Source organism: Sinohyriopsis cumingii, chromosome 10 (assembly GCF_028554795.1).
Source record: "Sinohyriopsis cumingii isolate HCF-2022 chromosome 10, ASM2855479v2, whole genome shotgun sequence".
Classification (NCBI taxonomy): Eukaryota; Metazoa; Mollusca; class Bivalvia; order Unionida; family Unionidae; genus Sinohyriopsis; species Sinohyriopsis cumingii.
In genome coordinates, this window is record NC_142970.1 from 52,314,444 (window position 1) to 52,386,532 (window position 72,089).

Below are 72,089 nucleotides of genomic sequence, written 5' to 3' on the forward strand. Positions count from 1 at the left end.
GAACTTCCCATCGCCGGTTCCAGTGAAGGAAATAGCGCTGGCAAAATTGCGAGTATATCACAGTTGGCCTAATATCCGAGCGGACGCATTTAACGGACAACAACCTAATAACTCGCTGGTTTTTGCATGGACAAATAAACCCGATGGGACCCCAGACTGGAAGGAGATTACAATACCAACTGGGTCATACCAAATAGAACAAATCGATAAAGAATTTCAACGCAGGATAAAATCGATCACAGGAAAAGAGTCAAAAATCGCTATTACGGTTCATGAACCGACGTTATCGTCGACGATTGAAATAAGCACACCGGGGTATATGGTTGATATTTATAACAGTTCAATAAGAACCATACTAGGATGGCCTAAGAATCCACCCGCGGACGCCCCCCCATCAACTATCCTCAGATACGATAACGGAGATGGTGGTAGGCATATTGCTCCATACAACGTAAATATTGCATCGGTGATAGCAATCAATCTGGTGTGTGATGTTATCGAAGGGAGTTACCAGGTGGATACCAAGCAATCAAATCAAGCTCAACAGGGGTATATCCTTTATTCGTTTTCACCAACAGCCCCTCCGGGATTTTTGATCATTGAGAGTCCGATTAATCCGGTCTATATGCGATGCCATAATCGGTATTTAACGAGAATTAATTTCAGACTTACCGATCAGTCAAATAACCTAATTGATCTACAAGAGGAGGAGTTAGTGATCACTCTGTTTGTAAGATCATAGCAGCAGGGGGGGGGGGGCCGATGACATCGACGCGGTCGTCGCTGTGTTTACCGGACGCTGACGACGATGGGATCGGCGCGCAGAAGGTATTAATTAAACCAAATGACGATTGGACGATCCCCCGACGACGACGTCGTCTTTTTTTTTACCGGGCGCTGACGACACTAGATCGTTGAGTTGCAGAAAGTATTAATTAAGCCAAATGACGATTGGACAAAATGTCGGATTCGCCCCCCCTGCTGCTTATCTTCCATCTTGGGCCAAATTTAGTGTGTATTTCTATACTTAACATTTATATTGCAAACATGTTCCATTAAACTGGGGGAATATATAAATTTGGTCAGCTTATTTTTTTATATATATTTCAGGGTTCTTAGTCACAGTGCAAACCCCCCCCCCCCCATCTGTATATGGCTGCACAAGCACGGCATTTTAATTATCAGATTTCTTATTATAATTAGTACATTTATCTTTTTATGTTGTAGATGCTACTGGATGCTTAATCCTCCAGCCATCAATGCTTTATGTAAATAATGTCTGGGGGAGATCATATAGTGCTTCTCCATATATCAAATTTAGTATTTGTTTATCAATGATGTCTCACAGTGCATAACTATAACGTACGGCATTTATATCATTACATTTCTATTTAAATTTGGCTATCATTCTTTTTATCCTGTTTTGAATTTTTATTTCCATTGCCTGTTGGGTTATTATGCAGGTGGAAATATCTGTATTGATTCGTTCACACAAATGAGTAACTCCGCAATATAGGTGTTTGATTTCTCTGCTATATAGATGAGCAGCCTCGTATCATTGATATTCAATAGTTAAGCTACAAATTCGTCGATATTTGTTTTGGTTCGAGAGTATTGTCTTCCAGATAAGTTTTAGGAAGACACTTCACTTTGCAGTTTACTTTCAAACAGGCTTTTGCTTGTTACACTATAACAAGGATTATCTGATGCCGGTAAAACCTATACGTACTATTGATAAATTTTGCTGTATAAAAGCCACTGCCCAGGAGGAATGAAAAACTAAAACATTTTCCAGTCAGTTCATGCAAAAATAGCAACACGTGCAATATAAGAGCTAACAATTATTTACTTTTGCGCACATTGTTGAATGCACGTTTATTAAACACTGTTTACATAATAATGAAATAATTAACCGGATCCGGCTGGTGTCCAGTCGTTAGGTGCATCACTGTTATGTTCTGGTCGCACTCCTGAACTATGATCTAAAATGCAGAGTTACAAATCCTGATGATGTATGTATGACTATGTTTTATAATGAAATGTTAGAATTTTGTACGTTTCGATGAAATAAAGAATGTTTCATCATTTTTCGTTTTGAATGGTTTTCACCCGAGTCATCATGAATACTAATGCTCATTCATTTTTCAAATTTAAGCTAGATATGTCAATATAAGCTATTGGACATGTATGATGCAGACGGGCAAACACTATATATGCTCAGAATAAACTATTAATCGCGGAGAATATGCAATGGAAACAGAAGAATCAGAGAATTTGATTGTTTCTGATTTCAACATAAATAATATACTGTGGAATTGAGCGCCAAAACGATTTCATGGTGGAAGATTGCCAGTGGAAAAAACTCTGCTCTCAAAAGCCAGCAAAATTATACTTGCAATTCCGAAGCGACGACAAAGATACCAATCTGCAAAAATCGATAACTTTATACAAGGACCAGACTTTTGAACAAAAGTTGGATCGAGTATAGACTTAATAAAATCTTTTCTTGTATAACTCTTTAAGCCTCAATAATTCAATGCTAACACACAATGGATTAGTATGTTCGATCACGTGTACCGTTAAATTACATTCCTGTAGACGTAGAAACATAGAAGTACAACTTTTGAAGGAAAAATAGTCTCATTCAGAAGCAAAATATTTGAACATCAGAAACTTAAACTAGAGCGGGTCACGGAATGAAACTGTTATAGCCATTGTATGAAACGCAATGTGTTGAACTGACCTCGGATGCGACATGGCAGCGTTTCGATATTGCATTGCATAATGAATGTTTTATTTGCCTTAAATTGCATGACGCTGTAACACTGACGCATTTAAAATCATACAGAAAACACTTGGTCACCTTGAAACCATCCAGTAGACAACCAGTGAATATTCCGGCATGTCCTCCTTCCCTGTGATATTTCCCATCAAAGAATGTGGCGACTGGAGTGTATAGAGGAATACTCGCACATACTGACATCACCTTGGGTAATGAAAATAAAAATGGTAATTTCATGTGACCTTGAAGATGAGCAGGTTTATACACATTATTTTACCTTCGCAGTGGTCAGATGACTCAATTGTGGGATTATGTGTCTTATTTTCATTCTTGTCAAGAAGGTTTGGTATGGGAATGAACAGCTTGGTTAATGAAAGTTTATTAATATGATTAAAGTACGTTATGTGTATTGGTTTTGTTTGGTGGTAGGATGATCCAGAATCACAGAGGAAAGGTCATAATTCCAACTACAAATACCAACATAACATCTTTTGGCATACTACGTAATAAAACATAGTCTGCCCTTGGGACAATCATTTTAAGTAAAAAATGTTCTGTGCCATATCTTAAGATTTATAGCGCTTTTTTAAATAGGTGAAGAATACTTAATTGTGCAGGTTGATTTTATATTAGATGTACAAATAACTTACATTTTGTCCCCTTGTCCAAGTCTCGGGGGCGTCTGAAACATTGCACATATTCATAACCAAAGCATCAGGTGCTTGGTGATCGTTAGTTTCCAGATGACAGTTTCCCGCGTTATGGTTTGACTGCTGAACACCATGTGCCAATATACCGATAGTAGTCACTTTCTTGCATGTATTTAGGACTGATGCTTATGAAAATAAATTAATATGGTGTAAGTACTAAAGTTACAAAATTGTTTCAGTTTTTTGTCTGACCAAATGTGTCCTCGTCTGTCTCTATAACACAAATCATCAATGGTGCAGGGCCTATATTGTATGAAGTCGCATTGGAAGAAAAAGATAGTCGCATTGGAAGAAAAAGGAAAATTAAGTGTTCCTGTTAGTATGTAAGATATTAAAAGTCTTTTTACATATAATGAAGCACGTGTTGACGGGAATTGTTGAATAGTCCTAACATTTGCCTATGGTTTTGCTTTGTTCTTTGGAGTCGCGCGGACTGTATCTTTTTGTGTTCGTTAAGGTCTCCATCTGTGGTACATACGCCTCAATTCATAGTCATACATGTTTGAGATAAACAGTGTGAATAAATCACGGGTACACTAAATGAATCAAAGATTAAATTTGTTGCTTGTAGCATTTTGACTCCAGCCGTGGAAAGGCAAATCTCTGTGTGGCCTAATATTTGCCTCCATGGAATCTTCTATTAATGTTTTAAGACTAAGATATTTCAGATTGCTATGTTATTTGCAATTGTACGCACCATTTATAGTTGGTACACTCTCTGGTATTGTTGGGATGATAGTTGTTATAAATGTCGATGAGGTCGATTCCTTCATGTCTGTTGGTGCAGTTGAGTGTGCTAAGGCGATGGTTTTCATGAAATCTGTATGCGATGGTGTAGCGTTAACATGCATGTTTTCTGTAATCGAATATAAAAATATTAAATAATACCTCTTCGTATAATTTAATACATATCTGTACCAAAATAATATTATGTGAGTTAGTGCTACATGCATATCACATGAAGGCCGTGCAATGATGTTGCTTGAATAGAGTACATTATCACAAAGACGACGTGCTGTTCTACACTATTCGAAAGTGTCCTGTCTCTGTAGTCACAACACTTACGGAGCATAATGTCTGACCTCACGTGCACGTGAAAGATTAAATAATCATTTATAACTTTTTATCCCAGTGAGATTAGAATCTTAAGTAAGACAACTACAACAGCAGTTACAATTAGCCTTGGTTGATAAAGCTACACAAGGAAAACCCCAATCAGTAATGTTAAATTTTAAGTGAGTTCTTAGGTAATGCATTAGAGACAAGCTCTAAACGATACAAGCGCCAGAATTCCAGAGGTATGTATTTCGAAACTCGAATAAATATTAAACTTATATTCTTTTTAAACTAGGACAAAATTAAACAGTAAATGTAACAACGATCACAATACCAATAATATGGTTACAACGAGAATAGATCCAATTACTGCAATGGTATAAAAACAAACGCGAAGTAAAGTTAATGATATTAATTCATAATCATTACGATAATTACAAAGATGACAGTGAAATGTTATTGTGCTAAATGATAACGATGATGGTGATTCTGGATCTAGAGATTCGCCAGAACAATACAATATGTTTATCCAAAACAACAAAGGAAACGCAGTGGGTAAGTAAAGCGTGCATCACACGATGTTCTTACGGGTATATATTGCCTAATATGTGTAAAGATGCTGTTTAATAACCTTACCGTGCATACAGGTGCATGTTGATCCATTTGCATCAAAAATTGCTGAAAGAGAATCATTATGTAATGTAAACCTAGCTTTATTAGTAGCAGTCTTTTCGCCTATTATATATTACGGATCTCTACTATGTATACATTTTATGAAAACGAGTTCTGCTATTTAATTTCAAGGATGGATACACCTCCCTCGTCTTCAGCAGATCTGCAGCTATAAAGAGCACTCTAATTAAATGACAATTACAGTGAATTATTTTAAAATAAAATGAAAAAGGACACTCATTCGTTCTAACTGATACACGTTTTAATGAAAATGCAATCATCCGACACTATGCAATTTCTAATGAAAGAAATAAATGGCTGTGCGAATGACGTTTTAATTGTCTCTTTTCATTTTAATACATTTTCAGACTGTTATAACATGTATGTTTAATAAAATTCTGTAACGCTCAGTTATAAATGGTATACATACTTCGTTTGTAAATTAAACTTGATGTCCATTACTTACTGCTGTAATGGTCGATGATCTCCCACTGACATACCCTTGTTTGATAGCTTTGCATGGAGCCCAAGCTAACCCAAACTATCAAGAAACATAATAATGTATGAATAATTATAATCAAAATGATGTAAGTTTATTCGTAACATATTTCTCACAAACGTATAGTTTATTTCACACATTAAATACATTATTATATAATTTGCTTCTCCCGAGGTAATTGCTTCGTTTTTGTTTTGTCTGGTGTTGAGTTTTTCCTGAGCTAAAGACAAATTCGTTATATACAGCCGAAGAAGACTATAGTAGAACAGCTCTGAAGAAAGAAAGCAAGCAAAAACTTAGTACACATGTCATCTAACGTCATAAACGTCGGAGCGTGCTGGAACATATTTAATTTCCGTAGTCAATTATAGCAACTTGTATTCAAAAGGAACTGAATATTGATTTGAAAGAGATCACTGTAATCAGCGAGTCAGGGCCAGACAGTGTGTCATGTTTTATACTAAATACTTTTATTCTTCAGATGCTGAAAATAAGTCCTACGCTCATTTATTTAGATAGTAGAGCAAATTGTATTGCATGAGTTGTATTGGCTTCAAGAAAACAAACTAACACCTTTATGAACCGAAGACAGGAAAAGGAGTTTATCCCACGTTATATGTATGGATAACTTACATATATATATATATATATATATATATATATATATATATATATATATATATATATATATATATATATATATATATATATATATATATATATATATATATAGTGATGAGAGAAAAAGGTTAGATGCCAATAATTTATATACAGATGTAAGATTCTAGTTATAATTTAAGGTGCTTGCCCTTGGCGAAATGAACTGAACGATATCGGGGTCATTTCGTGGTGTACCGCTTACTTCACATAAAGGTAGGAATTTATTGATTTTGTTAGCTTATTTCGTAATCAGCACAAGAACCTATGAAAGGTTTTTCATAAAAAATGTTATTTTCCCAAAATATTTGACATGATTTGCCTACATTATTATTTTGAAACTATGTCCGGAAATGCCCAGGACTCTGTGTATCAATCCGGAAGTGATAAATTTATATTGCAAATAAAATTCACCAAACTATTGCTTCAAATATGCATAAACATTTTATATAAGTGAGTTCTGTTTGTAAATCGGATGTTCGCTTTATTTTTTAAATACGAGGCCGTGAAAATGTCAAGATAAGGTTTTAAACTGGTTCTCTAAATTTTGTGAGTCTATCACAAAGAATAATATGCTTTATATTCATAACATCAAAGTCAAAAGCACCACTATGTTCCCAGATGACTGTATCTTCTTATTCCTTAATTTAAAAAACAAAAACTTTATGTTGTAATTAAGTTCATCGGAAATGGCCGGCGCGTTTAAGCATGATATGATATAAAATTTCGGATAAAGATAGAATACATTTATGAAGAAACGACATTTAGTACTTAACTATGTGTCTCGTTCTTCTTTGAAACGATATTAGTCTCTTCCGAATATTGTCATAAATTTAAAGACTACGAGACAATGCCAGATTGATTTTACACATATGTGACAGCTATTACTTTACGTTGATTTAAGAGTGGGTATCACTCATTCTTCACTCACTACAGACTATCAGATTTCTCGATATACCAAAATGGTGACAGAAACGAGTTTTGTTATATTATGGGGCTACAAAATGTACAACTGAATAAGAAAAAAAAGTAACCCACGTGAAGGGCGCATTAAATCCTAAAAAGACATTAACGTTTTCGCTCGCTGCTTTGTCTTTTCTTTTGATGCATCCCCCTGCGGGTCCGGGGTTGTAGAATTGGCCCGACGTGCCTCGCTACGTGTTGTAAAAGGCGACTAAGTAGAGGCAACCTGTTTGCCATGGGTTGTGTCCCGTGTCGGGGGAGGAAAGGATCCTGGTAGTTGAGCAGGGCTTTCCATGCAATACACTACTTTGGCCTCTACTTCTCTTAGACGGGTGGTCGGGATGGGCCTGGTCTCGATAAATCGGCTGATCACGCCGAGCCCTAGGAAGTCTTTATTAACTCTCTCACCTTCTTTATCTTTCTCCTTGTATCTCTCTTGATACCACCGTTGACCCTCTAGTCTATTCCTGTATCTTTCCGTTTCCAAAGTCTTAGAAGGCGGTGGCTTAACGGGTCAATCGGGAGGTAATTTTACCGACCCTAGAAACTGGCGACTTCAAGGGTCAATCAAAGGTAATTTTATCAACTGAGTATGGCATCTGTGTATCCCTGGCACTTGAAAAGTGTCCCCTTGTTGGGCTCCATGGTGGACTGGGAGCACGGGTGCTGAATTTTAATTAAGCCAACATGGAAAATTCCAAAAAAAAGTCAGAATAAAAGATCCAAACCCCTATCATTCTCTGACGACGAACCATATAGTGTGGAGTCATTTCCACGCTTCATGGGCATACAGTCTAAAGATGCCACAAAACCGCTTGCCGCACTATCTCCATTTGTCATCGAAAAGACTATCACAGGCTCGATTGGCACACCTAAAAGTGTTAAAAAGATTAAATTGGGTTGTCTTCTTGTTGAGTGTGAGCGACGAGGTCAAACAAACAATATCAAGAAAATGATAACTTTCTTTGATATCCCAGTGACCTCATTCGCTCACACTACACTCAATACGTCCAAAGGCGTGATTCGCTGTCGTGACTTGGCTGGAGTCACCGATTCAGATATCATTGAAGGAATGAAAAATGAAGGTGTCACTGCAGTCCGAAGAATACGTATTAATCGTAATAACAATCTGCAGGACACCAACATCATTGTACTCGCCTTCAACAGGCCAACTGTACCCAAAGTAATAAAAGTTGGCTTTTTGCAAGTAAAGGTCGACATTTACATCCCAAATCCCCTTCGATGCTATAAGTGTCAGAAATACGGCCATCACGAAGACCGCTGCTCAAAAAGCCAAATATGTGGCCGATGCGGAGACAATTCTCATTAGGAATCTGATTGTAGAGAAACTCCGCATTGTGTCAACTGTGGAAAAGAGCACCACACCAGTTCCAAGGATTGTGATACTTGGAAACAGGAGAAGGAGATACAGAGGGTAAAATATACATCTAACATACCCTATCCAGAAGCCAGAAAACTCGTTAAGGCCAAAATGGCCCATCCTTCTCCACTGTAGTGAAGAACAATCCGAAAACAACAAAGGACGCTCAAACACAAACAGAAAAACCCGATTCAACACCAAGCTCAAACACCCCCATTACCAAGCACAGAAAAACACGGCATCTACTCAGACTACATTTAATAATACCCAACGACAAAAATCGCCAAAAAGTAAAAAATCTCATGGAAACAGGCAACAAAAGGGGTTAGATGACCCCATCAAACTCTACAACAGGTTTGGCGACATTGAGAGCATGGATGCAGAAGAAACTGCTTCATGCGCTCAAGGTAGCTGCAGACCTACAAACAAAAAATTCACCCCCATACTTCCTTCAGAGAAATAACCACACAAATTGCATTCGCGAAAAGTCTAACTTAGGTGCACAATCTTCAATTTAAAAGGATAATGAAGAACACCATCATACAATGGAACTGTCGTGGACTTAAAGCAAATTACGATGATACTCTCCTACTTTTAAACGAACATGATCCTGCAGTACTATGACTTCAGGAAACATTTTTGAAAGATACGGATAACATCACACGTAAAAACTACTCCCTGTTTAACAACTACTCTCAAAATTTTGACAGGGCCTCAGGAGGAGTCTCTGTTATTGTGAACAACAGAGCCCCTCATAACGTCATCCCTTTAAACACAAATTTACAAGCCATTGCTGTGAGCGTCACTCTTCATCGAGTGATTACGTTTTCGTTCTATTTACATACCACCAAAGACCAACTTATTACCAAACGAATTAGACAACCTTGTTCAACAACTCCCCGCACACTTTGTTTTACTCGGGGATTTTAATGGCCATAACCTTTTATGGAGTTCAAATCACATAAGTGACAGAGGTCACAAAATAGAAGACTTAATTTCCAGACACGATTTGTGTCTATATAATACCAATTCACCGACATATTTACACCCAGAAACGGGTACATACACATGTATCGATTTAACAATATGTTCCCCATTGCTGCTTTTGGACTATGAATGGAAGGTCACTGATGACCTTCACAGCAGTGATCACTTTCCAAGCTCTTATCAACACCGACGTTACAATTGACGAAGCAATTCCACATCGGAATTTAAAGAAAGCCGACTGGGCCAAATTTGAAACACTTTGTACAACTAGACTTAACAGGGATACTGTTTTAAACGACAATAACCCTTTTCAGTATTTTACTTCTGTTTTGATCGACATTGCAGAAGAATCCATTCCCATGTCCTCACCAAACAGTAAAAAACTCTCAAAACCATGGTTCACAAAAGAATGTAAAGAGGCCATTAGACAACGCAGAGAAGTACTGATAACTTTTATTACTCGTCCAACGCCCGACAATTTAAATAAGTACCATATTGTTCGGGCCAAAGTCCGCCGCACGATTAAAGAAAGTAAAAGAGCATCATGGAAAAAATATGTTTCCACTCTAAATTCTCGTTCCCCTATAAAGAAAGTTTGGGACACGATCCGTAAAATAAAGGGAAAATACAATTCGTTTCCACATCTCAAACTAAACAACAAGAATATCAATTCCAAAAATGACATAGTTAATATACTTGCTGATAGCTTCTCCAAAACTTCATCATCCTCTAATTATTCAGAAGCCTTCAGAAGATTAAAAACTCGCAAAGAAAAGACACCGTTGAAATTCACATCGAATAACTCAGAAAGTTATAGTCAACCGTTTACACTGTTTGAGCTGATGGAATCTCTGAATTAGGCCCACGATACATCCGCTGGGCCTGACGAAATACCTTACCAGTTTTTGAAACACCTCCCAGAACCTTCATTAACAGTCCTTCTGGAAATTTTCAATAATTTATGGATTACTGGTAATGTATCAAACATTTGGAAAGAGGCAACAGTAATACCAGTTCCCAAACCCGGCAAAGATAGCGCAGATCCTAACAGCTATCGACCAATTACACGCACAAGCTGTGTGTGCAAAACAATGGAACGAATGATCAATTCTCTGCTTGTCTGGTATCTGGAAACTAACAACTTAATATCTCCTTCCCAAAGTGGCTTTCGATATGGCCGGAGCACCAATAATCATCTGGTTAGACTGGAAACATTTATTCGCGATGCATTTATTAAGAAAGAACATTTAGTAGCGGTTTTCTCTGATTTAGAAAAGGCCTATGGCACGACATGGAAGTACGGGATACTAAATGACCTGAACGATCTAGGTCTAAAAGGCCGTCTGCCCTCTTTCATATCCAACTTTCTCTCCGACAGAGAATTCAAAGTACGAGTGGGCTCTACCCACTCAGATCTGCACGAGCAAGAGATGGGTGTGCCACAGGGCAGCATTTTATCTGTGACGCTCTTTAACATCAAAATTAATAGCATCACCAAGTGTTTGACTCCTGGTGTGGATTGCTCGTTATACGTTGATGATTTTCTAATATGTTATCGGTCAAAGCACATGCATACAATTGAAAGACAACTGCAGCAAAATATAAACAAAATTCAAAATTGGGCCAATGCAAACGGTTTCAAATTCTCGAAATCAAAAACGGTATGCATGCATTTCTGTCAGTTACGAAAACATCACGATGAACCGAACCTCACGCTGGATGGAACACCTATTCCAGTTGTTGAGGAAACCAAATTTTTAGGTATAATCTTTGATAGAAAACTGACCTTTATTCCACACCTAAAGAACTTAAAAGCTAAATGCTTAAAAGCACTTAACCTACTTAAAGTAGAAGCGCACACTGACTGGGGTGCTGATAGAAAAGTCATCCTAAATTTATACAGAACGTTTATTCACTCCAAACTGGACTATGGTTGCGTTGTGTATGGTTCAGCCAGAAAATCGTATCTTAAAATGCTTGATCCAGTTCATCATCAGGGAATAAGACTGGCTCTGGGAGCATTTAAAACATCCCCTTGTGAAAGCCTCCTAGCTGAAGCGAACGAACCACCGTTATCGTATCGTAGAGAAATGCTTTCCGCACAGTATGCTCTGAAATTAAAATCAAACCCTCTGAATCCTGCTTTTTCGGCAGTTTTTCAACCCAAATACAAAACCTTGTACGAAAATAAACCAAACGCCATACCTTCCTTTGGCATTAGAATATCATCCAGCCTTGACAGTGCTAAAATAGATCTTTCAAAAATTCAAAAAACGTCCATCTCTGAAACACCACCCTGGCTACTTAAACAACCAAAAGTACTTTTGACGTTACACGATGGAAAAAAATTCGAGACAAGTGCTTCTGTCTTCCACAACTCTTACCATGAACTCCTCTCCGAATTTAAAAACTACATAAGAATTTACACTGATGGATCAAAGGATGAGGAAAAGGCTGCGCAGCCTTCATTTGTGAAAAAAACACAACTCAAGTTCGCTTACCAAATGGAACATCAATTTTTTTCAGCCGAAATCAGAGCAATAGACCTTACTCTGCAACATATAGAAAACAAACGTATTTTAACAGCATGATCTTTTCCGACTCGTCCCCCTGCGGGTCCGGAGTTGTAGGATTGGCCCGACGTGCCTCGCTACGTGTCGTAAAATGCGATTAAGTAGAGGCAACCTGTTTGCCGTGGGTTGCGTCCCGTGTCGGGGGAGGAAAGGATCCTGGTAGTTGAGCAGAGGCTTTCCATGCAATACACTACTTTGGCTTCTACTTCTCCTTGACAGGTGGTCGCGATGGGCCAGGTTCCGACAAATCGGCTGGTCTCGCCGAGCCTAGGAAGTCTTTATTTACTCTCTCACCTTCTTTATCTTTCTCCTTGTATCTCTCTTGATGCCACCGTTGCCCCTATATTCTATTCCTTTATCTTTCCCTTTTCCATGTCTTAGAAGATTTCCTAGAAGGCGGTGGCTTGACGGGTCAATCGGGGGGTAATTTTACCGACCTTAGAAATTGGCGACTTCAGGGTCAATCAAAGGTAATTTTATCAACTGAGTATGGCATCTGTGTATCCCTGGCACTTGAAAAGTGTCCCTTTGTTGGGCTCCTTGGTGGGTGGAGAGCACGGGTGCTGAATTTTTATTCAAGCCATCATGGATAATTCCATAAAAAACCAAAACAAATGTACCAAAACTGGATCAGAGTCGGAGGATGAGCCATGTAGTGTGGAATTCTTTCCTCGCTTCATGGTCATCCAATCGAAAGACGAGCCTAAACCACTTGCTGCACTATCGCCATTTATAGTCGAAAAGACTATACTTGGATTAGTCGGCAAGCCGAAAAGCGTCAAAAAACTTAAATCAGGTGGCCTACTTGTAGAGTGTGAGCGCAAAGCACATACTGAAAATATCCAAAAAATTAAGACCTTTCACGATATTCCAATAAGCTGTTTCGCCCACTCTACACTTATACACGATGGCATCAAGAGAGATACAAGGAGAAAGATAAAGAAGGTGAGAGAGTAAATAAAGACACTTATCACATCAAAAGGCGTTATTCTTTGCCGTGACCTAGCAGGAGTCAGCGACAAAGAAATCGTCGAGGGGATGAAAAATGAAGGTGTCACTGCAGTCCGCAGAATTCGTATCAAACGAAACAACAATCTGCAGGACACCAACACTATTATACTCACCTTCAATAAGCCAACAGTACCTAAAGTGGTCAAAGTTGGATTCCTACAAGTTAAGGTTGAGATATACATACCAAATCCCCTTCGATGCTACAAATGTCAAAAATACGGCCATCATGAAGACCGATGCTCTGGAAGCCAAATATGCGGCTGATGTGGCGACCCCTCTCATCGGGAACCAGAGTGCAAAGCCACTCCGCATTGCGTCAACTGCGGCAAAGGATACCATGCTAATTCAAAGGAATGCGACACATGGAAACAGGAGAAGGAAATCCAGATGATTGAATACACGTCCAACATCCCCTATCCAGAGGCCAGGAAGCTTGTTCATGCTAGATGACTCCCCGGCCCATCCTTCTCAACTGTAGTGAAGAGCAACCAAAAAAACAACGAAAGACGCCTAGACTCAAACAAAACTACCTTAATCCCATTCCGACTCGAACATCCCGCACTACAAACCCCAGAAAAACTCAACATCGACGCGAACAACACTCAACAATACTCCACCACCAAGATCACTAAATAGCAAGAAAATGTCAGAAACAAATAGGCAGCAAAAGGGGTCTGATGACCCCATAAAGTTGACAATAGGTTTGGAGACTTAGAGGACATGAATGCAGAAGAATGTGCTCCACGTCCTCAAGGTAGCTCCCCACCTAACAACAAAAAATACACCCCCGTACTTCCTCCAGATAAATAACCAAACAGATTGCCTCCGCGAAAGGTCTAACCTAGGTCCTGAATCTTTAATATAAAGTTTTAATGAAGAACACCATCTTACAATGGAATTGTAGAGGACTTAATGCCAACTACAATGATATTCTTCTGCTTTTAAACGAACATGATCCTTCTGTACTATGTTTTCAGGAAACATTTTTGAAAAATACGGATAACATCACACTTAAAATTACTCCCTGTTTAACAACTACTCTCAAAATGTTGATAGGGCCTCAGGAGGAGTCTCTGTTATTGTGAACAACAGAGCCCCTCATAGCATCATCCCTCTAAACACAAATTTACAAGCCATTGCTGTAAGCGTCACTCTTCATCGAGTGATTACATTTTGCTCTATTTACTTACCACCAAGCACTAACCTAGTACCAAACGAATTAGACCACCTTGTTCAACAGCTTCCCGCGCGATTTGTTTTACTCGGGAACTTTAATGCCCATAACATTTTATTGGGATCGAATCATATAAGTGACAGAGGTCACAAAGTTAAGACTTTATTTCTAGACACGATCTGTGTCTATATAGCACCAAAACAGCAACATATTTACACCCAGGGACGGGTACATACACGTGGATCGATTTGACAATTTGTTCTCCTTCGCTGCTTTCGGACTATGAATGGATGGTCGCTGATGACCTTCACAGCACTGATCACTTCCCAATCTCCCTTGTAAATCTTAACTCTACAATTGATGAAGTAATTCCACAATGGAATTTAAAGAAGGCCGACTGGGCCAAGTTTGAAACACTCTGTAAAACTAGGCTGAATGCAGGTACAGTTTTCAATGTTAACGATCGCATTCAGCATTTTACATCTATTTTAACCGACATTGGAGAAGAATCTATCCCCAAGTCCTCAACAAACTGTAAAAGAACCCTAAAACCTTGGCTCACTAAGGAATGTAAGGAAGCCATACGGCAACGCCGAGAAGCCTTGAAAAAATTTAACAATCATCCGACGCCCGAGAATTTAAGTAAATATCGTATTCTCCGGGCCAAAGGTCGCCGCACAATCAAAGAGAGTAAACGAGCATCATGGAAGAAATATGTTTCCACTTTAAACTCTCGTTCCTCAATTAGGAAAATTTGGGACACGCTCCGCAAAATAAACGGAAAGAGAAAACACAATTCTTTCCGACATCTGAAACAATTTTAGCTCAAAACGTGACATAGCAAATGTTCTTGCTGATACATTCTCTAAAAAATCCTCGTCATCTAATTATTCAGAAGCCTTCCGAAAGCTTAGAACTCGAAAAAGAAAAGTCACGTTTAAAATTTACATCCAACAACTCGGAAAGTTATAATCAGTTGTTGTCACTATCGGAGCTTAGGAAGGCTTTAGATAAGGCCCATGATACATCCGCTGGGCCTGACGAAATACCTTACCAGTTTTTGAAACACCTTCCAGAATCATCATTAACATCTCTTTTGAAACTCTTCAATGATTTATGGATTACTGGTAATGTACCACAAATCTGGAAAGAAACAACTGTAATGCCAGACCCCAAACCCGGTAAAGATAGCCAAGACCCCAACAGCTATCGACCAATTGCACTCACAAGCTGTGTGTGCAAAACAATGGAACGAATGATCAATTCTCGGCTTGTCTGGTATTTGGAAACTAACAATTTAATATCTCCTTTTCAAGTGGCTTTCGATATGGCCGTAGCACCAATGATCATCTGGTTAGACTGGAAACATTTATTCGCGATGCATTTATTAAGAAAGAACATTTAGTAGCGGTTTTCTTTGATTTAGAAAAGGCCTATGACACGACATGGAAGTACGGGATACTAAATGACCTGAACGATCTAGGTCTAAAAGGCCGTCTGCCCTCTTTCATATCCAACTTTCTCTCCGACAGAGAATTCAAAGTACGAGTGGGCTATATCCACTCAGATCTGCACGAGCAAGAGATGGGTGTGCCCCAGGGCAGTATTTTATCTGTGACGCTCTTTAACATCAAAATTAATAGCATCACCAAGTGTTTCGCTCCAAACTAGACTATGGTTGCGTTGTGTATGGTTCAGCCCGAAAGTCATATCTTAAGGTGCTTGATCCAATTCATCATCAGGGAATAAGACTGGCTCTGGGAGCATTTAAAACATCCCCGTGTGAAAGCCTTCTGGCTGAGGCGAATGAACCACCGTTATCGCATCGTAGAGAATGCTTTCCGCACAGTATGCTCTCAGATTAAAATCAAACCCTCTGAATCCTGCTTTTTCGGCTGTTTTTCAACCCAAATACAAAACTTTATACGAAAATAAACCAAACGCCATACCTCCCTTTGGCATTAGAGTATCATCCAGCCTTGACACTACAAATATAGATCTTTCTAAAATTCAGAAAACGTCTATGTCCGAAACACCACCCTGGCTAATTAAACAACCAAAAGTACGTTTTACGCTACACGATGGAAAAAAATCCGAAACAAACCCTTCTGTCTTCCACAACTCTTACCATGAACTCCTCACCGAATTTAAAAACTACACTAGAATTTACACTGATGGATCAAAGGATGAGGAAAAGGCTGCTGCAACCTTTGTTTGTGGAAATCACACAACGCAAGTTCGCTTACCAAAATGGAGCATCAATTTTTACAGCCGAAATCAAAGCAATAGACTTTGCTCTGCAACATGTAGAAAAGAAACATTTTAAACAGTATCATCTTCTTCGACTCGCTATCAGTACTCCAGTCTCTACACAATAGAAAACTGGAGAACCCATTATTGAAAAACATACTGATCAAAAATACCGAGCTGAGTGTCTCCCACAATATAATATTCTGTTGGTTACCTAGCCACATTGGTATTAAAGGTAACGAAAAAGCAGATCGCGCTGCTTAAATGGCCCTTACTCAAGAACCATCTGATCTTAAAATACCATATACTGATTTTAAACCTTGTATCAGAAAGTTCTTTCGTCAGAAGTGGCAGGCATCATGGAATGATGCCGTGAATAACAAACTTCATGCAATCAAGCCAACTCTAGGAGAATGGACTCCTTCCTACAGAACGATTCGTAGGGAGGAGGTAGTCATTGCAAGAATCCGAATTGGTCATACTTATATCACCCACACCCACATACTAAAAGTCGAAGACCCACCGGAGTGCGTTTCTTGCAATGAACCATTCACTGTCAAGCACTTTATGATAGAGTGCTTTGACCTGCAACCTACGCGCGATCGTTATTACATTGTGCATGACATGAAAAGACCTTTTTGATAATATAAACATCACTCGTATTATAGAGTTCTTGAAAGCCGTAAATATTTACTCTAAACTCTGACTTTTATGCTATCACCTTGTGCAGTTTTATGCAATATATATACCGTCCCATTTTAATACCTTTTCATCTTTTTTACATCTCCCGTTGATCGGGAAGCTTTAGTTTGCACCGTTACCATCTTACCGTTTTTAATTTCAACCATTTGTTCTTTTATATCGCTGGTCGATATAGGACCTTTTATAAGTTTTGAAAGATTATACAAATAACACTTTGTTTTGCGCTAAATAGCCTAAAAGTGCTGATGCGCCGTTAAAAAATAGACAATCAATCAATCAATCAAAAATCAATCAATCAATCAAGCAAAACAATGGAACGAATGATCAATTCTCGGCTTGTATGGTACCTGGAGACTAACAATTTAATATCTCCTTTCCAAAGTGGCTTTCGTTATGGACGGAACACCAACGATCATCTGGTTAGACTAGAAACATTCATTCGCGATGCATTTATCAAGAAAGAATATTTAGTAGCAGTTTTCTTTGATTTAGAAAAGGCCTATGACACAACATGGAAGTACGGGATACTAAAAGACCTACTCGATCTAGGTCTAAAAGGCCGTCTGCCCTCTTTCATATCCAACTTCCTCTCTGACAGAGAATTCAAGGTACGAGTGGGCTCTACTCTCTCAGATTTGCACGAGCAAGAGATGGGTTTGCCCCAGGGCAGTATTTTATCTGTGACACTTTTCTATATCAAAATTAATAGCATCACCAAGTATTTGACTCCTGGTGTGGATTGATCACTATATGTTGATGATTTTCTCATATGTTATCGATGAAAGCACATGCATACAATTGAAAGACCACTACAGCAAAATATAAACAAGACTCAAAATTGGGCTAGTACGAACGGCTTCAAAATCTCAAAATCAAAAACGGTATGCATGCATCTCTGTCAGTTACGACGACACCACGAAGAACCTCGCCTCACGCTGGACGGAACACCTATTCCAGTTGTTGAGGAAACAAAATTTTTACGTATAATCTTTGACAGAAAACTGACTTTTATTTCACACCTAAAAAACTTGAAAGCCAAATGCTTAAAAGCACTTTACCTACTTAAAGTAGTAGCGCACACCGACTGGGGTGCTGATAGAAAAGTCATCCTGAATTTATATAGAACGTTTATTCGCTCCAAACTGGACTATGGTTGCGTTGTGTATGGCTCAGCCCGAAAGTCATATCTTAAAATGCTCGATCCAATTCATCATCAGGGAATAAGACTGGCTGTGGGAGCATTGAAGACATCTCCGTGTGAAAGCCTTCTAGATGAGGCGAATGAACCACCGTTTTCGCATCGTAGAGAAATGCTTTCCGCACAGTATGCTCTCAAATTAAAATCAAATCCTCTGAATCCTGCTTTTTCGGCTGTTTTTCAACCCAGATACAAAACTTTATACGAAAATAAACCAAACGCCATACCTTCCTTTGGCATTAGAATATCATCCAACCTTGACACTACAAATATAGATCTTTGTAAAATTCAGAAAACGTCCATCTCCGAAACACCACCCTGGTTAATTAAATAACCAAAAGTACGTTTTACGCTACACGATGGAAAAAAATCCGAAACAAACCCTTCTGTCTTCCACAACTATTACCATGAACTCCTCACCGAATTTAAAAACTACACCAGAATTTATACTGATGGATCAAAGGAGGAGGAAAAGGCTGCTGCAGCCTTTGTTTTTAGAAATGACACAACGGAAGTTCGCTTAGCAAATGGAGCATCACTTTTTACAGCTGAAGTCAGAGCAATAGACCTTGCTCTGCAACATATAGAAAAGAAACATATTTTAAACAGTATCATCTTCTTTGACTCGCTATCAGTACTCCAGTCACTACACAATAGAAAACAGGAGAATCCATTATTGAAAAACATTCTCGTCCAAAATACCGAGCTTAGTTTCTCCCACAATATATTATACTGTTGGTTACCTAGCCACATTGGTATTAAAGGTAACGAAAAAGCAGATCGCGCTGCTAAAATGGCCCTTACTCAAGAACCATCTGATTTTAAAATACCGTATACTGATTTTAAACCTTGTATCTGAACGTTCTTTCGTCAGAAGTGACAGGCATCATGGAATGATGCCGTGAGTAACAAACTTCATGCAATCAAGCCAACTCTAGGAGAATGGACTCCTTCCTACGGAACCATGCGTAGTGAGGAGGTAGTCATTGCAAGAATCCGAATTGGTCATACTTATATCACGCACTCCCACATACTAAAAGGTGAAGACCCACCAGAGTGCGTTTCTTGCAATGAACCATTTACTGTCAAGCACTTTATGATAGAGTGCTTTGACCTACAACCTACGCGCGATCGTTATTACATTGTGCATGACATGAAAGAACTTTTTGATAATATAAACATCACTCGTATTATAGAGTTCTTGAAAGCCGTAAATATTTACTCTAAACTCTGACTTTTATGCTATCACCTTGTGCAGTTTTATGCAATATATGTACCGTCGCATTTTAATACCTATTCATCTTTTTTACATCCCCCGTTGATCGGGAAGCTTCATTTTGCACCGTTACCATCTTACCGTTTTTAATTTCAACCATTTGTTCTTTTATATCGCTGGTCGATATAGGACCTTTTATAAGTTTTAAAAGATTATACAAATAACACTTTGTTTGGCGCTAAATAGCCTAAAAGTACTGATGCGCCGTTAAAAAATAATCAATCAATCAATCAATCAATCAATCAGACTCGCTATCAGTACTTCAGTCACTACACAATAGAAAACTGGAGAATCCATATTTGTAAAAGATGCTCGTCAAAAATACCGAACTGAGTGTCTCCCACAATATAATATATTGTTGGTTACCTAGCCATGTTGGTATTAAAGGTAACGAAAAAGCGGATAGCGCTGCTGAAATGGCCCTTACTCAAGAACCATCTGATTTTAAAATACCGTATACTGATTTTAAACCTTGTATCAAAAAGTCCTTTCGTCAGAAGTGGCAGGCATCATGGAATGATGCATTGAATAACAAACTTCATTGAATCAAACCAACTGTAGGAGAATGGACTCCTTCCTACAGAACCATGCGTAGGGAGGAGGTAGTCATTGCAAGAATCCGAATTGGTCATACTTATATCACCCACTCCCACATATTAAAAGGCGAAGACCCACCAGAGTGCATTTCTTGCAATGAACCATTCACTGTCAAGCACTTTATGTTAGAGTGTTTTGACCTGCAACCTACGCGCGATCGTTATTACATTGTACATGACATGAAAGAACTTTCTGATGCTATAAACATCACTCGTATTATAGAGTTCCTGAAAACCGTAAATATTTACTCTAAACTCTAACTTTTATACTATCACCTTGTGCAGTTTTATGCAATGTATATAGCGTCCCATTTTAATACCTTTTCATCATTTTTCATTAACATACAACATTTACATCCCCCGTTGATCGGGTAGCTTTATTTTGCACCGTTACCATCTTACCGTTTTAATTTCAACCATTTGTTCTTTTATATCGCTGGTCGATATAGGACCTTTTATAATTTTTAAAGATTATGCAAATAACATTTTATTTGGCACTAAATAGTCTAACAGTGCTGATGCGCCGTTAAAAAAAATCAATCAATCAATCAGTCTGACAGAACTTTAATAAAAAAGTGAAAAAAATCAGATCCCCACTTTGCACTGGCTTAAACAAGTCCAGATTATAATAACTGAAAACGTATGAGAATGTTAATTTATGTTTAGAGTCCAGATTATAATAACTGAAAACGTATGTGAATGTTAATTTATGTTTAGAGTAAGTAATATTAATTCCTATGATGATGTAATACTTGTGATTCCGATAATATGGTTTGGTCTCTCATTGAAACATTTATAACGTTTGTGAGAATATTTTACCGAGATTCTATACATTTTGATAGAGAAGGGGCCAATACTTAAATTGTGATCGCTGTGTGGGTAATAGTCTTTAATAAATTGTATCTGATATTATGCTTAATTTAAATTAAAAATGCGTTTCCATTTTTATATCGTTAGTTTTGCATTATATATATATATATATATATATATATATATATATATATATATATATATATATATATATATATATATATATATATATATATATATATATATATATATATATGTGTGTGTGTGTGTGTGTGTGTGTGTGTGTTACCTTTATTATGTATTAAGCAGGGCCCGTATTTACTGTCACTGCCGAACAGCTCAGCATACAGCACTGAAGAAAGACACGTCTTTATTTTCTACATGAACAAATAATTTTGTGCACTGATTCTTCTCCCGAAAAATAGTATCTACTTATGCAGGGCTGGAAAGATCATGCAATGGTGTTCTTGACTCTAATCAGAATGTTAATGAAGCTGCATAAATATATGTTGGTTACGTTTGTATTTTATGTAAAAGTATGAGCAATAATGTAGAAGTTAACATGCTCAGTAAATGCTTGAACTTACACTGGGCTTCCAAGAAATCGAATCTTCATGGCTTAAGTATAGTTCGTGATTAAAAGAGGTTTTGTGTTCATGCTATGAAGGAATGGTTTAATTGTTGTCCTGTTGATCCAAGCGTGTATATAAAATTTAGTATTTTCTTCTCTGAAGCATAAGACAGCATGTACAGCTTATCCTGTTTTATAGATGCTCTTGAGGTAGCAATATATATATATTCTACGAATGAAAACTATAATACGTTAAGTAGTCGCGTCTGAGCGAATGGCCTAGCTGCGACTTTGATAGAGAAAGTTAAAGAAAATATACCTTAGAAGTGTTCTCCAGCAACATTAACATCTCTACATGTGTGCTATGCTTCCCTTGTGACTTTTTGTGTTTTGATGGGGCCCCGAGTGGTCTAAGGTACTCACCGTTACCGATCACTGCCATCTCACCTCTGTCTGCGAGAGTTTGAGTCTCGGGTACGGCCGAAGTGGTTCTGTGAGAAAGCGTGTCTGTAGCTTCTTGTGGGTCTGTGGTTCTTTCCGGGGATTTCCCGGATTCTTCTTCCACCATTTATACTGGCCGCCAAGTATAGCCTATCTAGTGCTGAAAAATAGCGTTAAACCCTACAACAACAAATATGTTTTGACATATAGGGACAATAATTGCTATGGCAAGACATCTAATATGAGAATGTCTCATTATTATAGTTTGTTTCATTCTCGCTCATATCTTTGACCTAGGTGCATGTTTGTTATGAGTGAGCGCGCAAGTGAGTGAGTGATCGATCAGTGCATAGAACGCATGAAACGGACGATAACGTCCAGCACCTGACACCTAAAATAAGCCCTAGGCAATCGTCCTATTGGCTCGGGATGAACACTATCTTACTCGTTTTGTATAAGCCTATGGTGGTGACCACAATTCTAGAGAATTGTAACATTTGAATATTTAGCGTTTTCGTGTCTGGTTTTTCTGTTATCTCGTGTGTTTTCCTGACTTATCAATATTTTGTTTTTTTTCTTCAATGTATTCTATCAAATAAGCACGTGTATCAACCATACATATTATTTCACAGACATTGAAGATAGGTAACTTAATTTTGTGGTCAGAAATTCTCAAGAATAAAATGTTCGTTAAAGATGACTGTCTCGAAATTATCAGACTTTGCAGAATGATTAATTATTTCAAGGTCACCATATACCCGAATAAATATGTAAATAAATAAACGCATGATAATATGAAATTAAATACCTATATAATAATTATTTAATAAAGTATGTGACAGGCAAATGGTGTCACCTGGCATCAACAAAACCGATCTTTACTTGGACTAAACATATTATCAATCACCTTCATCCCTGACATAGCTGTCATTGATGCATCATCCTTTTCAAAACATTACTACTGAAATAAACGTTTTCTAAGAACCTTTGATTTATTATTAGTTTAATATGGCAACACAAATAAAAGATATACATTTTTTCACTCGATTCCTCTTCTTGCGTCTCTTCGTATACTTATGTTTATCACTGCCATGTTGGGGCCCCGAGTCGCCTAGTGGTCTAAAGCGCTCACCGTTACGGATTACTACCATCTCAGTCTGCGTGGGTTCAAGTCTCGGATTCGGCCAATGTGGGTATGTGAAATAGCCTGCCAGTAGCTTTCTCGTGGGTCAGTGGTTCTTTCCCGGGTTTACCTGGGTTCTTCTTCCATCATTGACACTAGCCGTCGTGCATATCCTATCTTGTGCTGAAAATTGGCGTTAAACCATACAACAACAACAACACTGTCCTATAATGATATACACATGTAATTGTCTTACAAGAGTGAAAATAATTAAAATGTTTTCATAGTAAGTCGGGAGAATCATTGAATCCCAATTGTTAAATCACACAATTTTGTATTAATTATTATAAATTTAATTATGGACAAAGTTAAATTCACGGATGCTTATTTATTCAGCTTTGTTTACCCCCTTTGATGATACATCGTTAAACTACTTAGCTAAAGCCGGTGTTTTGTCATTCAAAGAAAGAGTTCTCAACATAATTCCTTAGATTCGAAAACAAACAGAAAACCACATTATTAGAACTGATGTTTCCCTATTTACGGTCCAAATATGGGAAGACATTAAAAGACACTAAATGATGCCGTAAAACACTGAAAATTAATAAAAGCTGAATGCAAAGTTTATTTGAAATAAAAGCTGCTGGCGGAGTTTTTTTTCTCAAGTGAATAGGAATCAAACATTGAACGGCAAAAATGTTACTAAATAATGAAGGGGATAAACTGCACGATATAGTGATACGGAGCCGCATAAAGAGTCTCCAAAGAATTAAGGAAATGATAGAATGGAAATCTAATGGATGGTGTAAGAGTTAGAGGAGATTAATGTACTAAAGATAAACCTTTTATAAAAATAAAAGAAACAACAATGAATACGATATTATCTGTTTAGAATATATCGTTTATGGAAAAAAAATACCTGAGACTTTAGAAACAGACTATAATCCAGGGAATTGCTTGAGAATCCGTTCAAGCGGCAAGATGGATAACATACGATAAATCAGGTGTGGTGCAACTTCTTGCAAATTTAGAAACTTGAATGATGCAGTATTATTCTAAGGTAACTATTTCTATCTTTTAAATAATTTTTTGGCATGATTCTCAAAGATAAATATTAAAGTTACAAGTTAAAGAAGGTCATGTAGTGGCACTTCATGTTGATATTTAGAAATCACGTTTTCACATGCATTTAGAATAGAAATGTGGGATATTTTTGTACACTTTATACGTATCACGTTCCTTAAATTAAAGGACGTTTGCCCTATCTTGATAAAAAAATGGATTTTAGACACAAAACAACACTTGATTCAGTGTTTACAGAAATGACGTATCGTTGCGCTGAATTACACGATGAGCAGAATAAGGCTACACAAAGGTATATGTTGATAGAGTGCCTCACTCGCTCTTTAGTTTATAGCTATTGTACTCTTACCCCCTCTCTCAATGCCTATGGACAACAAGAATCGAATTACTGGTTCTTTACTCAGTTGTGAAATCTTGCTTTGCATTTTTCTATTACGAATCAAACGCTGTTCCTAATAGTGGATACAGGAAGGTAACTAGGTCATCAGGTATACAAGCTTCACGTGGCCGAAGCGTGCTTTGCGCTGACATAGAGATTGTCATAAACTTATTAATGTTTGAGACACTATGTGTTTTGTGGTATCTGACTTATTCTGAATTATGTAAATTAAGAACCTGGATCTATCATGGTGATTTTGTTTTCTTTAAAAAGACATAGCACTTTAGAAACTTTAACGAAACTATACAATTTAGTTGACCAAGTATTCAAATTGTATTGAGATTTCATCTTCTGCTACGAGATACCATGAAGAGTAATCTTTTTGATGATCAACATATTGCGGCTGTGAGAAATTGGTTTACATATTTTTCAGTCTCACCTGCATACTAAAGAAAAAAGAATCGCGCCTCCTTTCAAATAATCTTAAATGAAAATAAACGCTTTCCCGTTAACATGTATACTTTTAGCAAGTAGTTGACGATAACATGACGGTTGTCTCAATACATCCTCCCTCTACAACAAATAGTGCCTAATATGAAGCTTCATAGCTAATAAGATTGGAAATGATACAAATGAATGCTGGTTTTCATAAGTCTTTAAATAACTCAAGCTAAACATGGGGCAGAACAATTTTGTGATATATGCACATAATTTTATGATCAACTGATAAATTGTCGACAACTGAACTCTTGTTTAGAGTCCAAACAGAAATTGTCCGTGAAATCAACGAAACAATGTGGATGCTAGTGTTCATAGGCAGTGATATTTGCACAGAACGTACTCATCCTTGAATGCGTTAGGGCTAACATCGAGAAGAAGCTTCGCATCAAATTTAGTTTAAATCTAATGATAAATGTTAATGTTAAAGCCTATACAAAGATGACGGAATATAAATAGAAAACATCTAAATAATATTATCTTAATAACTGTTTAGAACGGCTATTGTCACGATTTTAAAAATGATAGATAGAATGATGTAGATAGTTTGAGAAAAAGAGACAGAGTACCATCAAAATCATGATTTTGATTTTTACACGTCCACCGATCTGAAATAAAAATGTATTTTCTTTTTTGAATCAATTCTTGTTAATGTGAATGTTACGTTAAACAGATACGTCTGAACGCAATATAAAGTTTTGTCGATACAAAGATGTTAATTATAGTAAACAGTTTATAGCCAGTTATATGAACTGATCAGAAAAGTAAGAAATAATTGTGACCAGATATTAAGAAATAAATATTTCATATGTATGTATGTATCTATGTATGCATGGCGAGGAAAATAAATGTGTTCAGTTTTCATATAATGCTGGTTCTCTTTAAAAACATTTATCAGCTTTCTTCTTTATAATGGAACCATAAAAACTGCAAGTAATTCAAATTAAGGATTCGGGACAGCAAAACCCCTTGCTTTTGCGATATAAAGATTGGTTTAATTTTAACAAATGTTTCTTTCAGAATGCAAATATTTTGCCCGTGTTTTACAGTTTTCCGATGAGCTACGATTTGATTGACGTAAATCGAAAAAGATTGATGGATAAAAGTGGGAGAAAAAACCCGCCTAAAATCATTTATGGAACAATGAAATGGAAAATAAATATTTCGAATATAATTTTACAAAGTTAAAAAACACAATACTAGTGGAGTGTCTGTTTTACAAAAGCTTTAAAATCTCTGTGTGGCAGGCTCACTTCAAAGAGGGTATTGTTAATGCTTGCAAGAGCTCGAGGTGGAAGCCTGTGCAAAGTGTTACAGGTATCAAAACCAGCGATACATAAATATAAAAGGGCTACGTAATAGTTGTAAATAAGATAAATCAAGCTTTAAGTTCGTTCAATTTATTATTTAAAGTGATCCGCAACTGTTACACTCTCGCTATAAACCACATCCCCCAATATCACCGTCTGGTTAAGGATCAATTATTTCTCTAAGTTAAGTTATATCACAGCTACTTTATTTTGCTTTCTCAGTTGTTTGGTTGTCGTTATGTAGTTTCATACTATGTCATGCTTTTTTCGTTGTGGTCTTGTGTTCAGTATTTGAAATATTACATTACAACATTGCTTATTGGATTGCTCATAATAACAATGATCACTTATAGCCCTACTACACACACACACACACACACACACACACACACATATATATATATATATATATATATATATATATATATATATATATATATATATATATATATATATATATATATATATATATATATATATATATATATATATATATATATATATATATATATATATATATATATCTTCCATTAAAAATTGCATGATGAATTATTTCACTATTTGAACAAAAGTTAGAAAATATTTCATATCAACATACTATGATATTTTTCAGGATGGTAGGCAACATGTCCGCTACAGTTACATCCCCCTGATGTATTGTGATGCGATGAGTAATATGCTACAAATAAATTAAACATGCATATAGGCAAAAGGCAACAACAACGACGGTAAAAATATCAGCAAGATCAATACCACTAATGATACTAATAATACTAACTGTAATAATGTAAATGATAACATATGTTGTTAGTGTTGTTGTGTAGGAACTCAAAGTCGTACTCGAATTACATTTACTAGAGCTTTTAGTATGCATATATTGAAGTCTGATGAATATTAGGAGTGTTCTTTATCGACTACCGTGGTGACATACGTCGTTTACAAGCACATCTGAAATCTAAATTTAATGTAATTTCACCAGGAGGTGAGGGACAAGTAAGCCGATCAATACTGCAGACCAATTAGTAGCTGATGGACTTATCAAAATCCCCGAAACTCGTGTGAAAAGTGTTAATAAATACATATGCAGATACTGCAAATGAGAAAAACTGATGTATAATTGAACACAAGTAGTTGTATGCGTCACTTGAGAGCCATACGGGAATTAGCATTAGCCCATATGTTTGCACTATACATCACTTGAAAGCAAAATGGAAGTCCTATGTTAACGTCGGCATTGTTTTATCCTTTTCCATGTTGAAATACTTATACAGCAGTATGGGAAAAAAAATCTTTTTGATTACAATCCAAACAAACAAATCTACTATCCAACGAAATGTGTAGCAGTGTATACACATATAATCTGTACTCACGGACTAGGACTACATTCATCATTACCTAAATGTAAAGAGAAGCAGAAAAAGAAACGTTGTTTCAATGCTGGCCGGCGTAGAACAGGAAGAAGAATTCCAGTTATCTCCCTTATTTCGGCTCAACAATGTAAAAAAAGTTCGACCGTTAACGTTCATAGCCAAAAAAAACCAAAATAAAGGTACCAAAACTGGATCAGAGTCGGATGATGAACCATGTAGTGTGGAATCCTTTCCTCGCTTCATGGTCATCCAGTCAAAAGATGAATCGAAACCACTTGCTGCACTATCGCCATTTTTAGTCGAAAAGACTATGTTTGGATTAGTCGGCAAGACAAAAAGTGTCAAAAAACTAAAATCAGGCGGCCTACTTGTGGAGTGTGAGCGCAAAGCACATACTAAAAATATCCAAAAAATTAAAACCTTTCACGATATTCCAGTAACCTGTTTCGCCCACTCTACACTTAATACATCAAAAGGCGTTATTCGTTGCCGTGACCTAGTAGGAGTCAGCGACAAAGAAATCGTGGAGGGGATGAAAAATGAAGGTGTCACGGCAAAATGTTGACAGGGCCTCAGGAGGAGTCTCTGTTATTGTGAACAACAAAGCCCCTCATAGCGTCATCCCTTTAAACACAAATTTACAAGCAAATTGCTGTGAGCGTCACTCTACATCGAGTGATTTACCTTTTGTTCTATTTACATACCACCAAACACCAACCTGGTACCAAACGAATTAGACAATCTTGTTCAACAACTCCCTGCACCCTTTGTTTTACTCGGGGATTTTAATGCCCATAACATTTTATGGGGTTCAAATCACATAAGTGACAGAGGTCACAAAATAGAAGACTTAATTTCCAGACACGATTTGTGTCTATATAATACCAAATCACCGACATATTTACATCCAGGAACGGGTACATACACATGTATCGATTTGAGAATTTGTTTGCCCATCGCTGCTTTTGGACTATGAATGGAAGGTCGCTGATGACCTTCAAAACAGTGATCACTTTCCAGTCTCAACAACACCGACGTTGCAATTGGCGAAGCAATTCCACATTGGAATTTAAAGAAAGCCGACTGGGCCAAATTTGAAACACTTTGTACAACTAGACTTAACAGGGATGCTGTTTTAAACGACAATAACCCTTTTTAATATTTTACTTCTGTTTTAATCGACATAGCAGAAAAATCAATTCCCAAGTCCTCACCAAACAGTAATAAACTCTCAAAACCATGGTTCACAAAAGAATGTAAAGAGGCCATTAGACAACGCAGAGAAGCACTGATAACTTTTAATACTCGTCCAACGCCCGAAAATTTAACTAAGTACTGTATTGTTCGGGCCAAAGTCCGCCGCACGATTAAAGAAAGTAAAAGAGCATCATGGAAAAAATATGTTTCCACTCTAAATTCTCGTTCCTCTATAAAGAAAGTTTGGGACAAGATCCGCAAAATAAATGGAAGGGAAAATACAATTCGTTTCGACATCTCAAACTAAACAACAAGAATATCAATTCCAAACATGCCATAGTTAATATACTTGCTGATAGCTTCTCCAAAAATTCATCATCCTCTAATTATTCAGAAGCCTTCAGAAGATTAAAAACTCACAAAGAAAAGACACGGTTGAAATTCACATCGAATAACTCAGAAAGTTATAATCAACCGTTTACACTGTTTGAGCTGATGGAATCTCTGAATAAGGCCCAAGATACATCCACTGGGCCTGACGAAATACACTAACAGTATTTGAAACACCTCCCAGAACCTTCATTAACAGTCCTTCTGGAAATTTTCAATAATTTATGGATTACTGGTAATGTACCAAAAATTTGGAAAGAGGCAACAGTAATACCAATTCCTAAACCCGGTTAAGATAGCGCAGATCCAAACAGCTATCGACCAATTGCACTCACCAGCTCTGTGTGCAAAACAAAGGAACAAATGATCAATTCTCGGCTTGTCTGGTACTTGGAAACTAACAATTTAATATCTCCTTCCCAAAGTGGCTTTCGATATGGCCAGAGCACCAACGATAATCTTGTTAGTCTAGAAACATTCAGTCGCGACGCATTTATCAAGAAAGAACACTTAGTAGCGGTTTTCTTTGATTTAGAAAAGGACTATGACACGACATGGAAGTACGGGATACTAAATGACCTGAACGATCTGGGTCTAAAAGGCCGTCTGCCCTATTTTTTATCCAACTTTCTCTCAGACAGAGAATTCAAAGTACGTCGCCTTGCGGGTCCGGGGTTGTAGAATTGACCCGACGTGCCTCGCTACGTGTCGTAAAAGGCGACTAAGTAGAGGCAACCTGTTTGCCGTGGGTTGCATCCCGTGTCGGGGGAGGAAAGGATCCTGGTAGTTGAGCAGAGGCTTTCCATGCAATACACTACTTTGTCCTCTACTTCCCTTAGACGGGTGGTCGGGATGGGCCCGGTTCCGACAAATCGGCTGGTCACGCCGAGCCCTAGGATGTCTTTATTTACTCTCTCACCTTCTTTATCTGTCTCCTTGTATCTCTCTTGATACCACCGTTGCCCCTATATTATATTCTTTTATCTTTCCATTTTCCAAGTCTTAGAAGACTTCCTGGAAGGCGGTGGCTTAACGGGTCAATCGGGGGGTACTTTTAACGACCTTAGAAATTGGCGACTTCATTGTCAATCAAATTTAATTTTATCAACTGAGTATGGCATCTGTGTATCCCTGGCACTTGAAAAGTGTCCCCTTGTTGGGCTACTTGGTGGGTGGGGAGCACGGGTGCTGAATTTTTATTCAAGCCATCATGGATAATTCCAACAAAAATCAAAACAAACGTACCAAAACTGGATCAGAGTCGGAGGATGAGCCATGTAGTGGTGAATCCTTTCCTCGCTTCATGGTCATCCAATCGAAAGACGAGGCTAAACCACTTGCTGCACTATCGCCATTTATACTCGAAAAGACTATATTTGGATTAGTCGGCAAGCCGAAAAGTGTAAAAAAACTAAAATCAGGCGGCCTACTTGTAGAGTGTGAGCGTAAAGCACACACTGAAAATATACAAAAAATTAAGACCTTAAGACCTTTCAGTAACCTGTTTCGCCCACTCTACACTTAACAGATCAAAAGGCATCATTCTTTGCCGTGACCTTGCAGGAGTCAGCGACAAAGAAATCGTCGAGGGGATGAAAAATGATGGTGTCACTGCAGTCCGCAGAATTCGTATCAAACGAAACAACAATCTGCAGGACACCAACACTATTATACTCACCTTTAATAAGCCAACAGTACCTAAAGTGGTCAAGGTTGGATTCCTACAAGTTAAGGTTGAGGTATACATACCAAATCCCCTCCGATGTTACAAATGTCAAAAATATGGTCATCATGAAGACCGATGCTCTAGAAGACAAATATGCGGCCGATGCGGCGACCCCTCCCATCGGGAATCAGAGTGCAAAGCCACTCCACATTGTCTCAACTGCGGCAAAGAACATCATGCTAGTTCAAAGGAATGCGACACATGGAAACAGGAGAAGGAAATCCAGAGGGTTAAATACACGTCCAACATCCCCTATCCAGAGGCCAGGAAGCTTGTACGAGCTAGATCACTCCCCTGCCCATCCTTCTCAACTGAAGTCAACAGCAGCCAAAAAGCAACGAAAGACGCTCAAACTCAAACAAACCCACCTGAATCCCATTCCGACTCGAACATCCCGCACTACAAACCCCAGAAAAACTCAACATCGACGGAAACAACACTCAATACTCCAACACCAAGATCACCAACTAGCAAGAGAAAGTCAGAAACAAATAGGCAGGAAAAGGGGTCTGATGACCCCATCAAGCTGCACAATAGGTTTGGAGACTTGTAGGACATGGATGCAGAAGAATCTGCTCCATGTCCTCAAGGTAGCTCCAGACCTAACAACAAAAAATACACCCCCGTACTTCCTCCAGATAAATAACCAAACAGATTGCCTCCGCGAAAGGTCTAACCTAGCTCCAGAATCTTCAGTATAAAGTTGTAATGAAGAACACCATTTTACAATGCAACTGTAGAGGACTTAAAACCAACTACCATGATATTCTTCTGCTTTTAAACGAACATGATCCTGCAGTACTATGTCTTCAGGAAACATTTTTGAAAAATACAGATAACATCACACTTAAAAATTACTCACTGTTTAACAACTACTCTCAAAATGTTGATAGGGCCTCAGGAGGAGTCTCTGTTATTGTGAACAACAGAGCCCCTCATAGCATCATCCCTCTAAACACAAATTTACAAGCCATTGCTGTAAGCGTCACTCTTCATCGAGTGATTACATTTTGCTCTATTTACTTGCCACCAAACACTAACCTAGTTCCAAACGAATTAGACACCCTTGTTCAACAACTTCCCGCGCCATTTATTTTACTTGGGGATTTTAATGCCCATAACATTTTATGGGGATCAAATCATATAAGTGACAGAGGTCACAAAGTTGAAGACTTTATTTCTAGACACGATCTGTGTCTATATAACACCAAAACAGCAACATATTTACACCCAGGCACGGGTACACACACATGCATCGATTTGACAATTTGTTCTCCTTCGCTGCTTTTGGACTATGAATGGAAAGTCGCTGATGACCTTCACAGCAGCGATCACTTCCCAATCTCCCTTGTAAATCTTAACTCTACAATTGATGAAATAATTCCACAATGGAATTTAAAGAAGGCCGACTGGGCCAAGTCTGAAACACTCTGTAGAACTAGGCTGAATGAGGATACAGTGTTCAATGTAAATGACTCTCTTCAGCATTTTACATCTATTTTAATAGAGATTGCAGAACAATCCATTCCCAAGTCCTCGCCGTATTGTAAAAGAATCCTCGCTAAATTCAATCCTAACTTGGCTACACCATACTAAATATATAATGAGTGTATAAACCTTATACCCTTTACGTTGGATATGTTTGTATGGAAGCAAGGCTTGTTAGAAACACTCATACCCTTGTGTAATAGCATTTTATATTTGTTTGAGCATATAGCGTGTATATACACACTCATAATTTTGTGTGATAGTATGTATGTTTATGTGAATGTCTCTTTCGTACCCTTCGGCTTTTTACTACACCCCTCATTAGTGATAGTATGTTTATTGCACATAAGTATAAATTATGAGTACAAAAATGCATTTTCGGTGGTAGCTGGGGTTTGCGATTGAATTGTGATCAAATATAAGGTGCTGAATAGTATGTGTGTGATGTGGCTTGTAATATAAGAGAAGTTGCTTAACAGTAAGGATGTGCTTGGATAGTATATGAAAACTTATGGTGGAATAAAATCTAAATATTGTAAAATTACAGTTCACTTTTACATCTTTTTGTATGTATGCAAACTCAACCTGTATGTAAACAGTCCCACATTGTGATATCATGGTTGTATGGACAGCATGCGTCTATAAACACGCCTATCTTTATATGTTATTCTTGTATGCAAGTATAGTGTGTCAACAGTCATGTCCTTTTTGCTGGATAGTGTGCTTGTACGTATGACAGTACTTTGCGTCTATAAACACTCCTGCCTTTGTGTGATAATATAGCATGTATGTGTGAAGCTGTATTGTGTATATAAACGCTCCTACCGTTTCGTTAAATATTAGGGATGTATGTGTTGGATGTTATACCAACTTAATTTAGAATTACATTTCGCATACGGCTCTATTAACCTTTCAACATGGAAACTGCTTATACCAATTCCCAAGTTAGAATAGGATTTCCAGCTTCGCTTGCAACCGCCATTCCACCATTAAAGCTAGGAATATTTTTCAAATAGGATGTTTCGTTTGACTCCAAAATGCCATTGGTTCTCAACTGTCATATTTTAATGTCACCTCGAATAATGTTACCATGTAACTCCATTTGAAATCAGCCTCCTTCAACAATATTACCATATACCCACAACGTTAAACATGGATTTATCATAGGATTACACCTTTGGCTCTCAAGTGGAACATAATGTTAACCTATGGGCTAATGCTAATTACTGCTTGTCTTTCAAGTGGCCCATTCAAACAAATCTGCATAGTGTTTCTCAAACTCATTTTACAAAGTCTGTAGGAGGTAAAATGTTCTAATATTTCAGGGACTGGTACAGTCAAAAGCCTTTATTATGATATTTATTTTAAGTAAAATCACACGTTTCATGTAAACGAAAAGCTTCGGAACTATATATAGTACACCTACAAAATTATCGATGATGATGATAATGATGATAGTAAATAATAAAGGGAGAGAAAAAATACGTACTTTTCATTTTCTCAATAACATCATGCATGCAGTGTGGTCCAAGATGAGAAGATCGTGCATGCAAAACACGAAGTTTAAGAATCACTGCAAATTGTGCAAAATCAAAATGTATGATGTTGCAATACATTTTAGGACAAATAATACGATGGTAACATTTAATCATATTTTTAAGACGTTATTTTAAACCAAAACACACTTATCCGCTTTCACTAGAAACAGTAATCAAATTTAGATGCTGTATAAGTATCTCAGTTACAATAATATCTTTACTTGTAAAGCCATATTAAAATATAATCAACTAAAATGTTTCTATGTTGGTGTGTGTGTGTGTGTGTGTGTCAGAACGATAGACAGACAGACAGAGATAGATAGAGAAATAAGGCGGATAATCTTACCGGAGTCAAGGGAATGACACTGACCATCATTTTCCAAAGCAATGAGCTCTATAAGAGAAATGTCTCTGGGAATTGACGGATTATTGCTTTCAAGTAATATATACAAAATAAGATTTCCACTAAATTATATCACGGTTACATCTCGAAATCTTAATTTATTAGGTAATATACTAAAAATCAGTTAGAAGAGGATATACTCAAGTCCCTATACGGCTTGCACTATTAATATATTTTGTTTTCTTTATAAAAATATTGCTCAACTCCATTGGTGCACAATTTGCAGTAAACGTTACCATGTAATCATAATGTCCCTGTCACGTACATTTTTGTCATTCACTTGCAATACATTTATTTTATAATCTTTGATACGGATATTCACAACATAATAACATTGCTGTTTCTAGCGGTAAAGCAGGCGTTAAACGTGTTTGACACAAACACACACATATCACTTGATCACGAGGTGCAAGAAGAAAAATACAACGAAATGCATACGCATCCTTCTCTCTGTATCTCTCCTGCCCCCCAAGTGGAAACCTTCCCGTTTACATTATATATATATATATATATATATATACATATTTATATATCGTATTTCCCGGCCTATAAGTCGCTTTGGAGTATAAGTTGAATCAGAAAATTTTGCAAATTTTCCATCCTCTATCCATATATATATATGTTGATGCTGAGTATAAGACGAGACCAGATCAATACCTGAGATTGTGTTTTTAAATTCGTTCCGAACAGCATCGCGACTTTTATCCTATCTATAACTCAGTAACCTTTCCAGTCTAGATCATTATATGTAACTAAAAGTACCGAATTTGTTTCACACGAAATATTTTAAATGTCTTATGTACTTTTAGCTACATATAATGTCATAGACCCGAGTATTTATTGAGTAATATATAGAATGAAACTCGCGATGGTGAGAGGAATTATATTATAATAACTTCCGGTTTCATATATATTCAAAGTGTCACTATCATATTTCAAATTACCAGCAATAGGGAAATTGCATTATCAATACTAAAATGCTTTTTTTCTTCAATTTGATAGGTTTTTGGGCGGGGGGGGGGGGGCAGGAGAAATACAGAGAGAAGGATGCAGATGTTCCATTGTATTTTTCTTCTTGCACCTCGTCATAAAAAGAAAATGTGGTCCGATATATGAGAAACAGAGAAAGAAAGTTCAGCTCTTCGTGTGTTTTTTTTACCACATTGAAAGTTTTGTTAAAAAAGCAATTAATAAATATTCCTTGGTGAGAATCCAAAAATGTGAAAATAATGTCATTTGTACAGAGAATTGATCGATCCGTAGTTAGGTTGCCATTCGTCAAATTTTACACCGGTCATCTTGGTATTTAGCTGGTCTGTTCCTTGCTTAATATAATCCTCTTTTAGGTGCGCAAGAGTTAAGATACTGATATTCGTTATTGACCATCCTAATTTGCAGCGAGTATGTGGAAACTATGCCAAGTGAAACTAAGAAAAGACTGAGATAATTCAATAGTAAAAGTATAACATTATTTACAGTCCATACAAATCATTGTTTTGTTTCACTTGTCAATGCTACTGACTATGAGATTCATATTTACCACCAATATCTCTCGTTTTCTCTCTGTCTATTAGTGGATTGTTTCAGTTTTCCGACCATGGGTATAGTTAGAGAGAGAGAGAGAGAGAGAGAGAGAGACTTGTTAGTCTAAAGTATTTATTTTGTTTTCAAAAGCAAATATATTGTTATATGAAATAACATGGTTATTTAGTCGCAAGAGACAAGATGAGAGTTTCGTTTGCACCATACGTATATGTGTGTCACCTAGCGAAGGAATTTGCAGAGTGGACTTTTTCCTGTTAGGTATTTACATTGGGAGCGTGTGACAATATACACAACTCTTGTTGAAAGTGCAAAGATGTTATTATAACGACTTAGAAGATTGAAGATTACTCGGTTTAACTTGGAGCGCAAGGTTCTTTCAACTCGAAGTGCTTGTTTTCTCTTGCTCCATAAATTTACACACAGTATCCCTTTACTGAGAGATTTCGAAGAAATGTGTAGCATCTTATAAGCCATCAGAAAATGAATATGAATGTGACATGAATATATAAATATGGTCTCGTTGCGATTAGTAATAAACGTACCAAAGCATATTTGTATAAGCTTCAGTGATATAGTAACTCGTCTTGCACTTGAAAAAGAAATATAATTCTTACTAGAAGTGTATATTTGATAATATATGTTAAAACTCGTGTATCTTCATTCTTGATGTACCTATCTAAATGCCCGTCAAAGGTATGTCTGCACATGGTTTTAATTTCCATTATTTTCCATATAATTCCGTATTTATGTCAGTTTATTTGTATGCAGGTTATATTACTTACCTTTGTATTCCGTAAAACTTTCGCAGCTCTAAAAAATGAGATCAAATGTAACAATTTTGTTATCAAAATACTATGAACCACAAAATAAATATAATCTTTTCTGCTTCATTATAAAAGCTACTTAATGATTGTTTCAGAAATATACCATTAGTATTGAACCAATGGAGAACTTAGGCCTATATCATCGTATTTATTTCAAATCCTCCAATGAACAATTTTTATTTGATTTTGTTTTTAATTCTAGCTTATCTATATTAGGGATTTGTTTACTACGATATCTAACAGTATTTTGCAAGTTCCGTTTATTAACTAAGTACCCTCTGAATTCTACAAAAGTGAGATTGAGATTAACTTTAAGAATGAACTTAAAGTTGCCAAAGAAAATGCCAATTGTATGCAAGGAAGATGCCATCTTTCTTATCTATGTCCATTTTAACAGAAGATTTGGAATCAGGAATACGCAGTTATTCGAGATCCGACTAAGGATGAAACCTATTGGGATGGAGGGGAAAGCTGAAGGCAACAAAGTCTGTTTCTTTTATATTAAAAAATATCAGAATAATTCATCAACACACTAGCTGATCAGTATGATAATGAAATACATATAGTTCTAGATGATGTAAAAAAATGTCCATATTGCATTTTTATTTCAAGTCTTCAAATAATCATGGACAAATCACCTTATTTTTACTTTACCGAGACGTGTTTACGTGTACGATTTTTGTGTTATATGTAGATATTGAATACAAACATTAGACTTGATCCTTGTTTCAAGCAAACGCTTAGTGTAGATGTCATACATACTACTAATTTTATTATAAACCCGACACTTATCTGTCTATGTATCTATCTATCTATCTATTTATCTATCTATCTATTTATCTATCTATCTATCTATCTATCTATCTATCTATCTATCTATCTATCTATCTATCTATCTATCTGTCTATCTATCTATCTATCTCTCTATCTATCTATATATCTACTTATCTATCAATCTATCTATCTATCTATCTATCTATTTATCTATCTATTTATATATCAATGTATCTATCTATTTACCTATCTATCTATCAACCCCCTGCAGGTCCGGGGTAGTAGAATTGGCCCGACGTGCCTCGCTACGTGTCGTAAAAGGCGACTAAGTAGAGGCAACCTGTTTGCCGTGGGTTGCGTCCCGTGTCGGGGGAGGAAAGGATCCTGGTAGTTAAACAGAGGCTTTCCATGCAATACACTACTTTGGCCTCTACTTCTCTTAGACGGGTGGTTGGGATGGGTCCGGTTCCGACAAATCGGCTGGTCACGCCGAGCCCTAGGAAGTCTTTATTAACTTTCTCACCTTTTTTTATCTTTCTCCTTGTATCTCTCTTGATACCACCGTTGCCCCTATATTCTATTCCTTTATCTTTCCCTTTTCCAAGTCTTAGAAGGCTTCCTAGAAGGCGGTGGCTTAGCGGGTCAATCGGGGGGTAATTTTACCGACCTTAGAAACTGGCGACTTCAGAGTCAATCAAAGGTAATTTTATCAACTGAGTATGGCATCTGTATATCCCTAGCACTTGAAAAGTGTCCCCTTGTTGGGCTACTTGGTGGGCGGGGAGCACGGGTGCTGAATTTTTAATCTAGTCATCATGGATAATTCCAAAATAAATCAAAACAAGAGAACGAAACCTTTATCTGACTCTGACGACGAACCATGTAGTGCGGAGACATTTCCAGGCTTCATGGTCATACAGTCAAAAGATGCCACGAAACCGCTTACCTCACTCTCTCCGTTTGTGATCGAGAAAACAATTACAGGTCTGATTGGAACACCAAAAAGCGTCAAAAAAATGAAATCGGGTTGCCTTTTTGTGGAATGTGAACCACTAGATCAGACAGACAATATCAAGAAAATAAAAACTTTTTTCGATATTCCAGTGACCTCATTCGCTCACACCACACTCAATACGTCCAAAGGCGTGATTCGCTGTCGTGACTTGGCTGGAGTCACCGACGCTGATATCATTGAAGGAACGAAAAATGAAGGTGTCACTGCAGTACGCAGAATACGTATGAAACGTAATAACAACCTACAGGACACCAACACCATTGTTCTCAATTTCAACAAGCCAACAGTACCCAAAGTGGTCAAAGTTGGCTTCTTGCAAGTGAAGGTTGAGATCTACATTCCCACCCCCCTTCGATGTTATAAGTGTCAAAAATACGGCCATCACGAAGACCGCTGCTCTAAAACCCAAATATGTGACAGATGCGGAGAAAATTCACATCAGGAAGCTGACTGTAGAGCAACTCCGCATTGTGTCAACTGTAGAAAAGAGCACCACCTAAATTCCAAGGATTGCGAGACCTGGAAACAGGAGAAGGAAATTCAGAGGGTAAAGTACACAAATAATATTCCCTATCCAGAAGCCAGAAAACTTGTACAGGCGAAAACAGCCCATCCTGGCCTATCCTTCTCCACTGTAGTGAAGAGCAATCCTAAAACAACGAAGGACGCTCAAACACAAACAGAAGCACCCGATTCAACACCAAGCTCAAACACCCCTCATTACCAATCACAGAAAAATACGGCATGTACACAAACTACTTTCAGCAATAACCAACAACCGAAATCACCAAAAAGCCAAAAACAAATCTCATGGAAACAGACAACAAAAGGCGTCAGACGACCCCATCAAATTATATAACAGGTTTGGAGACATTGAGAGCATGGATGCAGAAGAATCTGCTCTATGCGCTCAAGGTAGCTCCAGACCTAACAACATAAAATTCACCCCCTTAGTTCCTCCAGAGAAATAACCAAACAAATTCCCTCTGCGAAAGGTCTAACCTAGCTCCACAATCTTTAATTTAAATTTATAATGAAAAACACTATCATACAATGGAATTGTCGAGGACATAAAGCAAATTACAATGATATTCTCCAGCTTTTAAACGAACATGATCCTGCGGTACTATGCCTTCAAGAAACATTCTTGAAAGATACGGACAATATCACATTTAAAAACTACTCCCTGTTTAACACCTGCTCTCCAAATGTTGATAGGGCATCAGGAGGAGTTTCTGTTATTGTGAACAACAGAGCTCCTCATAGCTTCATTCATTTAAATACCAATTTACAAGCCATTGCTGTAAGCGTCACTCTACATCGAGTGATTACATTTTGCTCTATTTATTTACCACCAAACACTAACCTAGTACCAAACGAACTCGACAATCTTGTTCAACAGCTTCCCGCACCCTTTGTTTTACTCGGGGATTTTAATGCCCATAACATTTTATGGGGATCAAATCATATAAGTGACAGAGGTCACAAAGTTGAAGACTTTATTTCTAGACACGATCTGTGTCTATATAATACCAAAACACCTACATATTTACACCCAGGCACGAGTACATACACATGCATGGATTTGACACTTTGTTCTCCTTCGCTGCTTTTGGACTATGAATGGAAGGTCGCTGATGACCTTCACAGCAGCGATCACTTCCCAATCTTCCTTGTAAATCTTAACTCTACAGTCGATGAAGTAATTCCACAATGGAATTTAAAGAAAAACGACTGGGCCAAGTTTGAAACACTCTGTAAAACTACGATGAATGAGGATACAGTATTCAATGTTGACAACACCATTCAGCATTTTACATCTATTTTAATAGAGATTGCAGAAGAATCCGTTCCCAAGTCCTCGCCATAGTGTAAAAGAACCCAAAAACCTTGGGTCACTAAGGAATGCAAGGAAGCCATTAGACTACGACGAGAAGCATTAAGGAAATTTAATAATAACCCGACGCCCGAAAACTTAAATATATATCGCATTGCCCGGGCCAAAGCTCGCCGCATAATCAAAGAAAGTAAAAGAGCATCATGGAAGAAGGATGTTTCTTCTTTAAACTCTCGTTCCTCTGTTAAGAAAGTTTGGGACACTATACGCAAAATAAACGGAAAGAGAAAGCAAAACCCTCTCCGACATCTGACACTGAACAATAACAACTTTAGTTCAAAACGTGACATTGCAAATATTCTTGCTGACAGTTTCTCAAAAAATTCCTCATGATCTAATTATTCAGAAGCCTTCCGAAAACTTAAAACTCAAAAAGAAAAGTCACGTTTAAAATTCACATCCAACAACTCGGAAAGTTATAATCAATTGTTCTCACTATCGGAGCTTAGGTAGGCTTTAGATAAGGCCCATGGTATATCCGCTGGGCCTGACGAGATACATTACCAGTTTTTGAAACACCTTCCAGAATCATCATTAACATCTCTTTTGAAACTCTTGAATGATTTATGGATTACTGGTAATGTACCAAAAATCTGGAAAGAAGCAACTGTAATACCAGTCCCCAAACCCGGTAAAGATCGCGAAGACCCCAACAGCTATCGACCAATTGCACTCACAAGCTGTGTGTGCAAAACAATGGAACGAATGATCAATTCTCGGCTTGTCTTGTATTTGGAAACTAACAATTTAATATCTCCTTTCCAAAGTGGCTTTCGATATGGCCGGAGCACCAATGATCATCTGGTTAGACTGGAAACATTTATTCGCGAAGCATTTATTAAGAAAGAACATTTTGTAGCGGTTTTCTTTGATTTAGAAAAGGCCTATGACACGAGATGGAAGTACGGGATACTAAATGACCTGAACGATTTAGGTCTAAAAGGCCGTCTGCCCTCTTTCATATCCAACTTTCTCTCCGACAGAGAATTCAAAGTAAGAGATGGGTGTGCCCCAGGGCAGTATTTTTTCTGTGACGCTCTTTAACATCAAAATTAATAGCATGACCAAGTGCTTGACTCCTGGTGTGGATTGCTCGTTATACGTTGATGATTTTCTAATATGTTATCGGTCAAAGCACATGCATACAATTGAAAGACAACTGCAGCAAAATATAAACAAAATTCAAAATTGGGCCAATGCAAACGGTTTCAAATTCTCGAAATCAAAAACGGTATGCATGCATTTCTGTCAGTTACGAAAACATCACGATGAACCGAACCTCACGCTGGATGGAACACCTATTCCAGTTGTTGAGGAAACAAAATTTTTAGGTATAATCTTTGACAGAAAACTGACCTTTATTCCACACCTAAAGAACTTAAAAGCTAAATGCCTAAAAGCACTTAACCTACTTAAAGTAGTAGCGCACACTGACTGGGGTGCTGATAGAAAAGTCATCCTAAATTTATACAGAACGTTTATTCGCTCCAAACTAGACTATGGTTGCGTTGTGTATGATTCAGCCCGAAAGTCCTATCTTAAAATGCTTGATCCCATTCATCATCTGGGAATAAGACTTTCTCTGGGAGCATTTAAAACATCTCCGTGTGAAAGCCTTCTAGCTGAGTCGAATGAACCACCGTTATCGCATCGTAGAGAAATGCTTTCCGCACAGTATGCTCTCAAATTAAAATCAAACCCTCTGAATCCTGCTTTTTCGGCTGTTTTTCAACCCAAATACAAAACTTTATACGAAAATAAACCAAACGCCATACCTTCCTTTGGCATTAGAATATCATCCAGCCTTGACACTACAAATATAGATCTTTCTAAAATTCAGAAAACGTCTATGTCCAAAACAACACCCTGGCTAGTTAAACAACCAAAAGTACGTTTTACGCTACACGATGGAAAAAAAATCCGAAACAAACCCTTCTGTCTTCCACAACTCTTACCATAACTCCTCACCGAATTTAAAAACTACACTAGAATTTACACTGATGGATCAAAGGATGAGGAAAAGGCTGCTGCAACCTTTGTTTGTGGAAATCACACAACGCAAGTTCGCTTACCAAATGGAGCATCAATTTTTACAGCCGAAATCAGAGCAATATACCTTGCTCTGCAACATATAGAAAAGAAACATATTTTAAACAGTATCATCTTCTCCGACTCGCTATCAGTACTCCAGTCTCTACACAATAGAAAACTGGAGAACCCATTACTGAAAAACATACTGATCAAAAATACCGAGCTGGTATTAAAGGTAACGAAAAAGCAGATCGCGCTGCTAAAATGGCCCTTACTCAAGAACCATCTGATTTTAAAATACCATATACTGATTTTAAACCTTGTATCAGAAAGTTCTTACGTCAGAAGTGGCAGGCATCATGGAATGATGCTGTAAATAACAAACTTCATGCAATCAAGCCAACTCTAGGAGAATGGACTCCTTCCTACAGAACGATTCGTAGTGAGGAGGTAGTCATTGCAAGAATCCGAATTGGTCATACTTATATCACCCACACCCACATACTAAAAGGTGAAGACCCACCAGAGTGCGTTTCTTGCAATGAACCATTCGCTGTCAAGCACTTTATGATAGAGTGCTTTGACCTGCAACCTACGCTCGATCGTTATTACATTGTGCATGACATGAAAGACCTTTTTGATACTATAAACATCACTCGTATTATAGAGTTCCTGAAAGCCGTAAATATTTACTCTAAAGTCTGACTTTTATGCTATCACCTTGTGGAGTTTTATGCAATATATATACCGTCCCATTTTAATATCTTTTCATCTTTTTTCATTAACATACAACATTTACATCTCCTGTTGATCGGGAAGCTTTATTTTGTACCGTTGCCATCTTACTGTTTTTAATTTCAACCATTTGTTCTTTTATATCGCTGGTCGATATAGGACCTTTTATAAGTTTTAAAAGATTATACAAATAACATTTTGTTTGGCGCTAAATAGCCTAAGAGTGCTGATGCGCCGTTAAAAATCAATCAATCAATCAATCAATCAATCAATCAGTCAATCAATCAATTTATATATCTATCTATCTATTTATCTATCTATCTTTATCTATCTATCTATCTATTTATTTATCTATCTATCAGTTAATCTATCTAGTTATCTATCTTTCTATCTATCTATCTATGTATCTTTCTATTTATCTATCTATCTATCTATCTATGTATCTATATATCTATCTATGTATCTATCTATCTGTTTATATATCTATCTATCTATATATCTATCTATCTATCTATCTATGGATCTATCGATCTATGTATCTATCTTTTTATCTATCTATCTATTTATCTATGTATCTATCTATCTATGTATCTATCTATGTATTTATCTATCTATATGTATCTATTTATCTATCTATCTATTTATCTATCTATGCTTGTGTGTATTTGATATAAGTATATAGTCAAGACAAATCTTTCAATAACTTTGAGAATAATTATTGAGCACAACGTTCCCAACAACCAATATAATTTCCAATGTTGATTTTATTGGATCCAATACTAATCGTTCAGTGCAGTGCCTAGATGAAGTTAAACTGTACGATAATTGAATGTAGTATGATTTCTTACGAAATTTGTTGAATGAATTATAATTAGAAACTGTCAGATGTACATAACGGCAATTTCATCTTCTCTCGTTTTTTTTTTTTTAAAGCGATACTATAAACCATGTAAAGTTGTTTCATAAAACCATGACTAAGTCAGGTGGACATGACAAAGTTAAAATATCGGCACCTTCATACTGAAATAATCGTTGAAAACACGTCTTTATTTTATTTAAACACACCCTTCCTATTCACTCTACGAACGAACTTTTTCAGCAAGATTTAGATATTGCTTTTGTAATTAGTATACACTTCCAAAAGCAACATTAATGCAGAATGTACGTGCCCGTCATATCTAAACGAATGCTATTCAGAGGTTAGAGCCGTCAAAATTCCAAAACAACCAACAAACAATTAGCACGAGTGTGCAATTGTGTCTGTATGGCTTTGAGATCTAAAACAGCTATGGTACAAACATTTGGATGCATCTGGGTAACAGTTACTAGGGAAAAAACGTGACAGGCTAAGCGTTTGCGAAGCTGTGTTCAACTTCATGGCATGCAAACTCTGATCCATATCATTTTGAAAATGTGGTAAATTATTGCTAATCTGTATACTAGGTTTCATTTGCAAATCTGTGTTGTTTTTATTTTATGTTCTTCAGAATTTTATTCATTCTGGATCTGTACGTTGTATTGGTTTCGATGAAAATTCCAGTTCATGTACGATATCAACAATTGAAGTTTATTATGCATTCAGTTGTTGACACCTAAATAAGGAAAAACATTGTAGAAAATATAATACTTGATAGGAATTTAAGGTTCAGTAGACGTATTAGTGTGCCTACTTGCGACGTCACTAGCTTCTTCAATTACAGGTCTGACATTATTAGTTTAATTTACCTTAAGGATTCAAATAAGAGAGCTTAAAATAAGAAATATTTGGCTAATATTTTATTGGCACAAAAGACGGCAAAGCGAAAAACAAAACATGTTCTGCAGCAAAATACCCGTGTTATAGCCTCTTGAAATATTGCAGCATTAACAAAAAGCAGGCAAAACTGGTACTCAGTGCGTCATTGGTCACCTCACATTTTAATAAATCGCAATGTTATCATATTAATTGCTTCTCAGGTGTTAGGATGATGAAAGTATAATTGTATTACTTGCCATTACCTTCGAAAACAATTGAATGCACATATTTGCTTTAGACCAGATGCACTTGTATGAGATTTGCGTTAGGATACAATTATTTAAGACAATTTCGCTTTGGTAGCTAATGCGTGCAGTAATAATTTACTATTTCTTTCATCTTCTAACGATACAATTTGAGGGATTTATTCGTGCCTTTACTCCTTTTATGTACGTTGCGGAGAAAGTGTCATGGTTAAAAATGACGAGTACGACGTTAGCGTAGGAGGTTATACACAAATAGATGTTAAATAAGCATGTTTTAAGTATATATTGGAAAAACTACATCTTTTCCTTATTGGAGCATGAGTTCTCGAGCTAAGAAGATAAAAGTGTGTTGGCCGAGCATTACGAAATGCGAACTTGCGTCGAAACACTTGTGGTGCAGTGGATTAACCTGACATTAATAAACTCCTGAAGGCCATCACGGGTCACCCTGAACACAGAGTGGTCAGAACAGTGGGAGGCTAGTGGCTAGTAATCCCAGCCTTGATCATCTCTGTTAGATGTTGAAGACTGATGGGCAAATACGGGGTCCCTCGGACGCAGTGGAGTTCACCTAGGTCTGCAACAAGTAAAGCCGCGTCGTTAAGGATTTGAGAAAGTATCGTCCGACAACGATTAATGCGACAACTCAGTGTACTGTTAAGAAGCGGAATCCAGTAGAGTTGACGAACATAGTGGTAGATACGGTAAATTACAAGTTGGCAACCGTGCTGTATGATACCGGCCGTAGTTAATCGGTCTTGGTGGATAATGAATATGTCAAGCTTGGAGATTACACATTCGAAACGGTGGAGGTCTAGTTTGATAACAGGATCAAAAGATTCACTTCCGGTAGTGAAAGTTGATTTAAATTCACCGTATGTGAAAGGCCGAATCGAAACAGCATGTTTGTCGGGATTGTCTCAATACATGACCATAGGGTGTATATATGTGTTGCCACAGCCCAACCCTGCGACCTGTACTCCTGTGCACATGGGGTGTGTGGAGACAAGGCCTATGAGGAAAAACTCAGGGTCGAAGCGGTTGAGACCCATGACTTCGCTCATAGACAGTTGTCTACCTGGCGGATGCGGAAAACTTCAGGAGGAAGATTTGACTCTTATAAAGGTATGTAGGTACGCTAAATAAAGGCCCATACAGATATCGACAGTGAGCGATGTGAAGGTTTTGTTTAAACTGGGTATCTTGCACCGGTACTCCAGGAAAGGTTCAGATGCGTTTAAATAGGTTATTATGACGTGAGCTAAGCGAGCAGAACTACTTAGGTTGGCACACGAGAGTCTACTCGGAAGTCACACGGGCGTGTCGAAGACCAGAGGTAAGCTAGTGAGGGAGATTTATTGCCCACGTGTATATGGGGATGTGCAAACGTTATGTGTGTCATGTGACAAGTGTCATCAGAATGGCATCTAAGACTTCCCATTGTCCAGTGCCACTTGGAACCACCCTTCAGATTGTTTAGACTCTCTGGAGTGTGGCGATGAACCTGATTTGTTTGATAAATCTTGAATCTGAGAGATGGCATATTTTGTATTACTTATAGCTGATTACGCCTCCCTATTCCTGTAAACCGTTGTGTGAAGAAAATATTGACTCAGTTACGGTGCCTGGGATATCGTAAGGTGTTTGATCTAGTCTTTGTATTCCTGAATAGTTATTAACCGACCAGGAGACGCAGCTTGAGTGCAACAGTTCGAGGTGGGTGACAAGTGTTGCTGTTGCTGCCGTGTTAGTAGAACAATCTTCATGTCTCTTGGAGGGGCTGGGGCTGTCGTTATAACGGAGAAAAAGGTGGATAGAACTGCCATATCCGGGTAGAGACAAAGAAAAACTCTACCCCATCAACTTAATTGAGCGTTATCACGAAAGAGAAGCACCTACCCCGGGTTTACTACAGTTGTAACTGAAGAATCCACAACAACGGAAGAGAGGCGGAGGTAGTTCCTACTTGTCTGTTGACGAGGCAAGAAACCTAGATCGACGTTGTCTTTGAAAAAACGTTAAGATCAGAGTAACTTAATGAAGTGGGGTCCAAGACTACTCAAGCGTCTTTGCAGAGTAACATGGGAAGATAGTTTTTGAGGAGTTCAATTTGAAGTTACTGCACAATTAGAAGTTGTCTGAAATGAAATTCAAGATATGATGAACTTAGCATGATCATATAATTTTGCTGAGCAAGGCTTTAGAACGACTTAGACAGGACTAAACCGCACTGCTGTCTGAGTACCATGTAGGGTTTAGGAAACTAATATACATAGGAAACACCCTCAGCGAACACACAATAAGCCCAAATAGTTCAAATGTTATCCAACTAAGGGACACGGAAGTTTAGTCTGTCTTACGACTGGCAGGGTACTATTGTCGGTATGTTGCTAACTTCAATGTTATTGCTTATCCTTTGACCGTTTTGACTAGGAAGAAGGCTCAGACGAAAGTTATCTGGACAGACACATGTGAACACTCATTACAGACGTTGAATAACGGCCGAAGTCAGTAGTGAAAATACCAGACGTGAGAATGGACTTTGTCTTACGTACTGACGCTTCTGACAGTGGTTAAGGTGCAGTGCTATTGCCAGAGTATAGTGGAAACTTCTGGTTGCATATGGTAGTTGGAAATTGTCGACTGCAGAGCGCAATAATTCGATCTCTGCCACAGAACGCTTGGCAATTATTGCTGGGGTATCTAACTTCCAACGTTACATGTCTGGCCAAAGCTTTTTAGAAACTGCCGACGAATAAGTCACTTATTTAGCCCAAGCTAAGTTGATAAATGAAAGGTTAATAAGAGTAATTCTTTCTTCAGCAGTATCAGGTTCAGGTACGGTATATTAAGGGTAGCGAGAATGTAGGGGCTAATTGTTGAGGTATGCAGAGGGTGTCTGAGGTGAAAGGTTCACCTGAAGACGTTTAGGTGGTAATCAGGTTACATGGCCAAACGTTTGGAGCTTAAAAATCCCGAATTTTACTCCCCAATAGGAGACTTATGTAAAAGTGCAAATAGTTTTAAATTCTCTGGTAGCATTTTGGTCGTGATCAGCTTGACATGTAGCAGTTAACATTGACGTAAATTGCTGCCTGCGAAGAATATACTGTTTGGCAGCATGATTGGATCTTAATTAGGGCTCCAATAGGATAGCAGTCCGACAGAAATGCTAACGTGGGGTTAAGTAGAGGAACAGGACAAAGTAGATACAATCCAGAGGCAGTTTGTATCATTAGAATAGAAATGTAATACAACGATTTTTCTCTTCCAGAATAGTTATTAATAAAGGTGGACTAGAGAGAATTACTCTGATTTCGATGGGTGTGTTGCAATTTTGGCTAGTAGATAAAGTTAATCGTGACTGGCTAAGATAAACGAGGCATTGTGCGTTCCAGAATGATATAAAGATTTTAACTAATCTCCTTCGCGAAATGAGGTAGTCTATGTTTATGTGGGAAGCCCGAACTTAGCTTCGAGGAATAAGCAGCATTTCTCGTTAAATCGTCTAAGAGATGAGTGTCTAGAAACATTTGAGAGACCCGGAACCAGAGCGAGGTAGATTCGACTGCAGTGAAAGAGAGAGAGACACGAAAAGGCACAAATGTATTGTCTCAAACACATGCAATATGATTATTTATTTAATTTTTAATTATTTATTGCTTTTATTCATTTTTACATCATAATTCAATTTGTCTTGAGTTCCGAAGTTCATCGTGCATTCATTGTCTTGAGTGTTGTACGATTTCTGTGTTGTAAGAATGTCATACAATATTTCATGTGTGAATATTGGTCTATCCCCAGAAAGGAAAAACATAACAAATTGCTTGGTTGGGTATTATATTTATTTGAAGTGGAAAATAGCTCCATACCTGTGCTACACTGTAGGAAGGCGTGGAGACTGCAACCAAGTTAAGCTTGAACCGATATGTTGCAGAGAGAGAGAGAGAGAGAGAGAGAGAGAGAGAGAAGAAAGAAATACGGCAACGATGACCAGTCACCAACACTAATTTCAATAGGACCGAAAGGGACCTGATTTTGCTGCCATGCTGGTAATTTGAGTTCAATTACTCACTCGATTCTATGATGAAATTTATCTTATCGGTATAACCGAACGGTTAATTTATTTTTCTCATAAATATTGCAATTCTGTTTCAAAGAGAAAGCGTATCATGCATTATATTCAATTCACTTTGTTCATGTAATTTATTAAATCGATATATTTTATATACTGGGTCTCGTGTTCTGTTCTATATCTTTGCTAAGATCTCTGTTATTCCATCCATTATTTTATATTTATTTTGTTATTTGTTCGATCGGGGCAGTTACACCGTGGCCTACTATCTCCTCGATAATGATAACCAAAGCACAATAGCAGGTGGTGATCAATACCACTCCCTTCCTCACACATTCATCATCGTTACTATCATTATGAACAGCAAAAGCGTTTCAACGCATCGGAAAAGCATACCCGTATATGTGATTTGCAGCTATTATGCAGATGTCAATTTTTGCATCACGGAAAGTATCAGCAGCTGATTAACTAGGATCGTTATAGCTCGGCCGAAAGCTTCGACTGTTTCTGGCCGGCAATTGTGAGAATGTCCAGTTGGGGTTTTCCATAAGATTGACAATTATTTTTTTTAAAACAGATATTGTCAGTGAAGTGAAAAAACATTGTTGGAACTTTTGATACAGATTTGTCAAAGAAACTATTACTCATTTCCTTTGATATGTCAAGGGAGCATATGGCGTAGATATTCACATTTGTTCCATTGTAACCAAGATACATCGAAAAAAGTAGTTCCTGCCTCCTTCGATGGTATGGTAATATGGAAGCAGCATGTGACGGTATCGTTGTCCAACGTTTTGGCTTTGATAGTAAACATTTGATGAGTCTTAATTAGAAAATGTATAGATATATATAAAAAAGGATTTACTTAGCCGTAAAAGCTATCACATACCTGCTCACGAGTTTCACCATTTTGAAACTGGAAGAAAAGAAATCTTTTTCCAGGCTCATCTGTTGAAAAGATGAATCCAAAATTAAAACAAAATAGTTATGCCATAAATAGCATCAGCTAAATAGATTCAGTTTCCATTAATTTAGAATCGCAGTTTACAACCCAGAAGTGGAGGTCGTAAACAATAATCTTAATTGAAGTTACAGCAGAGTTTATAAAACTACATGCCTTTAGCTGGCAACGAATATTCTCAGACTGACCACATGCATCAAAGATATCCTGAAGACAAGGAATTTTAATTTCTGTTGATGATTTAAAGAGGAAAAACTATTATTTTCTACTTCATATTATATGATAATAATTACAATGTTAAATTTGCGATTTCTCTAGATTTCTGAGAGTAATCCTCTCTTGGTGGAGAAATCTTTATTGTTTAAACATATTTCCAATCGACTACTGAATTATGGAAGTAGTCACCAACAACTAAGTGAATCGAGCATTTGTGCTACTCACACAAATTGGCGACAGCTTGCCCTTAATGTTTTCTTAACTTGAGAATTTTACGAGGTTTCTGCCAGGTGTATGTGACCGTCCTGCTTCATGTACAATGCTAGTCTAGCCCAAATTAAGAAGAGAACCAATTACATAAATTCTAGAGTTCCTTAAACAATTCATTGATACATATTCCAACTTAAAAATTGTACTTTCTACAGACACCGAAATAACACTTCTACTAGTCTTAGTAGCTCCACATAGTTTATGTAAAACTTGAAAATTTGTGCTCGTGACTTTTGCTTTGATGTAAAGGAGAATGGGTGGGAGTGTCAACCAATAAATGAACTAAATGGATCTGTTATTGTGACAACTGAACAGAGTATTTATCTGGTGAGGTTATTCAACGAATCGCATCACTGAGCAAATCCTACTATCTTAAGTTGACGATGTGGAAAACATAGCATACGAAAATTTGCTTGTAAAGTTAACACATTTAATAAGAAATTAAACGTCTGTTTTACAGTACTATTTACTGGTTATAATATGTTTCATACATTTACCTACATTAATGTTAATAAACATATCTACCTACCTACATTTATCTATATATCTCACCTGCATTAATCAATAAGCAGGATACGCAAAACGCCCAAAGAAATCCGATTTCTGGAATAAAGCAAATTCTGTTGGATAATTATACATAATTAAATAGAGACATCTTCATTTTCATGGATGAGTAGAACATACTTTCTGAATGGCATCGCTAACGATTTCCTGTTTCTTCAATTATATACAGTTTAGTTGAATTAAGGATGAAAGTTTCAACAGATTTATCATTTGCTTTATCAATGTATCAAACCTTTAAATACACCTATCTCAACACGTGAATAACATTAATTCAAAGAATCATATAACTAAGAATGTCTAACCTTTGTTAGGAATTTTTCTGTCTGTCCTGCATATGTTAATGCACGTACAAGGAATGTGTCACATGATAAATAAACTTGTAGCTTCCTGTTGATATCATAACTACGTCAATGAAGAGCAACATAAGTTTGATTCAGTGCTTAAGGTGGTACTATATGTAGTTTTGTATCAATATTTTGCTCTCTTGTTGCAGATAGGTGACCTTTGAAAAACCACTTGTGCTGCAGAATGTATCACTTGTTTATGGATTTAAATAATACATAAAATAGATACGCTTGCTATTATAGGTAGAGTTTCGCTTGAGTGAAGTTTCAAAAATAGCTATTTTCAGGACGAAATTCTAATAATAACACATTGTAAGCTAACTGGTTTAAAAGTAGTAACACTTCATCGTCAGTATAATGGATATCTCCCATATACAGTTACTGTATAAAATGTATAAAGGTATTCCTTCTCTAGGAAATAGGTGTAATCAACAAATTCTAATAGTGATATTACATCTTTTTGTAATAGCTATTCACGAAAATAGAAATCAAAAGCATGTTAAGTGTACAATAATTGCATTTAGTATACTCACATTTGGTTCTCTGTTAGCTTTTGATCGTGAAAGTTGTTTCGATATTGAACACCTTCATATACGGTTTGGTTGATTAGTTTCGTCTTTAAATGTATTAAACAAGTTATTTCGTCCATTTGAAAGTAGAGATAAAGAAGTTAACGCTGTGGAAGAGTTCACTGAGTCACAAACAAAACTTTGTTGTTGTTGTTGTGGGGTTTAACGCCATTTTTCAGCACACGATAGGCTATGCATGGCGGCCAGTATTAATGGTGGAGGAAGAACCCGGGAAAACCCTGGAAAGAACCACCGACCCACGAGAAGCTACCGGCAAGCTTTCTAACATCCCCACACTGGCTGAATCCGAGACTCGAACCCACGCAGACAGAGGTGAGATGGCAGTGATCCGTAACGGAGAGCGCTTTAGACCACTTGGCCACTCGGGGTCCCCAAACGAAACTTTGAAACAAGCAATTAAATGAACGTGATATTCTCATTGTCAACGACAAAAGCGAGGGATGCAGTAATTTATAATACCATTCTGATAATTTAAAGAGTTATTTAGGAGACATATTTGTATGGCTTGACAAAACGTCTGTTTTATACTATTATCAGAGCTCTCTAGGGTCTGTAAAAATATCATAGAAAAGCATGTTGAGGCCAAAGGCTATCGCATATTTATCAGAGAAGTACGATTTTACAAGTCAGCCAAGACACTAAATTCGAGAAAAAATGCAACTGTAGATTTTTGTTGGAAACTATGAACATGATCACCAATAAGCCATGACGACAAAAATATTATTTCCGCTGGCTAAACATACTGTCACACGACAGCCGCTTTGTGATTTTCCCCGTTTAACTATTTTGATACAATGCTAGGCTAGCGATAGAAGACACACAGACGACACACACTGTATGATACTGACCATAGATGGGGTTCCTCAATCAGCAAGCATGAAAGTGACAGTAATAAAGATATCTTATTTAGCTAAACATAAGAATGGTAATCAATATACTTACATGTATGCATATTTTGTTTCCTCAAAATATACTTTTCTGTTTCTGCAAATCCGAATGACATAGCCTATTTCATAGAAATCCTGATACAGTCAAATTCTTACTGTAATTTTGTCTACATTTCAAGTGAAATCACATTCTTCTTACTGCACTGAGCTGACCCAATCAATCCATTCAATCATAATCAGAAAGTCATAGGGTTTGATCAACAGCAAAACAAAACCCACCCATTTCCAGATCAACTTGAAATGTTTGTATCAATGCGTATTCATTCACAAGATGACTCCAAATTTCAGTTTTAAGTAGACCTAGAGGAGATTATGTTTTAAACTACTGTCAACTGAGTGACAAAGTTCAAAGATGGCTGGGCGATGATATATCCGCATTGATATTGTTAATGTGTATTGATGAATCTACGGTTGTGTATTTATTTTGAAATACAGCATACTTTCAATTACTTTGTTTCTGGTAGTATATGCCGTTAGTATTAGACCTTTGGTTTGCAACGAAAATATGTATACAATAAAAAGGTTACTGTCTTTGTTTTAGAAGGATGACCTCTTTTACCCGGAGTAATATTACATTCCCAAGGTCGTGCGCTATTACTCAGAAAATACTTGTTCATATTTCCCCATACAAATGCAGTAACTTATAAATGTTCATCCATTACCAAAAAAAGTAATCCATTAAATTCCATTGCTACCCTCTTACTTGTCTCGACTTGACTGGGATATGCTGAAGCTAAGTTTGTTATAGCATCGGAATTGTAATCAAAGGGTCGCGGACTTCTTACTTGACTTAGGATGTCTTGTTTATCCTACTGAAGAATTACAAATTGGACAATACATTATACGTTGCGCGGGGAGGTTTATGTACTATCGCATCCATTATTGACATCGGATAGATAGATAGATAGATAGATAGATAGATAGAAAGATAGATAGATAGATAGATAGATAGATAGATAGATAGATAGATAGATAGATAGATAGATAGAGTGCGTGATTTGTATTTTTATAGTAACTGTAAAAGGTTTTCGGTCATATCGCTACGATGTCTACAGTGTAGCAGTTTATAATGATGTCTAAAACTGTAGAATCATGCGGCAGACATGTGGCACCATATCCCACCCAGTCACATAATCCCGACACCAGGGTGGCTAGTCTTAACACTAACCTCTTAATGTTGAGCGCCTAGCGAGGCAGCTGCTAGTACCTTTTTCATAAGTTTTTGGTATGAGTCGGTCGGGGTTCGAACCGGCAACCTGAAGTATCCAAGGTGGGCGCTCTAGCCACAGACGAAACCGGAGCGGTCCAGGAGAGAAATAGAGAGAGAGAGAGAGAGACATACAGATAGACAGAGAGAAAAACAGAGAGAGAGAGAGAGAGAGAGAGAATGACAGGCGCGAGCCAATATGAGTATGTGAAAAATGTACGCGTGCCAGTAGCTTATCGTGGTTGGGTGATTCTTTCTGGATTTTCCGGGTTTCACCCACCACCATATATACTAGAGGTCCATGTATAGTCTATCATGTGCTGAAAAGTAGCGTTAAACACAAGCCAAGAACAACACCAACAAAACCTAGAACTAGAATTTGTTGCAAGAAAGATATTAGCCCATGGCGCACGTTAAGGTACGTATTTCCTTGCTTGCTAGTGCCCATAACTGAAGAAAGAAGATGATGGACTAATGACGAACGAAATGATTGGCTATGCACATAAACGTAATTACTAGGCAAGCGGGATTCAATGCATGACAATTTTACAAACACACCGGAATTAATGTCATATGCACAAAATTATAAATTTGGGGTTTGTATACCAACATAATCATAGGGTTGCGGACTTGATACCCGACCTGGACTGTCCTGTTTATCCCATTGAAGAATTACATGTTGATCTTTTGATGCGGGCAGGTGGAACTATTATCGTATCTACATTTTGCATTATTTTGCAAGCGCATATCGTGGGTCTGTACATCTTTCCGATGCTTTCCCGGGTTCTACCTCCAACAACTCTACTAGACGTCATGTATTGTGTATCAAGTGCTGAAGATGGTATTGAACCCATACTAACACCACCAAGATCAATAATTATAATTTATTGTAGGCAAGACAAGAGCTCGTGGTGCAAGTTACGGTACAGGTGTCCATTCCGTTATGCAGTCCCTCCATCTTCCCAAAGAGTGTACAGGATGGAACAAGGTGCAACATAAGGACTTGCGATGTGCGAGAATGTGATTACTAGGCAAAAGGAATTCAATGTTGATCCATTATTTCTAACCCAATGGAAATATATTTAAAAATTCAAGTCATATACATGAAATTATGACTGCATTTGGCATTTATATACCAACAAACGGAATATAAGAATCTCTCGATACCACATTTTTTGCACCGATATTTCATTGTATGAATGATATATTAATTAGAATCGAACAGATTATGCGTATACACAAGTCAAGATGCACAAAAATCAGAAATTACCTTTCGTAGCTTGAGCCATATTGAGAAATACCGTTCACCTAATCGTGCGGAATCCCATACCCATTATCATGTATTGGACTTAAATATAGAAACATTATTGATAACGCTGTCATTGAACTATGTTAGTGACACGGACTCATTGGTAAGGTGCTGTCACAGGATAGGCCTAGTAGGTGTTGGATTAGGAGACAGTATGCAAAGATATATTTATTCATAAACGTGTACGTGCGTGGTAAGGACGTACGCCCCACTTTAATAAATACAATTACGAACTATATGGTCAAACAATTAGTTCCAACTAGTACTTGATTTGCATTAAACGTAACCCCAAAACAATGAATCAAAACATGCAAATATGTATGCAGTTTCAACGAAATGTTGAATTTATAATTCATTATTTAGAAGTATGTTCTACTCATTGCCTAGATACATTACACATTAGCTTCTGCATATAACACACATTGTTTAGAATATTATGTTATTATAACTTATGAAACTGTTCTTTTCGTTCTTCATGTAAGGAATTGATTTGTTCGTTCAATGAAGTTGTCTCATTTGTGTTGATGGACCCAACTTGGAATATGATATAGTCAGATATTAAACAGGGTCTATGAAATTTTGATATTCACAAAACATGTAAATGGACCAATATATGAGAATTCACCGTCCATCAACGGATATTAGGTTGTGATATTTACAAAACATATGACTATATGTTAATATACGTTTTGGTTTGGTTTAGTGTTTGACGGCGTAACATCGTAAGTTATTTAGTTTTAGAATAAAGTTCATATCATGGTAGCCGGTATGAGCTGAATCAGATGGTCGAATCCGAACCTGACACATTTAGTCTTCAGTCCGACACCTTAGCATCGATACGCCTCTGCTCTGACATCCATTAGTAGCCTTATACGGTATGGAGGAGACAACATAGGGCTTGTGCTACATATCAGAGGCGTGATGGGGTTTAAATATGAAGCATGACGATTGAAGTCAATTATTCGAGCTTAAAATATTGACAACTAAGACCAACACGGCAAAGTTATGCTCAATACCGCCGTAATCTGTATGGTATTGTCTACTTAAAATGGTGTTTGCTGTGCACTTCACACATTATAGCTTCAACATGGAGGCTACTTTGGCCAGATAAGATTCTCGCTCTATATATTGAATTGGAGGGACACTATTATGCCATCCCTTCTCTAAAGTCAATAATGAGCGGAAAATCGGAGTCTGGCTAATGCATTAAGTATATGGGAATGCTAATCAAGAGCTATGTAAAATTAAAAAGACAAAAGGATCATAAAAGGTACTATATTGAATTGTTTCATGTGATTTGTTTACAGCTAAATTCCATCGCTGAATGTAAGACGTTGGCTAGAGTAGGGCAAACATATATTTCTTCTCCCACGTCTTGCTCGGCACTAAGATAACGAATCCTTATCTCAGTAGTATGTCTTGAACTGTTGTAACCCTTGTGTATTTACCTGACTCACCTTGGTGTTTCAGGATAATATAACGCTGGCATGATATCGGTTAGGATCCATTCTAATCACGTAGTTAATACATTTATAAAAATATATGAAACAAAGAAGCTGTGTTTCACAGTCTCCTAGTGGTAAAACGTAATGTATTTCTCTTGGAAAGGTCAGAAATCGAAGACGAAAAGAATGGTGTACCTTTTCAACTGTATACGAATATTCGTACCGCAAATTAGAAAAGTATAAGTTAGTAAGTATATATGTGCGTGTGTGCAGGCATGCATGCATGCATGTATGTAGAGCTTTACATCACATGTAGTGCGAAGAATAGAATTATCTCTAAAAATTTAAAATTTAATTGCGCATAACTTTTAAACGATAAAGTCTATCAATTAAATGTACAATATGGTACAAAAAGATAAAATATAAAACCTAAAGATATACAAGTTTATAAATACATATAAAATATCAGATAAAGGTAGCTCATGTCACTTACTGGAAACATGGGTTGTTTTTTGTTTGTTTGAATAAATTGCATTGAATTTAAAAGTTCATGATTTTCGCAAGTAGTACGTCCTCGTAAAGAATCCTCAAGTAGTTCGTGTCAAAATACTTCTTCCTCATAAGGTGGCAGTCCACATACACGATAAGAAAATGCTCCACCGTCAGGGTACAAACATCGATCTAAGTTCACCATTCAGGTAGTAAGCATGTGTCCCTTGTGTTTGTGTGTCGACATTGATAGGCACAATACTTCCTTGTTTCTCCGATTCTTTCTATAGAGAGATACCACTATCCAATTCTGAGTTCAACGTTATTACGTTTGTTGCCATTTCATTGTTCGTCAGCCAGCGGTAGATAATAATTTTCATTGATTCCATGAGAACATAATGGGTTTGCAATTTCTAGGAATTTAACAGAATATCATATTTTGAGTCCCACAATGTTTAAAATGTATAAAGGAGTCTGAAAAGATGTAATAATAACTTAAGGAGTTTTGCTACAGTTAAGATAGTTGAGTATGGCCGCAGCAAAGAAGTGTCGCTTTATCCTTTAACCAGCCCGAGATGTTACCAAGGTAATTGGAATTGAATTCCAGTTTTATCCTCGTCTTTTGAATAAAGGAACGTGTAGCTACGATATGATGATTTATTTCTATTCAACCATGCGATTTAGTACACATTAATCATCGTGTAAGAATTATTATTCAAATTGTCCCGTACCTAAATAACATATTTAAAATTGTGTGACATAGAACGAATAACCAATCCAAATCATATATAATTAAAGGTGAAATCTACGTCATCTCGAAACTGGTACATGCTGTATGTAGTGTCTTTGTGCATATATCATGCCCATATTTCATCCTACTCATTCTAGCTAATTTTAATTTGGAGTAATTGTTTCCAGAGGTAGAATATCATGGTCTCATTGCTATAGTGGTTGAAGTTTGTATATTCTAACGCTATTACGTCTTACAGAATTACGTGCACAAAATTGCCGAGTAGTTTATTATAAATATATTATGGATGCCATGCATGTGATGCATATAGCATTACCCCATTTTCGCTAGGAAAGGTTCCGATATGATAACCCTATCTACACCTTGGAGGATCGGACACATAATAGGTGCTGTGTGCTAGCGACATCAATTGGATTTCATGAGTTGCCTCCCTTAGTATCTAATGCCAACTAAAAAATATGGTGATGCGTTAGGCATCGGCCGAAAATAGTGGAGGCAATTGAACTAACAAGGATACTTTATAAGTTCATAACCGAATGTATGACTATGTAACAGAGATAAGCCATTACAGGTGTATTTGAGTGAATGTTATTTGTTCAAACAAGGACCGGCAGTGGAAAAGTGCTTATTTAAGAGTCCATTCAAGTTATGTGCTCCCATTGTCTCGATTATATAGGAACAGTGTACAAATTTGTACAACTTCTTTTGATTGGGTGCTGTGGCTTTCCGCTGCATCCAATGAAATTGACAGACCCGAAGTACATAAATATTTGCTCGATACACCAAGGCGTAGATAGGGTAATCACATCGGAACCTTGGCTAGTGAAGATGGCATTACCTAAGGAATATGTCTTTGTTCCCTTGAATGATAGCGACATTGTTTTACTCACCTGCGTCAAGTGTAAATTGGTGGCAGCACTAATTCACATCCCACATTTTTTTTGTAGCAGTTTTCTGCTACTTAAGAATAATTAGAATATCTTTTTTTCGTATCGTTTTAATTTGTTTCTTATATAGTTGTACTGCACGTCGGTTGTGTTAGGAATGCGTTGTCTTTTTGATTGTATTCTTCCGCTGTAGAGGTGTGTACTAGTTTTAAATGTTGATATTCTCTGTCATTTGTGTTTGATATAATAGTTTGTTACAAAATATGTTTCGAAATTAGCTGTGTATTGTCATTTGGTCAAGAGATGTCATACAACATAATCTGATTAGATTTAATAAAATCTGTTTCATATTACAGTCGTATGTTTATCCGAATGGACATGTTTGGTTGGCTTGCGTATGTCGTATAAAGCAAACAATGAGAAGCGTGCAAGCTTTTTATAACCCCATTTGATTGTTGTTGTTGATAGACTAAGTATAACATGGTTATTCTACAATTCCATAATATCCCTCAGAATGGAAAATAGGTATCACAATCCCTGGAACTGGCGTGGTGCTCCTTTCCACAGTTGACACAATGCGGAGTTGCTCTACAATCAGATTCCTGATGAGAATTGTCTCCGCATCGGCCACATATTTGGCTATTTGAGCAGCGGTCTTCGTGATGGCCGTATTTTTGACACTTATAACACCGAAGGGGGTTTGGGATGTAAATCTCTACCTTTACTTGCAAAAAGCCAACTTTTACCACTTTGGGTACAGTTGGCCTGTTGAAGGTGAGTACAATGGTGTTGGTGTCCTGCAGATTGTTATTACGTTTAATACGTATTCTTCGGACCAGTGACACCTTCACCTTTGATTTCTTCAATGATATCTGCGTCGGTGACTCCAGCCAAGTCACGACAGCGAATCACGCCTTTGGACGTATTGAGTGTGGTGTGAGCGAATGAGGTCACTGGGATATCAAAGAAAGTTTTCATTTTTCTGATATTGTCTGTTTGACCTCGTCGCTCACACACAATACGAAGACAACCCGATTTCAACTTTTTAACACTTTTAGGTGTGCCAATCGATCGTGAGATAGTCTTTTCGATGACAAATGGAGATAGTGCGGCAAGCGGTTTTGTGGCATCTTTGGACTGTATGACCATGAAGCGTGGAAAAGACTCCACACTACATGGTTCGTCGTCAAAATCTGATAAGGGTATCGATCTTTTATTTTGATTTTTTTTTAATTTTCCATGTTGGCTTAATTAAAATTCAGCACCCGTACTCCCCGCCCACCATGGAGCCCAACAAGGGGACACTTTTCAAGTGCCAGGGATACACAGATGCCATACTGAGTTGATAAAATTACCTTTGATTGACTCTGAAGAATCAAAACATGGGAACAGCAATGGGCAGTCCTATGGCACCTGCTTATGCATCTTTATTTATTGGAAAATTAGAAAATGATTTTCTAAATAAATGACCCCCCCTGCGGGTCCGGGGTTGTAGAATTGGCCCGACGTGCCTCGCTACGTGTCGTAAAAGGCGACTAAGTAGAGGCAACCTGTTTGCCGTGGGTTGCGTCCCGTGTCGGGGGAGGAAAGGATCCTGGTAGTTGAGCAGAGACTTTCCCTGCAACACACTACTTTGGCCTCTACTTCTCTTAGACGGGTGGTCGGGATGGGCCCGGTTCCGACAAATCGGCTGGTCACGCCGAGCCCTAGGAAACCTTTATTTACTCTCTCACCTTCTTTATCTTTCTCCTTGTATCTCTCTTGATACCACCGTTGCCCCTATATTCTATTCCTTTATCTTTCCCTTTTCCAAGTCTTAGAAGACTTCCTAGAAGGCGGTGGCTTAACGGGTCAATCGGGGGGTAATTTTACTGACCTTAGAAATTGGCGACTTCAGGGTCAATCAAAGGTAATTTTATCAACTGAGTATGGCATCTGTGTATCCATGGGACTTGAAAAGTGTCCACTTGTTGGGCTCCATGGTGGGTGGGGAGCACGGGTGCTGAATTTTAATTAAGCCAAGATGGAAACATAAAAAAAATCAAAATAAACGATCTAAAACTCTATCTGACTCGGATGATGAACCATGTAGTGTGGACTGGTTTCCATGCTTCATGGTGATACAATCTAAAGATGCCACAAAATCCCTTGCTTCACTCTCTCCGTTTGTGATAGAGAAAACTATAACAGGATTGATTGGTACGCCAAAGAGCGTAAAAAAGATGAAATCGGGTTGCCTTCTTGTTGATTGTGAGCGACGAGGTCAGTCAGACAGTATCAAGAAACTTAAAACTTTCTTTGATATTCCAGTGACCTCCTTCGCTCACACCACACTCAATACGTCCAAGGGCGTGATTCGCTGTCGTGACGTGGCTGGAGTCACCGACGCAGATATCATTGAAGGAATGAAAAGTGAAGGTGTCACTGCAGTCCGTCGAATACGTATCAAACGTAATAATAACCTGCAGGACACCAACACCATTGTACTCACCTTCAACAAACCAACTGTACCCAAAGTGGTCAAAGTTGGCTTCTTGCAAGTGAAGGTTGAGATATATATTCCAAACCTCCTTGGATGCTATAAATGTCAAAAATATGGCCATCACGAAGATCGATGCTCAAAAAGCCAAATATGTGGCCGATGCGGGGACAATTCTCATCAGGAATCTGATTGTAAAGCAACCCCGCACTGTGTCAACTGTGGAAAAGATCACCACGCCAGTTCCAAGGATTGTGATACCTGGAAAATGGAGAAGGAAATACAGAGGGTAAAATATACATCCATCATACCCTATCCAGAAGCCAGAAAAATCGTTCCGGCCAAAATAGCCCATCCTGACCCATCCTTCTGCACCGTAGTGAAAAACAATCCTAAAACAACGAAGGACGCTCAAACACAAACAGAAACACCCGATTCAACACCAAGCTCAAACATCCCTCATTACCAAGCACAGAAAAACACGGCATCTACACAAACTACATTCAATAACCAACCACCGAAATCACCGAAAAGTCAAAAAAAGTCTCAAGGAAACAGACAAAAAAAGGGGTCAGATGACCGCATCAAACTCTATAACAGGTTTGGAGACCTAGAGGACATGGATGCAGAAGAATCTGCTCCATGTCCTCAAGGTAGCTCCAGACCTAACAACAAAAAATACACCCCCGTACTTCCTCCAGATAAATAACCAAACAGATTGCCTCCGCGAAAGGTCTAACCTACCTCCAGAATCTTCAATATAAAGCTGTAATGAAGAACACCATTTTACAATGGAACTGTAGAGGACTTAAAGCCAACTACCATGATATTCTTCTGCTTTTAAATGAACATGATCCTGCAGTACTATGTCTTCAGGAAACATTTTTGAAAAATACAGATAACATCACACTTAAAAACTACTCTCTGTTTAATAACTACTCTCAAAATGTTGACAGGGCCTCAGGAGGAGTCTCTGTTATTGTGAACAACAGAGCCCCTCATAGCGTCATCCCTTTAAACACAAATTTACAAGCCATTGCTGTAAGCGTTACTCTTCATCGAGTGATTACATTTTGCTCTATTTAGTTACCACCAAACACTAACCTAGTTCCAAACGAATTAGACACCCTTGTTCACCAGCTTGCCGCACCCTTTGTTTTACTCGGGGATTTTAATGCCCATAACATTTTATGGGGATCAAATTATATAAGTGACAGAGGTCACAAAGTTGAAGACTTTATTTCTAGACACGATCTGTGTCTATATAATACCAAAACACCTACATATTTACACCCAGGCACGGGTACATACACATGCATCGATTTGACAATTTGTTCTCCTTCGCTGCTTTTGGACTATGAATGGAAGGTCGCTGATGACCTTCACAGCAGCGATCACTTCCCAATCTCCCTTGTAAATCTTAACTCTACAATTGATGAAGTAATTCCACAATGGAATTTAAAGAAGGCCGACTGGGTCAAGTTCGAAACACTCTGCAAAACTAGGCTGAATGAGGATACAGTTTTCAATGTTAACGACCCCATTCAGCACTTTACATCTATTTTAACCAACATTGCAGAAGAATCTATCTCCAAGTCCTCAACAAACTGTAAAAGAACCCAAAAACCTTGGCTCACTAAGGAATGTAAGGGAGCCATACGGCAACGCCGAGAAGCCTTGAAAAAATTTAACAATCATCCGACTCCCGATAATTTTAGTAAATATCGTATTCTCCGGGTCAAAGCTCGCCGCACAATCAAAGAAGGTAAACGAGCATCATGGATGAAATATGTTTCCTCTTTAAACTCTCGTTCCTCAATTAAGAAAGTTTGGGATACGATCCGCAAAATAAACGGAAAGAGAAAACACAATTCTTTCCGACATCTGAAACTGAACCATGACAATTTTAGCTCAACACGTGACATAGCAAATGTTCTTGCTGATACATTCTCTAAAAATTCCTCATCATCTAATTATTCAGAAGCCTTCCAAAAATTGAAAACTCAAAAAGAAAAGTCACGTTTAAAATTCATATCCAACAACTCGGAAAGCTACAACCAATTGTTTTCACTATCAGAACTTATGGAGGCTTTAGACAAGGCCCATGATACTTCCGCTGGGCCTGACAAAATACATTACCAGTTTTTAAAACATCTTCCAGAATCATCATTAACATCTCTTTTGAAACTCTTCAATGATTTATGGATTACTGGTAGCCTACCTAAAATATGGAAAGAAGCAACAGTAATACCAGTTCCCAAACCCGGTAAAGTTAGCGAAGATCCTACCAACTATCGACCTATTGCACTCACAAGCTGCATGTTGAAAACAATGGAACGAATGATCAATTCTCGGCTTTTATGGTACATGGAAACTAACAATTTAATATCTCCTTTTCAGAGTGGCATTTATCAAGAAAGAACATTTAGTAGCGATTTTCTTTGATTTAGAAAAGGCCTGTGACACAACATGGAAGTACGGGATACTAAAAGACCTGCACGATCTAGGTCTAAAAGGCCTTCTGCCCTCTTTCATATCCAACTTCCTCTCCGACAGAGAATTCAAGGTACGAGTGGGCTCTACTCTTTCAGATTTGCACGAGCAAGAGATGGGTGTGCCCCAGGGCAGTATTTTATCTGTGACACTTTTCAATATCAAAATTAATAACATCACCAAGTGTTTGACTCCTGGTGTGGATTGCTCACTATATGTTGATGATTTTCTCATATGTTATCGGTCAAAGCACATGCATACAATTGAAAGACAAGTACAGCAAAATAACAACATGATTCAAAATTGGGCTAGTACGAACGGTTTCAAATTCTCGAAATCAAAAACGGTATGTATGCATTTCTGTCAATTACGACGACACCACGATGAACCTAAACTCACGCTGGACGGATCACCTATTGCGGTTGTTGAGGAAACAAAATTTTTGGGTATTATCTTTGACAGAAAACTGACTTTTGTTCCACACCTAAAAAACTTGAAAGCCAAATGCTTAAAAGCACTTGACCTACTTAAAGTATTAGCGCACACTGACTGGGGTGCTGAGAGAAAAGTCATCCTGACTTTATTTAGAGCGTTTATTCGCTCCAAACTAGACTACGGTTGCGTTGTGTATGGTTCAGCCCGAAAGTCATATCTTAAAATGCTTGATCCAATTCATCATCAGGGAATAAGACTGGCTCTGGGAGCATTTAAAACATCCCCGTGTGAAAGCCTTCTAGCTGAGGCGAATGAACCACCGTTATCGCATCGTAGAGAAATGCTTTCCGCACAGTATGCTCTCAAATTAAAATCAAACCCTCTGAATCCTGCTTTTTCGGCTGTTTTTCAACCCAAATACAAAAGTTTATACGAAAATAAACCAAACGCCATACCTTTCTTTGTCATTAGAATATCATCCAGCCTTGACACTACAAATATAGATCTTTCTAAAATTCAGAAAACGTCCATCTCCGAAACACCACCCTGGCTAATTAAACAACCAAAAGTACGTTTTACGCTACACGATGGAAAAAAATCCGAAACAAACCCTTCTATCTTCCACAACTCGTACCACGAACTGCTCACCGAATTTAAAAACTACACCAGAATGTACACTGATGGGTCAAAGGATGAGGAAAAGGCTGCTGCAGCCTTTGTTTGTGGAAATCACACAACGCAAGTTCGTTTACCAAATGGAGCATCAATTTTTACAGCCGAAATCAGAGCAATAGACCTTGCTTTGCAACATATAGAAAAGAAACATATTTTAAACAGTATCATCTTCTCCGACTCGCTATCAGTACTCCAGTCTCTACACAATAGAAAACTGGAGAACCCATTATTAAAAACATACTCTTCAAAAATATCGAGATGAGTGTCTCCCACAATGTAATATAATGTTGGTTACTTTGCCACATTGGTATTAAAGGTAACGAAAAAGCAGATCGCGCTGCTAAAATGGCCCTTACTCAAGAACCATCTGATTTTAAAATACCGTATACTGATTTTAAACCTTGTATCAGAAAGTTCTTTCGTCAGAAGTGGCAGGCATCATGGAATGATGCCGTGAATAACAAACTTCATGCAATCAAGCCAACTCTAGGAGAATGGACTCCTTCCTACAGAATCATTCGTAGGGAGGAGGTAGTCATTGCAAGAATCCGAATTGGTCATACTTATATCACCCACACTCACATACTAAAAGGTGAAGACCCACCAGAGTGCGTTTCTTGCAATGAACCTTTCACTGTCAAGCACTTCATGATAGAGTGCTATGACCTGCAACCTACGCGCGAACGTTATTACATTGTGCATGACATGAAAGAACTTTTTGATACTATAAACCTCACTCGTATTATAGAGTTCCTGAAAGCCGTAAATATTTAGTCAAAACTCTGACTTTTATGCTATCACCTTGTGCAGTTTTATGCAATATATGTGCCGTCCCATTTTAATACCTTTTCATCCTTTTTCATTAACATAGAACCTTTAAATCTCCCGTTGATCGGGAAGCTTTATTTTGCACCGTTACCATCTTACCGTTTTTAATTTCAACCAATTCTTCTTTTATATCGCTGGTCGATATAGAACCTTTATAATTTTTAAAAAAATATACAAATTACATTTTGTTTGGCGCTAAATAGCCTAACAGTGTTGATGCGCCTTTTAAAAAACAATCAATCAATCAATGAATCACTGTTAGTTAGAATTCGGGTTGAAAGGTTTAACACAGTTTCTTTTCCTCTTTCGATTTCCTTTCTTCTTTTCTTTTCTTTCCTCCATCTGTTCTTGTTTTGTATTCTAATAAATCTATTCTTTCTTCTGTTTGTGTAGTTTTCAACAGATCCTTGAGGGTTTCCATTAGACTTTGTATTGTTGCTATAACGGTTCTTTTGGATTCTTGTGTAGTTTTCTTCGCTCCATTTTTTACTGCATGTGCATAGTTCGCCTTTTGTGTGCCAGGGGCTAAGCTTTTTGCTTGGTCATTTTTGCAATTGTTTCGAATGGGTGTATTATTTTTTTAATGTGATTTGGTTGATAGGTAATTCTTGCTCTTGGTGATGCTTGTTCCATTTCCTTTTCATGTCTTGGTTGTTGGTTATTCCGTGTGTGATTCTTAGTTACTGCACGTTTCTTTTTTACATTGATGAAGTTAATTTCCTCTGTTAGTTATTTGGTTGTTAATTATCTCTTTTTGATTTTTCTCTAGTTATTTTCGATGCTGATGGTTCCATTTGTCCAGGAAAATTGTTTTTCTCTCTGTGTAAATTCTGTAATTATTTTCTGTCCCTATATATATATATATATATATATATATATATATATATATATATATATATATATATATATATATATATATATATATATATATATATATATATATATATATATATATATATATAAGTTTAAAGTGAAGCCTTAAACTGAAATTGCAATATGTATATCTAAGGAATAAAGAAAGGAAGACTTACAGTTATAACATATAACATTCGGAACTCAGTTCCAAATACAAACAATTTTTCATCTGACGATTTCTAATGAATATTTGTAATCCCCATCTTTATTAGTGATGATATACGACCTAGATCTCCAAAGAGAATTCCACACTAAAAGCAAATAGCTGAAACATTATTACATTGTTTTTGTATTGTAATTGAAAAGATTATACTACATTTAGTTTGCGATTAACTTGCGGAAATACTAACGAAAAGTTTGAGTAGCAGAAGGGGCGAACAGACCACTTGTCTGAAACCTCATTTGCTTAAAATATAAGCTTCTTCCGAAATAAAAAAGTAAGGTCACTGCTAACCTGACCGAGAGTTTTTATCGATGTGTTTACATACCGGAGGTTCCAACCCCTCTGCTACTATCAATTAAAAATTATCGTATTAATAATGCCACCAGCTAAGGAATCTCACACTGCTAGATTAGCTCGAGAGAGACTAAAAGCAATCAAAACATTTCTTCCTGTTCGTGATTTCGTTAGACAAAAATTGCAAGAACGTCAAGAAGCCCAAGTTGAATTTACAGAAGGCACAGAACAGTTATTTAAACCCATTACAACAATTACTGAAAAAGCTGTATGGGGAGATTTTAAGGATGACGAGGACGAGGAGAAGAAAAAGAAGAAGGGTATTCTTCAAATATTAAAACAAACCGCTGCGTAGACTAAAAAAATAGCAGAAAGAACCAAGAAAACAAAAAAGATTTTACGAGATCTTCCAACTAAAATAGCTGCAGCTCTCTACCTGATGAAGAAATACTTGAAGGTATTGGTAAAGTTCGTACTGAAATCGCCGACGTGAAAAAAGAACTTGCATCTAAACCAATAACAGAACACATTAAAATAATCAAAAAATTTGATGAAAAATTTATCAGAGAAATTAGAAATACTGAAGATTTACCTGAAAAAATAGTAATTGGTATGTTTGATAAATCCAGTATTTTAAAACCCGGTCATGAAAAAGTAAACGATGATAATTTTATTAAGTGGATATATCGCATATATAAAAAAAAAACAAGTCAGAAATGATGATTTGGAATATATAGGTCTTTTTAGCGAAGTACAAAGACTTTATGACGAGTCACTGAAACAAGCAAGACAACAACAATCTTCTCCAGCGCAATCCCCCCAGCAAGAGCCCTCCTATCAGCTTTCTCCACCTCTGCAACAAATAGAAAAACAACAGTCTTCTTCGCCTCAACAAATGTTGATGCCAGAATTTGAAAGTCTTAAAGAGCGACAAGAAAAGGCAAGAGTAATAAGAATACCGAAAGGAAAAGAGAGAGAAGAATCAAGAAAACAAATGGAGGATGAAGATCTCGAATCTGAAAGAGTTAAACAAAGAAGAAAATCGTGGTCTTTACCAGGTAAGGAAAAAGATCTTGATGATGATCCTCCTGGCGCTACTGGAAGCGGTTTTCCTTTGGTTACACAAGGGAGTGGTCTTATTGCCTGTCCTAATAGTGTTCTTTCTGACGTAGAACGACTAGAAATACTGATTGGAAGAAAACGAGCTGGAAACAATTCTTCAGAAATTGTTAATGAAATATCTGATATTTGTCGAAGATTATTTCAAGGCGGTATTATGGATCGCAGCATTTATCGTTCTCTTATTGATGAAATTGCTGATGATTATCACAGCGACTAAACAATTAATTAATCAGTATATAAAAATGATTATACACACTGCTCAACGTGGACCGATCATGGTCAGGGTAGTAAACTCACGACTGCCAAATTACAAAACAATTTACGGAGATGGACTTGGTGATGTTGTTCAGGGTCTATTTAGAAGGATGGCTCCAAAAGCAATACCGATTGCAAAACAATTAGGGATGATAGCTATTGAGGCTGTTCGTGATAAAATTCCTGGCGCTATTGGTAATCTTGCCAGTAAAGCGTTTTCGACAGTCAAGGACAGACTATCTCGATTAGTACGAAGAAAACAGAAGCAACCAATGAAACTGGCCAGCACTGAAGTTATGTCCGCAAATGTCAGTAAAATAATAAATCAAGCCGCAAATCTCAAAAACTAGCGGAATTATCTGAAAAAACAGAAAGAAATATAACTGCAAATTTAATGGCGGGAAGTGGTCTTCATGTCAGACAACGATAATTTAGATCACCATTTGGAAAATTGGTAATTATAATAAAATGTTCAAGCGTATATCCGACCCAGCATTTGACATGGATGCACCGGTCCTCAAAGATGAATCAGTACGTGATTATCAATTTTATTCCTATGACGCAAGGCAACCAAATCAGCGGGGGAGAATTGAATTACAGGTTCAGGATACAAGTAATTATTTCTTGCACGCTGAGGCGTTTATTGAAGTAGAAGGTGAGCTTGTAAAGGCGGATGGTACTAACTACGGCGTCAATAACCGAGTTGGTTTTGTCAACAACGTGATTATGGCGCTGTTTGATAGCGCCACATACATGATTGATGGAAAAAATATTGAATCAATTCAGAAGGATGTTGATATTGCTACAACAATAATTGGTCTAGCGAGATATTCTGATGATTACACAAGATCAGCTGGTCGAACAATGATGTTTGCTAAGGATATTACCAACGACGCCGATCATGTTCAATATATTAAATTACTGACACCAGTAGGTACTGCATCTGATTCACAACCAGTTGATGATGGTCCTGAATATACAGCCAGAACAGGTGCTGCTTTTGATATCAAAAAAAGTGTTAATGCAACTTACAACTTAGGATTTGCAACACGCCGAGCAGCGTTGTCAGTAGATAATAGAAATTTTTCATGTGCAATTCCATTGTCTCACATCTTTGGATTTTGCAGTAGTGTTAGAAAGGTCATCTTTGGAGCTAAACACACAGTTGTGCTCGCAAGAAAAGGTGATGATAATGATGCAATCTGGCGAGGTGCTGGTGTTGCTGATGCTGGTAAAGTAAATATAACGAAACTTTCAATGTGGATGCCAGTATTGATTAAATCTATTGCTGAAGAATAAAAATTACTCTCTTTTACGGATCAAGGCGGTAAATCATTGCTATCATGGTTAACAGTAACCACAGATGCTGTTCAAAGTAATATTAATGGTTTATTTACATGGAATATAGCATGACAGCAAGGTGTTTCTGCGCCACGACATATTTTTAATGCGCTGCAAAGTAATGATCGGACGAGTAGTCAAGAACGTTCACATATGATATTTGACAAACTTGGAGTTGATGAAGTTTCCTTGCGGATAAATGGACATCAAGAACCAGCTGAAGATATATTGTTAAATTTTGGTCAAAATCACGTAGCGCGTGCATATCATCGTTTGATGTCATTTATGGGACGTGATCAAAATGTGGATACTGGGCTGCAAATATCACAGTTAGATTTTATAAATCTGTATCCGATTTATTACTTTTCGCTGGAGCATCTTGATTTATCCAAGTAATCTGTCGTTCATATACACTTTCGAGCTCGTGTTACTGACCTGCCAGGTGGTGGTATCTACAGAGCAATCGCGGTCATACTCAGCGATAAAGCAATATTACTTGAAGGTGGTAGTGGTCGAATGAGGGTTATTGATGCACCAGTGGAAAATCTTTAATCATGTTATTTAAAAACACGAGTATTATCATAAAATGCCATATCATCACGTTAGTGTCAGTCTGACTCCTGGTCAGATTAAAAACCTTCAATCAAATTCAGCAAAAAACTGCGGAATGAAATTATCACTAAAGCGAGATCAGATCACGGGCGGTCAAAATAAATTATCATGATCAGAACGTCAACTTAAACATTTCAACAGCGCTAAACAACCAAAGACAGGCGTCAAACTTGATCTCTCTGCGGGTGCGGTTAAAGACTCAATTAAAACAGGCGGTATTTTTCCACTTCTCGCGGCAATACCAGCGTTAATTGCGGCAGCCGCACATGCCGTAGCAAAAGCAGCCGCATTAGGTGCTGTTGGAACCGCTGCTGGAATGGCATTAAAGAAAGCAAAAGGGCGAGGATTAAAACAAAGAGGGACCGGATTAAGATTACCGGGATCTCGTTGGGGAAGAGGTCTGAGGCTTCCAGGAACACTTCGTTAATTATTGCAGCATCAAATTTTGATTTACTTGATGCTGTTAAACAACTAAAAATAGAAAAAAACTTCAGAGGTGTTTTTATGCGAGATCAGTTGCCGGACCGACCAAATAGCGCTGAAACAGGTATTATTATTCTCGATGATAATTCAGGACCTGGTACTCATTGGACCGCATACGCAACTGATCCACGTGGAATCGTTTATTTCGATTCGTACGGGTCAGCTTCACCTCGTGAGTTTATCAAGTATGTCGCGCCACTTCACGGAGCGGTTTGGTATTCAACGCTACCAACACAAACAATGACGGATCCGCCAATATGCGGCAGTGAAATAATTAATGTACTCGACGCTATCTCAAAGTCC

At 37.5% G+C, this 72,089-nt stretch overlaps 1 protein-coding gene across 1 annotated transcript; it reads right to left on the bottom strand.

Moving 5' to 3' along the window:
* Window positions 1-1,841: 1,841 nt before the first annotated feature.
* On the bottom strand, window positions 1,842-56,159 carry LOC149790156 (uncharacterized). Its single transcript, XM_089972147.1, has 15 exons — window positions 56,081-56,159; window positions 51,711-51,761; window positions 50,601-50,659; window positions 37,142-37,169; window positions 34,758-34,805; window positions 34,363-34,446; window positions 27,301-27,381; window positions 25,962-26,000; window positions 21,587-21,649; window positions 5,687-5,761; window positions 5,185-5,226; window positions 4,190-4,348; window positions 3,433-3,617; window positions 2,864-2,986; window positions 1,842-1,982 (listed from the first exon to the last, which is right to left on the bottom strand). Exons 1-15 carry the CDS (start codon window positions 56,097-56,099, stop codon window positions 1,890-1,892), a joined length of 1,149 nt encoding a protein of 382 aa, XP_089828273.1. The 5' UTR covers window positions 56,100-56,159; the 3' UTR covers window positions 1,842-1,889.
* Between the last annotated feature and the right edge of the window lie 15,930 nt (window positions 56,160-72,089).

Bases quoted from the DNA above. Each gene is read 5' to 3' on its own strand.
- LOC149790156 (XM_089972147.1), bottom strand. The intron at 34,447-34,757 runs GTAAGATTATCC...CACAATTTGCAG, and splicing joins GTGTCATTCCCTTGACTCCG to TGATTCTTAAACTTCGTGTT. The intron at 2,987-3,432 runs GTAAGTTATTTG...TCATTACCCAAG, and splicing joins CTTGGACAAGGGGACAAAAT to GTGATGTCAGTATGTGCGAG.